The sequence below is a fragment of the Rutidosis leptorrhynchoides genome, chromosome 5 (genome assembly GCF_046630445.1).
Source record: "Rutidosis leptorrhynchoides isolate AG116_Rl617_1_P2 chromosome 5, CSIRO_AGI_Rlap_v1, whole genome shotgun sequence".
NCBI classification, from domain to species: Eukaryota; Viridiplantae; Streptophyta; class Magnoliopsida; order Asterales; family Asteraceae; genus Rutidosis; species Rutidosis leptorrhynchoides.
This window is the reverse complement of record NC_092337.1, coordinates 437,069,653-437,141,741: the sequence shown is the minus strand read 5'-3', so window position 1 is coordinate 437,141,741 and position 72,089 is coordinate 437,069,653. Positions and strand designations below refer to the sequence as shown.

The following is a 72,089-nucleotide window of genomic DNA, read 5'->3' as shown; positions in this document are numbered from 1 at the left end:
TCGTTCCAGATTAACTAGACATGATTCAAATGTATCACCGAAGACTGAAAAGTCATCCATGAAAGCTTCCATGCATTCTTCTATCATGTCGTGAAAAATCGCCATCATACACCTTTGAAAGGTTGCAGGGGCGTTACAAAGTCCAAATGGCACGCGTTTGTAAGCAAAAGTACCATAAGGGCACGTGAATGTGGTTTTCTCTTGATCTTCGGGTGCTATTGGAATTTGAAAATATCCGGAAAAACCATCTAGAAAACAATAGTAACTGTTTTCGGCTAGCCTTTCCAACATTTGATCAATGAAAGGTAAGGGAAAGTGATCTTTTCTGGTGGCGTCATTTAATTTTCTATAATCAATACATACACGCCATCCTGTTACAGTCCTAGTAGGAATAAGCTCATTTTTCTCATTTGTGATAACAGTCATGCCACCCTTCTTAGACACGCATTGAACTGGGCTTACCCATGGACTATCAGAAATTGGATAAATTAGACCTGCATCTAGCAGTTTAATAATTTCTTTTTTAACAACATCTTGCATATTAGGATTTAGTCTTCATTGGCGTTGCACATACGTATTATGACCTTCTTCCATAAGGATTTTATGTGTGCAATACGAAGGACTTATTCCTTTAATATCATGAATCTTCCATGCAATGGCTGGTTTATGAGCTTTCAACACAGAAATGAGTTGAGATTTTTCATTTTCAGTAAGAGAAGACGATATTATTACAGGTAATTCAGATTCACCATGTAAATAAGCGTATTCCAAATGGTTTGGAAGTGGCTTTAACTCTAATTTCGGTAGTTCTTCTATCGATGATTTATATCGATATCTGTCTTCTTCTTTTAGCATTTGAATTTCTTCTGTTATTGGTTCATATCCATTAGCTATAAGTGTAGCTAACATTTCAAATTCATCAATTGGTTCAGTTCCTTCTCCTAAAGAACATTCTCCTGTTCCTTGTAATTCTGGAAATTCTTCTAACAATTCTGCATGTGAATCTATAGTTTGAATATAATAACATGTATCATCTGCAGATTGCGGTTGTTGCATTGCTCTATTAACTGAAAAGGTAACACTCTCGTCCTCTATACTTAGGGTCAGTTTCTTACCAAACACGTCTATCATTGTTTTAGCCGTGTTTAAAAATGGTCTTCCTAATATGAGAGGAACTTGAGAATCTTCTTCCATGTCCAGAACAACAAAATCTACTGGAAATACTAAAGTACCAACTTTAACTAGCATGTTCTCCATTATCCCTCTAGGATATTTTATTGATCTATCGGCTAGTTGTATACTTATTCTTGTTGGTTTCAATTATCCAAGGTCTAATTTAGTGTATAGTGAATATGGCATTAAATTTATACTAGCACCTAAGTCTGCCAATGCTTCTATTGAACTAAGACTACCCAGAAAACATGGAATTGTGAAACTTCCTGGATCAGATAATTTTTCTGGTATCTTATTCAACAGCACTGCTGAACAATTAGCATTCATAGTAACAGTCGAGAGTTCTTCCATTTTCTTTCTATTTGAGATTAGATCTTTCAGAAATTTAGCATATCTAGGCATTCCTGAAATCACATCAATGAAAGGAAGATTTACATTTACCTGTTTAAACATATCCAAGAATTTGGATTGCTAGCTTCAAGTTTCTCTTTTTTCTTTTTACTCGGGTAAGGAAGTGGTGGTTGGTATGGTTTAACATAAGGTTTAGCCTTAACTGTGTTATCTTCATTAACCTTTTCAACTACCGGTTCTTTTTCCTTATCTTGTTCAGGTTGTGGTTCTTGTGGAGTAGGAATAGTTTCATCAGAAGTTACAGGTATTTCAGGTGGTTTAAGTGTTGTACCACTTCTTGAAGTAATGGCTTTAGCTGTTTCATTCCGGGGGTTAGCATTTATATCACTAGGTAGACTTTCCGGTTTTCTTTCACCTATTAACCTTGCTAGGTTACTTACTTCTTGTTCCAAGTTTTGAATAGAAGCTTGTTGATTTCTAAATGCTTGAGCATTTTGTTCATTCGTCTATTTTTGAGATGTAAAAAACTGCGTTTGAGTTTCAACTAGCTTTGTCATCATATCTTCTAAATTCGGCTTTTTATCAACGGTTTGTGGTGGTTTGTTTTGAAAATTAGGTCTTTGCTGATTGTAAGTATTATTGGATACTTGTTGATTTCTAGGACCTTGTTGGTTGTTGTATGGAATATTTCGGTTATAATTCTGGTTTTGATTGTAAATCGGTCTTAGCGGTTGATAATTATTCTGATAATTATTTCCAGGCCTTTGGTTTATGTATGAAATATTCTCTCTTTGTTCCATTGTTAATTCAATACTGAGACAATCTTTTGTCAAATGTGGTCCTCCACACTGCTCACAACTAATTCGTATTGAGTGAATATCCTTAGTCATCTTTTCCATTCGTCTCTCGACAGCATCTATCTTTGCGGAAATGGAATCTAAGTCATGGCTAGAATCGGCTCTAGCTGCTTTAGATGATCTAACGATATCTTTTTCTTGGTGCCACTCATGTGAGTGGGAATCAGTGTTATCAATAATTTTATAAGCATCAGTTTCGATTTTCTTCATAATAGAACCACCAGCTGCTATATCGATGTCTTTCCTTGTAGTGATGTCGCATTCTTGGTAGAATATTTGTACTATTTGACAGGTGTCTAAACCATGTTGCGGACATCCTCTCAACAACTTTCCAAATCTAGTCCACGCCTCATATAGAGTTTCATTCGGCTTCTGTGTGAACGTAACAATTTCTCCTTGAAGTCTTACGGCTTTAGATGCCGGAAAGAATTGTTTAAGAAATTTTTCAACTAAAACGTCCCATGTATCAATCGCCCCTTCAGGTAACGATTCCAACCAATCTTTGGCTTCTCCCTTTAAAGTCCAGGGAAATAACATGAGATATATCTGTTCATCCTCAACTTCTCTTATTTTAAATAGTGTGCAGATCCTATTAAAGGTACGACGATGTTTGTTTGGATCTTCCTTCGGCGCACCACTAAATTGGCATTGATTAGTCACCATATGTAGAATTTGTCCTTTGATTTCATAATCTGGCGCATTAATGTCTGGATGAGTAATTGCGTGACCTTGGCCAGTGCGTTTAGCTCTCATTCGGTCTTCCATACTTAAAGGTTCCAGATTTTTCATGATTGAATTTGTTGAATCCGAATCACTAGAGGATTCTGATTTAATGGTTCGTTCCTCAACAATCTCTGTTTGAATGATTGGTGGTTCCGGAGAAAAATTTAATGGTTCAGGATCTATGAATTGTCCCTGAATATTATCCGGATTCTCAATTGTGAGGTCGGGTTCAAAAAATGGATTATCAGAAATTTGAATTGGAGTACTTGGTCGACTGGATGACGATTCTAAAAGAAAATCAACGGCGGTAATATTTGCTAGATGTCTTGATCTAGTTACAGGTGGTGAACGTACAAAAGGTGGTGAACGTCTTGCTCGGTGCATTCACTGAATATCCTATTAGTTTTTTTTAAAAAGAAAAGAAAAATTATATAAGTTATCCAATCAATAGACTTTTCTGATTTTGCCCACGTTTCGAATAGCCAAAAGATGCAGCAGAGGGGCAGGATTCGTTTGGTCTCAATATAATTGAGGACTGTTTGGCTCCAATAACCCGGTCCACGTACAAATCCAACTATTACTACGAACCAGAAAATTTTGATGTCTATCAATTTAACCACTTAAAATAAATTTTCGTAATTTTAAGAAATTTAGATAAGAAGTAGAATAAAAATCTATGTCCTAAAAACTAGAATAGCGAGAAATAAGAAAGAAAAAGAGCGCGTCGAAAAAGGTCGAAAAATAAAAGGCGTCGAAAAATAAGAAAGAAAAAGAGTGACTTATAAAACTTAAAAATACGTGACTAACCCAACCTTATTACTATCACTAACTTAAAATTATAATCGCAAATTGAGATTACTAATAGGAATGATAATTGATACATAGGTAAAAGGCGTCTAAAAATATTAAAGCTTACAAGTAAAACTATATCCCAAATGGAAATAACTTAAAAAGAAACTAAAACTTAAAAAGGCGTCGCAAAATTCTAAAGCACTTAAATCTTAGTCTAAAGAAAAAGCACTTAAGGGATTTTACGGCAAAGCTTAAAAATCTAGAAGTAAAAATACTATGGCAAAAACTTATGTTTAAAACTAAATATGAGCGAAAAATATAAATATTACGCTAAAACAATTAAAAAGGGACAAAATATAAAAATACACTAAAAGTTGTAAAAAGTACAATTTTTATAAAAATATTATTTTTATATTATTTATTTATTAAAACTATTAATTTTACAATTTAATTAAACTAAATATACAAATTAAATAAATAAACTAAACTTAATAATAAATTAACAAAACTAATTAGGGTTTAATTAAAAATTAATAATAATAATTACTCCGTAATAAATGCTGATTAGGGTTCTGTCAGGCGCGTCAGGGAGAACTCCGCGAGTTGCGGCTCCACCTGCAACCAACTCCGCGAGTCGCGGAGATCGAAATTTCAGATGACAGGCTGTTTCGTTTCAGTTTTCGACGTAATTTTTTTTTAATTTAATTAATATATTTATATAATTTAAATAAAACTTATCTTAAAAAACTAAAATAGAAATAAAATACTTTATAATTTTATAAATAAAAATCTTAAAACTAGATTTATATATACATTTTTTTTTTCGGTTTTTTTTTTATGTTTTAATAAAAACAAAATATTTAAATAAAACTTATATTTTTTTATAAAATAAAGAAACTTTATAAAACTTAAATATTTAACAAACTCTTAAAAATATTTATATTTTTGTTTTCTTTTTATGTTTTCGAATATTTAAAACGTATTTTTACAAAAGCAAACTAAAAATAAAAATCTTTTTTTTTATATTAGCATTGCGCTTCCGGCTTTTAAGCTAGAAATTGAGTTCCCCGGCAGCGGCGCCAAAAATACTTGATGTTCTGCGATGTGTATATAAAATAGCTTATATTTTACAAGGAAATACTATTAAATACGATACAATTTTACACAAGATATTTATTTATTTATAGAATGGATATACTTAAACCTTGCTACAACACTTATAGACAGTGTACCTAATCGTACAGTAGTGTAGTTTTTAGTAAGTCCGGTTCGGTCCACAGGGAAAATCTTTTAAACAAAGCTTAACGCTATATTAGTTTTATTTTATAAAAATACAAATATATATATAAGTAATATTATTATTATAAAGGGGACACAAAGCAACACTAAGTTCACTAACACACGTGTACATCTTCTCCACTACTTATATATCTAAACTAAACGTAGCCCATAACTGCACACCACATGATCTCCTAACTAAATGGAAAATAATACCATTTTCTACCAACCCATATACACCATATTACCACATTCATACACGTGGTCATCCTATATGTGTCGACTCTAAATTACCACTTTCATACTAGCTAAACAATTAATTAGACAAACACTTAATTAAACTATAGCTAATGGTTAACAATAATTAATAAATCAAACATAGCATAAACTAATTAAATCTAACATTCCCCACACGATCTCCCTTGAAGCTTTTAAGAGATGCATTAGTCATCTCATAGTAAAGAGAGATACAAGTTAACTTAATGGTCATACCACGTTCTGCTACATCAGCATGGGTATCAGTCATACGAACATCTTCAACAACTTTAATAGGTTGACTTTCCTAAATGTATCAGAAGAGAGAAAGAGTTAGAAAAAGAGGCACAAAATTCATAAGGAGAGGAATTCTGTCAGATAAAAAATAAATACACGAAAATTTCAAAAAAAAAACAATTTTATTCTTCATTAACTTTTAATCAACACAAAAAACCAAACAACCACTATAAAAAAAAGAGGAATGAGGCTGCTTCTGTACCATGACCAACATGACCAATCACAGACATATTACGAATGTTATGCTTCATGTCCATAATTCGGCGAAGCTCTTCAACTGTAAATTTCACCTGTTGGAATCACAAAAAAAGAGTATAGAGTTATTTTATATAGTTACACGTTGAAAAAGTAAGCAACATAAATAAACATCAATATAAGAAAAAATAATTAACTTACCATTTGACTTGTTTTTAAATGCACGACAAAATTAACAAAAGAAAGCTTATAAGAAAAATCCTGAAATAATAGTACAAAACACATGGTCAGTCAACAACCAGAGTAATATATTCAGATATAAACCATAAGCAGATTCTTTATAGAATTAAACCAGTGTAAAATGGGTCGAACGGGTTGGGTTGAGACTTGGGTCGGGTTGGGTCGTGTAACAGACTGAAACCCGGGCTAGTTGTAAGTTGCCTATTTTGCCCTTAGGATTTGTGCTTAGTCTTAAGTGCTTTTTATTTTAATTATTTTATTAGTGTTTTAATATAATTGTGTTGTGACTAGTTTGTGACAAGGGTCCCAGAACAGGTTTGTTTATTTTAATTGGACCTCGTTTGGGTTACCTAATCTTGTGCGAAAGATATCAGATAACTGGTAAATACCCGTGTGTTGTGGGGTATGAGGTTTTAACCCCAAATTAAGTGTGAGACCAGCTAATTTCCTCTCAATTGCTCCTGAACCTTCCTCTCACTCACTCTCACCTAACTTCACCTCCTTCAAACAACCCTAAATCATTTAATCTCGAATTAAAGCTTGATTTTGGTGTCAAATCGTTCCTTATGTTGTTGTGATTCTAACAAGGTAAAGTTTATCTGATTTCGTGATCAAATCAGTGTCAAAATGGGTGTTTTAGTCAAGTTTTATGAAAGTGGGTTTTGATGTCCAAATTGGTTCAATTTGTTGTTGTTTGTGCATAAAAGTTGTGGGTTTATGTTTCTAAATGTTTAGTGTAAAAGATGTAACCAGTTTTGAGGTCAAAAACGTGTCCAAAGTTGAGATTTGGTGATTTTGGGTTGAAACCCGTCACTTTGCTACTGTTGCAGCTGATGAACTACCTTCGGCTGATGGTCGTTGACCATCGACCGATGGTGAGGGTCGATCGGCCGGTGGACAAGACCATCGACCGATGGTGTGAGATTCTGACCAGCTGATGTAATTTTGACGATCGACCGATTGTGGGAGACCATCGACCGATGGTGTGTTGACGATCGGCCGATGGATGGGACCATCGACCGATGGTCTTAGACAGTGAAATTTTTACTAAGTGTTGATTTATAGCCGTTATGCTGTCCGCGTGTTTTTATGATTTTCAGGATGTAAATTATGAAAGTGCACAAGTGTTAAGCATGAAAATTTTAGCGGACACATTTTTTTTTTACTAATTTGCTATAATTCGCTGTCAGTGTGTCTAATCTTGATGGGAACACTATTCTAACTTGGTTTTTGCTGTTCTCAGGAGATAAGGACAAGGAGGAAGCTCAAAAATAATAACTGAGCAGTTGCTGGTAATTGGTGAGTTGGTCTATCTACGGATAGAGTTTAAGTAGCATATCATGCTACTGTGGTTGACTCTTTTACCATGCATAGTGTAGAAATTGCCATGTTAGAATAATAATATCGTTGCCTGATGTTGTATGTGAATTTTGTGTACACTGTGTGAATGGCACCAGTCGGGCCTAGGGAGACTGGGGACTCGAGACCGTGCCTAGGAGAGGTTAGAGTCCATATGAGGTCAACCGTGCCTAGGGGAGGTTGGGTCCATAGGCTACTAATTGTGGAGTATAGTGTGAACGATGCACCCCCTGCATCTGGATAACTATATTGTGAATTGAGTAGCAGGGACTATCGGTAGACTCAGACCCGATCAGCTGGGAGTCGTGTGCTCGTACAAGCCGCCGATCCTCGTATTGTCTTATTGTATGCTAGTTGGTGGTTAGCATGTATTGTTGTTCGTATATAGCTTGTGTGTGGCTTAAGCTATATCTGTTAGATAGATTCCATTCACTTAGCGGTGCGCTAATCCCCCACATATTCTCCCCTTGTAGGTTTAGGTACTGCTAGTCGGGATGGGTGCTGTTGCAGAAGACATATTTGACAACCCAACTCTGATGTGGACTTTTGTATAAATAATGTTTTGTAATAACGTAACACCGTTGTGTAAACTTAAACGTAATTACACGGATTAATGTAATGACGTGACATATATAGTGTTTGTAAATAAAGTCTTCCGCTGTGTGTTTTTAAAAAAAAAAAAAATGGCCGGTGTTACAAGTTGGTATCAGAGCGAGGTTTGGCAACAAATACGTGCACGTACTTTGTTCCCAAACCCCGAGGCAAGTCAAACATGTCTGTGGGAGTGGGAGCTAAGTGAAAATAGGATATACGTGTGTTAGTTGTGATTGAACTAACTGTTATCCACTAAACTTTTGTGTGAGCTGTTTTGTAGCACAGGTATGGCTGATAGAAATGCAACTGGCCCATCCAACCCCGGAACGTTCAGAGCACCAGAAGAGGGTGTTGAGTCTGATGATGATCAGAGTAGTTACATCCTCCAGTTAGAAAGCAAGCTAAAAGAGGCTGAAGATAAAATTAATGAGCTTGAATTAGCGAGGCATTCTGGAAATGACGATACACCACCTGGATTCCCAACCGCGCAATCCCAAACGATACCCAACGTGAACCAGTTTCAGAATCAAATACCTAACCAATACTATATGCCACCGCAAAACACTTTTACTTACCAAAATCCCATGATGATGAACCCGTACCAAATGCAAATGTTTCAACAACCATACATGCAACCACCCAAAAAGTGTACTTATAAGAACTTCCGTGATTGCAAACCCTCTGAGTTCTCTGGAAGTACTGATCCGACTGTAACTCTCAATTGGTTGCGAGAAATTGAAAGGGTATTTGAAGCGTGCCAGTGTGAACCCGAGCTGAAAGTGACATATGCTAGCCGAATGTTGAAAGGTAGGGCTATGATTTGGTGGGATTCTTTGATTTCCCGTATACCAAAAGAGCAAGTGAGTATGATCACATGGGAGCAGTTTCATGGGAAGGTGTGTGAACAGTATTGTAATCCATTTGATATGAACCGAATCAAGACTGAGTTTCTTGAAATAAAGATGACACCTCAAATGATGATCGATGAGGTAGTAGAGAAGTATATGGATAAACTGAGGTTTGTACAACAATGAGTGCCAGACGAAGCGTCTCGTATCCAGCATTTTGTTAATATCATTTTGCCAGAGTACCGAACTACCGAACTTTTAGTAGAACAGCTACATCGTTTTCTCAAGCTGTTGTGATGGCTAAGATGGTGGAAAGTGATGTTCAGGCCGCTAGAAATAGAATGTTTAGCAATGTGCTACAACAAGGTGGGCAAGTATCTGGTCAATCAGGATCTAAATCCAAGAAGTCTAGTGGGTTTAAATAGAATGGTAAAAGTGGTCAGAGTAGTTCTGGATCTGGATCAGGTAAAGGGAATTGGTGTCACACATGTCGATCTTCTCACAGTGGTCAGTGTTCTGAGGCTACAAGAAGATGCTTAAAGTGTGGTGTGGTTGGGCATGAGTCTTCAGCATGTCTGTATCCGAATAGTGTGTGTTGGAGTTGTCATAAATCAGGGCATCGTGCAGTTAGTTGTCCATCGAAGAGTGGTAGTTCCGGGGCTGGGTCAGGGGCGCGTTTAGCATCAGCCGTAGGGTCAACTGCCTCGAGTGGGCAAAAGAGGAAGAACCCTCCAACAGCAGAGGCTAGAGCTTTTCAGATGTCGGTTGAGAATGCTGTGGCAACCGACGAAGTGATCACCGGTATGTTTCTAATCAACTCAATACCTGCTCGCGTATTGTTTGATTATGGTGCCAATAGGTGTTTTATATCCCTAGATTTCTGTGCTAAGTTGAATTTACCAGCTACTGTGTTACCCAAGCCGGTTAGTGTAGAAGTAGCCGATGGTAAGACCACACCCGTCACAACATATGTGTCTGGGGTTTGTATAGAGATTGAAGGGAAGTCTTTCTCGATGACTTGTTTAGTGTTATCTATTCCTAGCTTTGATGTAGTATTAGGAATGGATTGGCTGAGCTCGCTTAGAGCTAATATTAAGTGCGATAGGAAAATGATTACCTTTCGTTCGACCGATGGAACCCGTGTTGTGGCCCGAGGGGAGCGGGGCGGGTATAATTTTCCGTTGATAACCATGATGAAAGCGAAAAAGTCGATGGCAATGGGTTGTGATTCGTTTCTTGCATATGTGATTGATGCGAAGAAAGAAAAGAGAACAGTGGCCGATATTCCAGTAGTATCAGAATTTCCCGAAGTGTTCCCAGATGAGTTACCAGGTCTGCCGCCGGTAAGGGAAGTCGAATATAAGATTGAGTTGGTTCCTGGAACAACTCCAGTTGCAAAAGCTCCATATCGATTAGCGCCGTCTGAAATCCGTGAAATGATGTCACAGATTTAAGAGTTATTAAATCGTGGGTTTATCCGACCGAGTTCTTCACCGTGGGGTGCTCCGGTATTGTTTATTAAAAAGAAAGATGGGTCAATGCGTATGTGTATTGATTATTGTGAATTGAACAAAAGAACTATGAAGAATAAGTATCCGTTACCTCGAATAGACGATTTGTTCGATCAGTTACAGGGTGCTTCATTCTTTTCTAAGATAGACTTACGATCCGGATATCATCAGGTTCGTGTTGCTGAATCAGATATACCGAAAATAGCGTTCAGAACAAGGTATGGTCATTATGAATTTCTTGTCATGCCGTTTGGGTTGACGAATGCGCCAGCAATCTTCATGGATCTAATGATAGAGTGTTTCGTCCGTTCTTAGATAAGTTTGTGATTGTGTTTATAGATGATATACTAGTGTATTCAAAGACCGAAAGTGAACATGCTGAACATCTGAGACAGGTTTTGAACTTGTTGAAACGTGAACAACTATTTGCAAAATTTTCAAAGTGTGAATTTTGGTTACGTGAAGTGCAGTTTTTGGGTCATGTGATTTGTGCCGAGGGTATAAAGGTTGATCCGATAAAGATAGAAGCGGTAATGAATTGGAATTCTCCAAAGACTCCGACTGAGATTAAGAGTTTTCTAGGATTGGCTAGTTATTATCGCAGGTTTATCAAAGATTTTTCTAAAATAGCGAGTCCGCTGACTAAGTTGACTCGTAAAGATGTAGCCTTTCGATGGACTGATGAACAGGAAAAGGCTTTTCAGATTTTGAAACAGCTACTGTGTCAGGCACCAGTGTTAGCTTTACCAGAAGGTTCAGACAACTTCGTGGTATACTGTGATGCGTCATATGCTGGGTTGGGTTGTGTATTAATGCAAAGAGATAAAGTAATCGCCTACGCCTCGCGACAGTTAAAAGTTCATGAGAAGAATTATCCAGTGCATGATCTTGAAATGGCTGCAGTAGTGTTTACTTTTAACTGTGGAGACACTATTTGTATGGAACCCATTGTGTTATTTGTACAGATCACGAGAGTTTGCAGTATATCTTCTCACAGAAAGAATTGAATATGCGTCAGAGACGATGACAAGAGTTGATCAAAGATTATGATTGTGAAATTAAATACCATCCGGGTAAGGCTAATGTGGTTGCAGATGCGCTAAGTCGTAAAAAGTCAAGTGAAAATGTGAAATTCCTTCGGTTGAATATAACTTCAGATTTGATTAACAGCTTAAGATCCATTCAGGCCTGTGCTTTGGAGGACGAACATATTAAATCTGAACAAATGATCAAATAAAAAGCGGACTTAATTGATGACTCACGTGGACTAAAAACCTTAAACAATCGTGTTTGGGTGCCTAAGCTTAGAGATTTGAGGGATTTAACCCTGACAGAAGCTCACAAATCCAGATTAACAGTACATCCGGGTAGTAATAAAATGTATCATGACATGAAAACAGTGTATTGGTGGCCAACAATGAAATCAGATATCGCCCGTTATGTCGAAAAGTGTCATTTTTGTGCTCAAGTGAAGGCAGAACATCAGAAATCTTATGGTTCGTTACGTCAGTTACAGATTCCAGAGTGGAAATGGGAACATATAACGATGGATTTTGTGACCAAATTACCTCGAACTCAGAAAAGACATGATATGATTTGGGTAATAGTGGATCGTCTAACTAAAAGTGCTCATTTTCTTGCTACTCGTGAGACAACTTTGTTAAGTGAGTTAGCCGATTTGTACGTGAAAGAGATAGTTAGTCGACATGGTGTGCCGTTATCGATTATTTCATACAGGGATTCTAGATTTGTGTCGAATTTCTGAAATAGTCTTCAACAAAATCTAGGTACACGTGTGAATTTAAGTACAGCTTATCATCCTCAGACAGATGGTCAGAGTGAAAGAACGATACAGACTTTAGAGGATATGTCAAGGGCTTGTGTGTTAGAATACAGAGGTTCTTGGGATACGCATTTGCCATTGGTCGAATTCGCGTATAATAATTCATATCATTCGAGTATAGGGATGCCGCCCTATGAAATGTTGTACGGTCGTCATTGCAGAACTCCGACTTGTTGGTTAGAAGCCGGGGAGAAACAATTTGAAGGTCCAGAAATTGTTCAATTGACAGCCGAAAAAGTTGAAATTGCGCGAGAAAAGTTGAAAGCCGCTAGAGATAGACAGAAAATGTATGCTGATCCGCGTAGACGTCCGGTAACCTTTAGTGTGGGTGAACGGGTGTATCTGAAAGTTTCGCCGTGGAAAGGGGTTATCAGATTCGGTAAACATGGTAAGTTAGCACCAAGATTTATTGGTCCGTTTTCGATTAGTGAAGTGTTGAATGATCAGACTGTGGTGTTAGATCTTCCGCCAAAGTTAGCCGGTATTCATAATACATTCAACGTGTGTTATCTTCGTAAGTGTAAAGTCGATGATGAAACGCAACTTCTTCCTTTAGAAGATTTAAGGGTCGACTTGAATAAAAAATTGGTGGAAGAGCCGGTCCGTGTAGTTGACCGAAAGGTGACTAAGCTGAGAAAGAAAGAAATCCCGATGGTGTTGATTGAGTGGAAACATAGTTTAGGGTCGAATCTTACTTGGGAGACAGAAGAGTTGATGAAGACTCGTTACCCTCGTTTGTTTGACCAAGACCAGATTCCGAGGACGAAATCTCTTTAAGGGAGGTGGATTTGTAACAGACTGAAACCCGGGCTAGTTGTAGGTTGCCTATTTTGCCCTTAGGGTTTGTGCTTAGTCTTAAGTGCTTTTTATTTTAATTATTTTATTAGTGTTTTAATATAATTGTGTTGTGACCAGTTTGTGACCAGGGTCCCAGAACATGTTTGTTTATTTTAATTGGACCTCGTTTGGGTTACCTAATCTTGTGCGAAAGATATCAGATAACTGGTAAATACCCGTGTGTTGTGGGATATGAGGTTTTAACCCCAAATTAAGTGTGAGACCAGCTAATTTCCTCTCAATTGCTCCTGAACCTTCCTCTCACTCACCCTCACCTAACTTCACCTCCTTCAAACAACCCTAAATCATTTGATCTCGAATTAAAGCTTGATTTTGGTGTCAAATCGTTCCTTATGTTGTTGTGATTCTAACAAGGTAAAGTTTATCTGATTTCGTGATCAAATCAATGTCAAAATGGGTGTTTTAGTCAAGTTTTATGAAAGTGGGTTTTGATGTCCAAATTGGTTCAATTTGTTTTTGTTTGTGCATAAAAGTTGTGGGTTTATGTTTCTAAATGTTTAGTGTAAAAGATGTAACCAGTTTTGAGGTCAAAAACGTGTCCAAAGTTGAGATTTGGTGATTTTGGGTTGAAACCCGTCACTTTGCTGCTGTTGCAGCTGATGAACTACCTTCGGCCGATGGTCGTTGACCATCGACCGATGGTGAGGGTCGATCGGCCGGTGGACAAGACCATCGACCGATGGTGTGAGATTCTGACCAGCTGATGTAATTTTGACGATCGACCGATTGTGGGAGACCATCGACCGATGGTGTGTTGACGATCGGCCGATGGATGGGACCATCGACCGATGGTCTTAGACAGTGAAATTTTTACTAAGTGTTGATTTATAGCCGTTATGCTGTCCGCGTGTTTTTATGATTTTCAGGATGTAAATTATGAAAGTGCACAAGTGTTAAGCATGAAAATTTTAGCGGACACATTTTTTTTTACTAATTTGCTATAATTCGCTGTCAGTGTGTCTAATCTTGATGGGAACACTATTCTAACTTGGTTTTTGCTGTTCTCAGGAGATAAGGACAAGGAGGAAGCTCAGAAATAATAACTGAGCAGTTGCTGGTAATTGGTGAGTGGGTCTATCTACGGATAGAGTTTAAGTAGCATATCATGCTACTGTGGTTGACTCTTTTACCATGCATAGTGTAGAAATTGCCATGTTAGAATAATAATATCGTTGCCTGATGTTGTATGTGAATTTTGTGTACACTGTGTGAATGGCACCAGTCGGGCCTAGGGAGACTGGGGACTCGAGACCGTGCCTAGGAGAGGTTAGAGTCCATATGAGGTCAACCGTGCCTAGGGGAGGTTGGGTCCATAGGCTACTAATTGTGGAGTATAGTGTGAACGATGCACCCCCTGCATCTGGATAACTATATTGTGAATTGAGTAGCAGGGACTATCGGTAGACTCAGGCCCGATCAGCTGGGAGTCGTGTGCTCGTACAAGCCGCCGATCCTCGTATTGTCTTATTGTATGCTAGTTGGTGGTTAGCATGTATTGTTGTTCGTATATAGCTTGTGTGTGGCTTAAGCTATATCTGTTAGATAGATTCCATTCACTTAGCGGTGCGCTAATCCCCCACATATTCTCCCCTTGTAGGTTTAGGTACTGCTAGTCGGGATGGGTGCTGTTGCAGAAGACATATTTGACAACCCAACTCTGATGTGGACTTTTGTATAAATAATGTTTTGTAATAACGTAACACCGTTGTGTAAACTTAAACGTAATTACACGGATTAATGTAATGACGTGACATATATAGTGTTTGTAAATAAAGTCTTCCGCTGTGTGTTTTTAAAAAAAAAAAATGGCCGGTGTTACAAGTTGGTATCAGAGCGAGGTTTGGCAACAAATACGTGCACGTACTTTGTTCCCAAACCCCGAGGCAAGTCAAACATGTCTGTGGGAGTGGGAGCTAAGTGAAAATAGGATATACGTGTGTTAGTTGTGATTGAACTAACTGTTATCCACTAAACTTTTGTGTGAGCTGTTTTGTAGCACAGGTATGGCTGATAGAAATGCAACTGGCCCATCCAACCCCGGAACGTTCAGAGCACCAGAAGAGGGTGTTGAGTCTGATGATGATCAGAGTAGTTACATCCTCCAGTTAGAAAGCAAGCTAAAAGAGGCTGAAGATAAAATTAATGAGCTTGAATTAGCGAGGCATTCTGGAAATGACGATACACCACCTGGATTCCCAACCGCGCAATCCCAAACGATACCCAACGTGAACCAGTTTCAGAATCAAATACCTAACCAATACTATATGCCACCGCAAAACACTTTTACTTACCAAAATCCCATGATGATGAACCCGTACCAAATGCAAATGTTTCAACAACCATACATCCAACCACCCAAAAAGTGTACTTATAAGAACTTCCGTGATTGCAAACCCTCTGAGTTCTCTGGAAGTACTGATCCGACTGTAACTCTCAATTGGTTGCGAGAAATTGAAAGGGTATTTGAAGCGTGCCAGTGTGAACCCGAGCTGAAAGTGACATATGCTAGCCGAATGTTGAAAGGTAGGGCTATGATTTGGTGGGATTCTTTGATTTCCCGTATACCAAAAGAGCAAGTGAGTATGATCACATGGGAGCAGTTTCATGGGAAGGTGTGTGAACAGTATTGTAATCCATTTGATATGAACCGAATCAAGACTGAGTTTCTTGAAATAAAGATGACACCTCAAATGATGATCGATGAGGTAGTAGAGAAGTATATGGATAAACTGAGGTTTGTACAACAATGAGTGCCAGACGAAGCGTCTCGTATCCAGCATTTTGTTAATATCATTTTGCCAGAGTACCGAACTACCGAACTTTTAGTAGAACAGCTACATCGTTTTCTCAAGCTGTTGTGATGGCTAAGATGGTGGAAAGTGATGTTCAGGCCGCCAGAAATAGAATGTTTAGCAATGTGCTACAACAAGGTGGGCAAGTATCTGGTCAATCAGGATCTAAATCCAAGAAGTCTAGTGGGTTTAAATAGAATGGTAAAAGTGGTCAGAGTAGTTCTGGATCTGGATCAGGTAAAGGGAATTGGTGTCACACATGTCGATCTTCTCACAGTGGTCAGTGTTCTGAGGCTACAAGAAGATGCTTAAAGTGTGGTGTGGTTGGGCATGAGTCTTCAGCATGTCTGTATCCGAATAGTGTGTGTTGGAGTTGTCATAAATCAGGGCATCGTGCAGTTAGTTGTCCATCGAAGAGTGGTAGTTCCGGGGCAGGGTCAGGGGCGCGTTTAGCATCAGCCGTAGGGTCAACTGCCTCGAGTGGGCAGAAGAGGAAGAACCCTCCAACAGCAGAGGCTAGAGCTTTTCAGATGTCGGTTGAGAATGCTGTGGCAACCGACGAAGTGATCACCGGTATGTTTCTAATCAACTCAATACCTGCTCGCGTATTGTTTGATTATGGTGCCAATAGGTGTTTTATATCCCTAGATTTCTGTGCTAAGTTGAATTTACCAGCTAATGTGTTACCCAAGCCGGTTAGTGTAGAAGTAGCCGATGGTAAGACCACACCCGTCACAACATATGTGTCTGGGGTTTGTATAGAGATTGAAGGGAAGTCTTTCTCGATGACTTGTTTAGTGTTATCTATTCCTAGCTTTGATGTAGTATTAGGAATGGATTGGCTGAGCTCGCTTAGAGCTAATATTAAGTGCGATAGGAAAATGATTACCTTTCGTTCGACCGATGGAACCCGTGTTGTGGCCCGAGGGGAGTGGGGCGGGTATAATTTTCCGTTGATAACCATGATGAAAGCGAAAAAGTCAATGGCAATGGGTTGTGATTCGTTTCTTGCATATGTGATTGATGCGAAGAAAGAAAAGAGAACAGTGGCCGATATTCCAGTAGTATCAGAATTTCCCGAAGTGTTCCCAGATGAGTTACCAGGTCTGACGCCGGTAAGGGAAGTCGAATATAAGATTGAGTTGGTTCCTGGAACAACTCCAGTTGCAAAAGCTCCATATCGATTAGCGCCGTCTGAAATCCGTGAAATGATGTCACAGATTTAAGAGTTATTAAATCGTGGGTTTATCCGACCGAGTTCTTCACCGTGGGGTGCTCCGGTATTGTTTGTTAAAAAGAAAGATGGGTCAATGCGTATGTGTATTGATTATTGTGAATTGAACAAAAGAACTATGAAGAATAAGTATCCGTTACCTCGAATAGACGATTTGTTCGATCAGTTACAGGGTGCTTCATTCTTTTCTAAGATAGACTTACGATCCGGATATCATCAGGTTCGTGTTGCTGAATCAGATATACCGAAAACAGCGTTCAGAACAAGGTATGGTCATTATGAATTTCTTGTCATGCCGTTTGGGTTGACGAATGCGCCAGCAATCTTCATGGATCTAATGATAGAGTGTGTCGTCCGTTCTTAGATAAGTTTGTGATTGTGTTTATAGATGATATACTAGTGTATTCAAAGACCGAAAGTGAACATGCTGAACATCTGAGACAGGTTTTGAACTTGTTGAAACGTGAACAACTATTTGCAAAATTTTCAAAGTGTGAATTTTGGTTACGTGAAGTGCAGTTTTTGGGTCATGTGATTTGTGCCGAGGGTATAAAGGTTGATCCGATAAAGATAGAAGCGGTAATGAATTGGAATTCTCCAAAGACTCCGACTGAGATTAAGAGTTTTCTAGGATTGGCTAGTTATTATCGCAGGTTTATCAAAGATTTTTCTAAAATAGCGAGTCCGTTGACTAAGTTGACTCGTAAAGATGTAGCCTTTCGATGGACTGATGAACAGGAAAAGGCTTTTCAGATTTTGAAACAGCTACTGTGTCAGGCACCAGTGTTAGCTTTACCAGAAGGTTCAGACAACTTCGTGGTATACTGTGATGCGTCATATGCTGGGTTGGGTTGTGTATTAATGCAAAGAGATAAAGTAATCGCCTACGCCTCGCGACAGTTAAAAGTTCATGAGAAGAATTATCCAGTGCATGATCTTGAAATGGCTGCAGTAGTGTTTACTTTTAACTGTGGAGACACTATTTGTATGGAACCCATTGTGTTATTTGTACAGATCACGAGAGTTTGCAGTATATCTTCTCACAGAAAGAATTGAATATGCGTCAGAGACGATGACAAGAGTTGATCAAAGATTATGATTGTGAAATTAAATACCATCCGGGTAAGGCTAATGTGGTTGCAGATGCGCTAAGTCGTAAAAAGTCAAGTGAAAATGTGAAATTCCTTCGGTTGAATATAACTTCAGATTTGATTAACAGCTTAAGATCCATTCAGGCCTGTGCTTTGGAGGACGAACATATTAAATCTGAACAAATGATCAAATGAAAAGCGGACTTAATTGATGACTCACGTGGACTAAAAACCTTAAACAATCGTGTTTGGGTGCCTAAGCTTGGAGATTTGAGGGATTTAACCCTGACAGAAGCTCACAAATCCAGATTAACAGTACATCCGGGTAGTAATAAAATGTATCATGACATGAAAACAGTGTATTGGTGGCCAACAATGAAATCAGATATCGCCCGTTATGTCGAAAAGTGTCATTTTTGTGCTCAAGTGAAGGCAGAACATCAGAAATCTTATGGTTCGTTACGTCAGTTACAGATTCCAGAGTGGAAATGGGAACATATAACGATGGATTTTGTGACCAAATTACCTCGAACTCAGAAAAGACATGATATGATTTGGGTAATAGTGGATCGTCTAACTAAAAGTGCTCATTTTCTTGCTACTCGTGAGACAACTTTGTTAAGTGAGTTAGCCGATTTGTACGTGAAAGAGATAGTTAGTCGACATGGTGTGCCGTTATCGATTATTTCATACAGGGATTCTAGATTTGTGTCGAATTTCTGAAATAGTCTTCAACAAAATCTAGGTACACGTGTGAATTTAAGTACAGCTTATCATCCTCAGACAGATGGTCAGAGTGAAAGAACGATACAGACTTTAGAGGATATGTCAAGGGCTTGTGTGTTAGAATACAGAGGTTCTTGGGATACGCATTTGCCATTGGTCGAATTCGCGTATAATAATTCATATCATTCGAGTATAGGGATGCCGCCCTATGAAATGTTGTACGGTCGTCGTTGCAGAACTCCGACTTGTTGGTTAGAAGCCGGGGAGAAACAATTTGAAGGTCCAGAAATTGTTCAATTGACAGCCGAAAAAGTTGAAATTGCGCGAGAAAAGTTGAAAGCCGCTAGAGATAGACAGAAAATGTATGCTGATCCGCGTAGACGCCCGGTAACCTTTAGTGTGGGTGAACGGGTGTATCTGAAAGTTTCGCCGTGGAAAGGGGTTATCAGATTCGGTAAACATGGTAAGTTAGCACCAAGATTTATTGGTCCGTTTTCGATTAGTGAAGTGTTGAATGATCAGACTGTGGTGTTAGATCTTCCGCCAAAGTTAGCCGGTATTCATAATACATTCAACGTGTGTTATCTTCGTAAGTGTAAAGTCGATGATGAAACGCAACTTCTTCCTTTAGAAGATTTAAGGGTCGACTTGAATAAAAAATTGGTGGAAGAGCCGGTCCGTGTAGTTGACCGAAAGGTGACTAAGCTGAGAAAGAAAGAAATCCCGATGGTGTTGATTGAGTGGAAACATAGTTTAGGGTCGAATCTTACTTGGGAGACAGAAGAGTTGATGAAGACTCGTTACCCTCGTTTGTTTGACCAAGACCAGATTCCGAGGACGAAATCTCTTTAAGGGAGGTGGATTTGTAACAGACTGAAACCCGGGCTAGTTGTAAGTTGCCTATTTTGCCCTTAGGGTTTGTGCTTAGTCTTAAGTGCTTTTTATTTTAATTATTTTATTAGTGTTTTAATATAATTGTGTTGTGACCAGTTTGTGACAAGGGTCCCAGAACATGTTTGTTTATTTTAATTGGACCTCGTTTGGGTTACCTAATCTTGTGCGAAAGATATCAGATAACTGGTAAATACCCGTGTGTTGTGGGATATGAGGTTTTAACCCCAAATTAAGTGTGAGACCAGCTAATTTCCTCTCAATTGCTCCTGAACCTTCCTCTCACTCACCCTCACCTAACTTCACCTCCTTCAAACAACCCTAAATCATTTGATCTCGAATTAAAGCTTGATTTTGGTGTCAAATCGTTCCTTATGTTGTTGTGATTCTAACAAGGTAAAGTTTATCTGATTTCGTGATCAAATCAATGTCAAAATGGGTGTTTTAGTCAAGTTTTATGAAAGTGGGTTTTGATGTCCAAATTGGTTCAATTTGTTTTTGTTTGTGCATAAAAGTTGTGGGTTTATGTTTCTAAATGTTTAGTGTAAAAGATGTAACCAGTTTTGAGGTCAAAAACGTGTCCAAAGTTGAGATTTGGTGATTTTGGGTTGAAACTCGTCACTTTGCTGCTGTTGTAGCTGATGAACTACCTTCGGCCGATGGTCGTTGACCATCGACCGATGGTGAGGGTCGATCGGCCGGTGGACAAGACCATCGACCGATGGTGTGAGATTCTGACCAGCTGATGTAATTTTGACGATCGACCGATTGTGGGAGACCATCGACCGATGGTGTGTTGACGATCGGCCGATGGATGAGACCATCGACCGATGGTCTTAGACAGTGAAATTTTTACTAAGTGTTGATTTATAGCCGTTATGCTGTCCGCGTGTTTTTATGATTTTCAGGATGTAAATTATGAAAGTGCACAAGTGTTAAGCATGAAAATTTTAGCGGGCACATTTTTTTTACTAATTTGCTATAATTCGCTGTCAGTGTGTCTAATCTTGATGGGAACACTATTCTAACTTGGTTTTTGCTGTTCTCAGGAGATAAGGACAAGGAGGAAGCTCAGAAATAATAACTGAGCAGTTGCTAGTAATTGGTGAGTGGGTCTATCTACGGATAGAGTTTAAGTAGCATATCATGCTACTGTGGTTGACTCTTTTACCATGCATAGTGTAGAAATTGCCATGTTAGAATAATAATATCGTTGCCTGATGTTGTATGTGAATTTTGTGTACACTATGTGAATGGCACCAGTCGGGCCTAGGGAGACTGGGGACTCGAGACCGTGCCTAGGAGAGGTTAGAGTCCATATGAGGTCAACCGTGCCTAGGGGAGGTTGGGTCCATAGGCTACTAATTGTGGAGTATAGTGTGAACGATGCACCCCCTGCATCTGGATAACTATATTGTGAATTGAGTAGCAGGGACTATCGGTAGACTCAGGCCCGATCAGCTGGGAGTCGTGTGCTCGTACAAGCCGCCGATCCTCGTATTGTCTTATTGTATTCTAGTTGGTGGTTAGCATGTATTGTTGTTCGTATATAGCTTGTGTGTGGCTTAAGCTATATCTGTTAGATAGATTCCATTCACTTAGCGGTGCGCTAATCCCCCACATATTCTCCCCTTGCAGGTTTAGGTACTGCTAGTCGGGATGGGTGCTGTTGCAGAAGACATGTTTGACAACCCAACTCTGATGTGGACTTTTGTATAAATAATGTTTTGTAATAACGTAACACCATTGTGTAAACTTAAACGTAATTACACGGATTAATGTAATGACGTGACATATATAGTGTTTGTAAATAAAGTCTTCCGCTGTGTGTTTTTAAAAAAAAAAAAATGGCCGGTGTTACAGGTCGAGACCCGGGTTGGATTAGGTCAAGACCCAGTCCGAGTTGGTCGGGCTAGTAAAATTATTCTTGCTTGTATTTTTATAATGTATCTCTTCCAAACGTGTGCTTATATTTTGACTGAATTCAATTTATTCAAGATCACCAACGATTCGGTCGCATGCATCTTTTATTGGTTAATCACATACATATGCAATGTTCTAATCTCCTTACAAAATACATATGCATTTGTGATGCTACATATACTGGAAAACCAGAAAATCAGAACGAAGTAATACATTTATACTGCAAATGCAATTGACCCACTATTACATATACATTCCATTGACAGATGACGTTACAATCAAAACAAATTCCAATAACACAAGCAACCGGAAAGTTCTATATAAGGTGGTATATAGTGTTCATCTATTCGAGTTCACACTATCATTGAGAAATTTTAAAATCCCTTGTATTAGCATCATTTTTCACGTCTAATATGCCACAAATTCCTTTATCTAAACCACATTTTAGCATGATAAATACAAAGTTTTCTCTAATTAATCAAGAAAAATCACTTCTCAAAATATAGAAGACCAACAAAATAACTAGTTACACACACTTAAATAAAGAGGATGTTAAACAACCTTATTAATACCGGTCTAGTGCTTCCCACATTAGTTTATCCAAAAAAAATTAAAAACATCATTTCATCGAACATTTTTACAAATAAATTCTAACAAAAAACCGTGTAAAATAAATAAGTAAATAAATAAAATAGATAGATTTAAACATCTATTAACAATAATCGAGCGTACGATTGATGTCAACAACAACAGTATGATCTAAATATTTCTAAAAAATATATCAATATTGACCTTACTTACTTCCGTAACGAAACTTTACTCTACGTCATACGATCAACAAAAAATGTCTCTTTAGAGCTCGGAATAACCTAATAAATAAAATAAGAGATGTATTACTCCGCAATATTCAACGAACAGAGAGAAAAATTAAAAGATTAAAACAATTTTTTTTTATAAAAATGAAGTGCGAATTGGGACACAGCGTCCCTGCTGTGCATGTTGATCCGGAGCATGGCTCTGATACCAACTATAACACCCCTTAAAAAAAATTCATGACGCGGCGTGTTACCAAGAGGTAAAAATCTAGTTGACACACTCTATATGCGACGTTTTCAAAAATAGCATTCACTTATTTATGCTAGGAAGCATTGTCTTACAAAATATTTTACATAAACAAGTCAAATGCAAATATCCAAAATAAAGAAAAAATACTTAACAAGAAAGTAACCAATGAATGCTAAGTGAATGTTTAAACTTCAAGTCATTCTTTATCTCTAAACCAATCTGTTGTTTCGCGGAAGCGCTAGCTAAAGTAAATTACCTGAGAATAAGCATGCTAAAAAGTCAACACAATGGTTGAGTGAATTCATGGGTTTAAGTACACAAGTAAAGGTATAGACCACGTGATTTCAGTTGCTTATCAACAGATGCAAAATAGTGTATATAACATGAGCACTCGAACTACGACCCTTAACACTGCGCATGGTATCCCACGCGTCTTCCGTTTACCCTTAGGTTAGTTTTGTGACCACAGTTTTACGAAGTAACAAACACCTCCAGTTGGCGGGGTGGGGTTGTCAAACCTCGATAGATCCACCTTTGTGATTCGCGCATAATTAACGTATTCGAGCTATATGTTTTTTAGTTTTCTACTCATGCATATTAAGTTTTAGTTACTCGTGTCTACGTTATAAAACATTTATATAAAGCATGCATTCTCATCCTATAGTTAAAAATAGTTAAACAATATAAAAAGTTGGAACTATGAACTCAAGGTTGACTTTCCAAGATGTATCAGAAGAGAGAAAAAAGTTAGGAAAAGAGGCACAAATTTCATAAAGAGACGAATTCAGTCAAATAAAAAATAAATACATGAATATTCCTGCTAACAATTTTATTCTGCATTAACTTTTAATCAACAAAAAAAAAACACACACACACACACAGCCACTATAATAAAAGAGGAATGATGCTACTTCTGTACCATGACCAACATGACCAATTACAGACATATTACGAATGCTATGCTTCATGTTCATAATTCGAAGAAGCTCTTCAACAGTAAACTTCATCTATCGGGATCACGAAAAGGATTATAAAGTTATATTATTTGGTTACACGTTGAAAAAGTAAGCAACATAAATAAACATCAATATAAGAGAAACTAAATAACTTACAATTTTGACTTGTTTTTAAATGCACAATGAAATTTTTAAAAGAAACTTTATAAGAAAAATTCTGAAATAATAGTACAAAACAAATGGTCAGTCAATAATCAGAATAATATATTCAGATACAAACCATAAGCATATTCTTTACAGAATTAAGCCAGAGTAAAATGGGTCAAACGAGTTGGGTCGAGACCCGGGTCGGGTTTGGTCAAGACCCGGGGTGAGTGGGTCGGTCGGGCTACTAAAATTATTCTTGCTTGCATTTTTTAATGTATCTCTTCCAAACGTGTGCTTATATTTTGACTGAATTCAATTTATTCAAGATCACCAACAATTTTGTCACATGCATCTTCTATTATTTAATCACATACATATGCAAAGTTCTAATCTCCTTACAAAACACATATGCAATTGTGATGCTACATTTACTGGAAAACCAGAAAACCAGCTACAGAGGAATACATTTACACTGCAAATGCAATTGAACCACTATTACATATACCTTCCATTGACAGATGGCGTTATAATAATAATAAATTCAATAACACAAGCAATCAGAAAGTTCTATATAAGGTGATATCTAGTGTTCAACTATTCGAGTTCACACTATCATTGAGAATTTATAAAATCTTGTGTATTAGCATCATATTTCATATCTAATATGCAACAAATTCCTTTACCTAACCATATTTTATCATGATATACACAAAGGTTCTTCAAATTAATTAAGCAAAATCACTTCTCAAAAGTTAGAATGCTAACAAAATAACTAGTTACACACACTCAAATAAAAAACATGTTAAACAACCTTATTAATACCGGTCTAGTATTTCACAAATTATTATTATGTATTTCATAATACATTAGTTAAAAACTCCAAAATACAAAATAAATATATGCGTCCTGTAATGTTTCATTTTCTCAAATGTTTTCAAAAAAAGAAAATTATCCAAAAAAAGTTCAAAAACATCATTTTCATCGAACATTTATAAAAATAAACCCTAACAAAAAACTGTGCAAACTAAATAAATAAATAAATAAAATATATAAATAGATTTAAACATTCGTTAACAATAATTGATCGTACGAATGATATCAACAACAATAATATGATCTAGATATTTCAGAAAAATATCAATTATGACCATACTTGCTTCAGTAACAAAACTATATTCTACGCCGTACGATCAACAAAAAATGCCTCTTCGGAGCTCGGAATAACCTAATAAACAAAATAGAAGATGTACTTTTCCGTAATATTCAACGTACAAAGAAAAAAATTAAAAAAATAAGACCATTTTTTTTTATAAAAATGAAGTGCGAGTTGGGGCACAGCGTCCCCGCTGTGCACATTGATCCGGGACCTGGCTCTGATACCAACCGTAACACCCCGCGGCGTGTTACCAAAAGATCAAAGTCTATTCGATGCACTCTATATGCGACATTTTCAAAAATAACATTCATTTATTTAAGCTAAAAAATGTTGTCTTACAAAACGTTTGACATAAACTATTCAAATGCAAATATTCAAAATAAAGGAAAAATATGTAACAATAAACTATGAATGCTAAGTAAATATTTAAACTCCAATGTCATGCTTGACCTCTAAACCAGTCTCTTGTTTTGGGGAAACGCTAGCTAAAACTAATTACCTAAGAGTAAGCATTCTAAAAAGTCAACAAAATGGTTGAGTGCATTCATAGGTTTAAGTACATAAGTAAACGCATAGACAACAGATTTTAGTTGTGTATCAACAGATGAAAAATAAATACACGAAACTTTCAGAAAACAATTTTATTCAGCATTAACTTTTAATCAACACAAAAAAACCACACAGCCACTATAATAAAAGAGGAATGAGGCTGCTTCTATACCATAACCAACATGACCAATCACAGACATATTACGAATGTTATGCTTCATGTCCATAATTCGGCGATGCTCTTCAACTGTAAACTTCACCTGTTGGGATCACAAAAAAGAGTGTAAATTTTTTTATTTAGTTACACGTTGAAAAAGTAAACAATATAAATAAACATCAATATAACATAAATTAAATAACTTACTATTTTGACTTGTTTTTTAAATGCACGACAAAAATATTTAGTAGAAAGCTTATAAGAAAAATTATGAAGAATAGTACAAAACACTTGGTCAGTCAAAAACCATAGTAATATATTCATATACAAACCATAAGCAGATTGTTTACATAATTAAGCCAGAGTAAAATGGGTCGAACGGGTTGGTTCGAGACCCGGGTCGGGTTGGTTCGAGACCCGGGTCGGGTTGGGTCAAGACCCGGGTCGAGTGGGTCGGGCTAGTAAAATTATTCTTGCATGTATTTTTTTTTAATGTATCTCTTCCAAAAGTGTGCTTATATTTTGATTGAATTCAATTTATTCAAGATCCTTAACGATTCAGTCACATGCATCTTTTATTGTTTAATCACATACATATGCAAAGTTCTAATCTCCTTACAAAACACATATGTAATTGTTATGCTACATATACCGGAAAACCAGAAAACCAGCTACAAAGTAATACATTTATACTCCAAATGCAATTGAACCACTATTACACATACTTTCCATTAACAGATGACGTTACAATCAAAACAAATTCCAACAATACAAGCAACTAGAAAGTTTTATATAAGGTGGTATCTAGTATTCAACTATTCGCGTTCACACTGTCATTGAGAAATTTTAAAATTCCTTGTATTAGCATCATTTTTCATGCCTAATATGCCATAAATTTTTTATGTCTAATATGCCACAAATTCCTTTTCCTAAATCACATTTTGTAACGACCCGGATTTTTCCGATCGTTTTATACTTATGAGATTAATATTTTCATAAAATAAACCTTACCAACATGATAAGCAATCCAAACTGTTGAGATTTATGTTTTTAAAAAGAGTTTCACACAACGTTTGACCGTCCAATTTGACCGATGATATCACGAACTATATAACACACGATAATTATACGATTATGTATATGTACATATCTATACATATTTAACATGATTTAAGGATGGTTTAATATTTCATTGTGAACTAACAACAATGAGTTATAAGTATACTTTGAGACCACTAACTTAAGTTTTCAAAACGATAACTATATGTAACGTTCTTTGACATATATACTTACGATTATGTGGAGTGCACACTTGTTTGAACTTATCTTGATTATGACGGGGTTCGGGGGCAGCGGCCCCGATAAGCAGGGTCCAAGGGGTGGCAACCCCTGGCGGGGTCCAAGGGGCAGAGCCCCTGGCTGGGGTCGAGCTGCCAGGTCAGCTTGGAATTTTTTTTTGAGCTAACATTGCTTTATTAAAAATGTCTTAAAATTTTATTTTGGCCCGGTTTGACCCAAAAATAAAAGCCCAGTTTTTGAGCCTCTTTTACAGTTATAAACCCGTCCATATTTGAATTCTTGTTCCGATTCCTCAAAATTTCTACAAGTATATCTAGGGTATATGTAACCGTATCATACCCAACTTCTATACGTATTTACTATTGGTATATACCAACAATAAACTTCAATGATCAGCCACTAGACATGATGTTACATGTGGGAACCAGCCATTTAACCTCATGTGTGACTTTTGTGCAAGAAAACAAACTAAATCTCCTATATATCCATCCCATAATCATGCTATTTTGCACACACACACATACAATTTCATTTCCAATTTTCTTTCAAGTTAATTCACTCCCTAATCTCTCTTCATTTACCTACTCAAGAACGTATCAATATAGTCATCCGATTTCAAAGAGATTACTTCCAATCTTTCAATCCCACTCCACCACTCTTTTGATTCCAAGATTTTTCTTACCTTTTCCAGTAGCTTTGTCCAAGTAACTTGAGGTAGTAACCTTATTCATAACCTTATTCGATTCATATTTATATAGCTATCTTATTTTGTGTTGTAAAATTTTAACAACAAGAACATAGTTTGAGTGATTTCAAACTTGTTCGCAAACTAAATAGATCCTTCTAATTTGATTTTTAAAAACACTTCAAGACCTGTAATATATCATATTATGACAAAATCGGATTAATCATATCTTGGCTAATTAACATAATATTTAATATATATTTACTTATGATTTGATTTTATATATTTCAGGACCACCCGTAAACAACACGAGAAGATTAATCATAAGACCTCATGATTGTACGCAACGTGTCATTTGACAACACGGTACTTTATGTACGCAACACGTCATTTGACAACATGGTACCATGGGTCAAGATTAATTCTGATCAATACGAATACGATGGGGTCTTTATTTATTTTATTTAAGCAACTAATTGTGGACCACTAACATCGGACTGCTAACTACGGACTAAGAAAATATTAAAAGTATTAAAAGTATATATATATATATATATATATATATATATATATATATATATATATATATATATATATATATATATATATATATATATATATATATATATATGTAATGATTACTTGAAAAGAAAATATGTTGATATATTATATATATGGTTAGGTTTGTGATATCAATCGGAGACCAAGTCGTGTTTATTACCTTCAAGGCAAAAGTGAGTATATAGTCTCACTTTTAAACTCTAAATATTTCGGGATGAGAATACATGCGTTTTATGATTTACGTTATGGACACAAGTGATTAAAAATATATATTCTACGTTGAGTTGTACCACTGGCATACTTCCCTGTAACTTGGTAACTATTATTTACATGAGGTATTGTAAACGCGAATCCTGTTGATAGATCTATCGGGCCTGACAACCCCAACCGGACTGGACGACCAGTATTCAACGGTTGCACAGTACTTCGTTTCGGTGACTACACTTGGTACGGTGTAGTAAGATTTCATAATGAAGGGAATATGCGACGTTGATTAAATGTTAAGTATGGTTATCAAGTGCTCAACAACTTAGAATATTTTTATTAAAACGTTTATATATGAAATCTTGTGGTCTATATTTATAACGCTGCCGGCATTAAACCTATATCTCACCAACTTTATGTTGACGTTTTAAGCATGTTTATTCTCAGGTGATAACTAAAAGCTTTCGCTGCAACATGTTGAATTTAAGCAAGATCTTGAGTATGCATATTTGTGTCAAAAATAAAACTGCATATCGGAGGATTTGTAATGTAAAATATGTTGGAGGTCGTATTGTTATTATCACATATAAAGTTTGTAAGTCTAAGATTATCGCTAAACGATAATCATTATTAAGTTGTTTAAACCTTGTATTTGTAATAAAAGCTATGGTTTGTATTGTAAAAACGAATGCAGTTTTTGAAAAATGTCGCATATAGAGGTCAATACCTCGCGATGAAATCATATGTTATTGTATTCGTCCTTATGGTTAAGGTCGGGTTATGACAAATTTTAGCATGAGAAATACAAAGTTTTTTCTAATTAATCAAGGAAAATTACTTCCCAAAACTCACTCAAATAAAGCGGATGTTAAACAACCTTATTAATGCCGGTCTAGTACTTCACAAATTATTGATTATGTATTAACACATTTGTTAAAAACTCTAAAATACCAAATAAATATCCGCGTCTTGTAATGTTACATTTTCTCAAAAAATTCAAAAAAAAAGTTATCCAAAAAAAGTTCAAAAACATCATTTCATCGAACATTTTCTCAAATAAACCCTAATAAAAAACTGTGCAAAATAAATAAGTAAATAAATAAAATAGATAGATAGATTTAAACATCCATTAACAATAATCGAGCGTACAACTGATATCAACAACAACAATATGATCTTGATAGTTCAGAAAAATATCAATTATGACCTTACTTGCTTCGGTAACGAAACTTTAATCTACGTCGTACAATCAACAAAAAATGCCTCTTTGGAGCTCGAAAAAATCTAATAAACAATCCGGGGCCTGGCTCTGATACCAACTGAAACACCCCGTCAAAATGTGTCATGAGGCGGCGTGTTGCCAAGAGGTCAAAGTCTAGTCGACGGACTCTATATGAGACGTTTTCAATAATAGCGTTCATTTTTTAAACTAAGAAATATTGTCTTACAAAACGTTTAACATAAACAAGTAAAATGCAAATATCCAAAATAAAGAAAAAAATACGTATCAATAAAGTAAACGATGAAAACTAAGTAAATGTTTAAACTCCAATGTCATGCTTGACCTCTAAACCAGTCTCTTGTTTCGCGAAGGCGCTAGCTAAAGTTAATTACCTGAGAATAAGCATGCTAAAAAGTCAACACAATGGTTGAGTGAATTTATAAGTTTAAGTACATAAGTAAAGGCATAGACCACGAGATTTAAGTTGTTTATCAAAAGATGCAAATTAGTGTATATAACATGAGCACTCGAACTACGACTCTTAAAACTGTGCATGGTATCCCACACCTCTTCCATTCACCCTTAGTGTAGTTTTGTGACCACAGTTTTACGAAGTAACAAACACCTCCAGTTGCGAGGTGGGGTTGTCAAACCTCGATAGATTTAACTTTGTGATTCACGCATAATTAACGTATTCGAGCTATATGGTTTTTAGTTTTCTACTCATGCGTATTAAGTTACTTGTGTCTACATTGTAAAACAGTTATAAAAAGCATGCATTCTCATCCCATAGTTGAAAACAGTTAAACAATATAAAAAGTTGGGACTATGAACTCAAGGTTGACTTTCCTAGATGTATCTAAAGAGAGAAAGAAGTTAGGAAAAGAGGCACAAAATCCATAAAGAGACGAATTCGATCAGATAAAAAATAAATACACAAAAATTCTAGAAAACAATTTTATTCTGCATTAACTTTTAATCAACACAAAAAACCACACAACCACTATAATAAAAGAGGAATGAGACTGCTTCTGTACCATGACCAACATGACCAATCCATAGACATATTACGAATGTTATGCTTCATGTCCATAATTCTGCGAAGCTCTTTAACTTTAAACTTCACCGGTTGAGATAACAAAAAAGAGTATAAAGTTATTTTATTTGTTTACACGTTGAAAAAGTAAGCAACTTAAATAAACATCAATATAAGAGAAACTAAATAACTTACCATATTGACTTGTTTTTAAATGCACGACAAAATTTTTAAAAGAAAGCTTATAAGAAAAATCCTGAAATAATAGTACAAAACACATGGTGAGCCAACAACCAGAGTAATATATTCATTTACAAACCATAAGCAAATTCTTTACAGAATTAAGCCAGAGTAAAATGGGTCGATCGGGCTGGGTCGAGACCCGGGTCGGATTGGTTCAAGACCCGGGTCGAGTGGGTCGGAGTAGTAAAATTATTCTTGCTTGTATTTTTTTTAATGTATCTATTCCAAACGTGTGCTTATATTTTGATTGAATTCAATTTATTCAAGATCACCAACGATTCAGTCACATGCATCTTCTATAGTTTAATTACATACATATGCAAAGTTCTAATTTCCTTACAAAACACATATGCAATTGTGATGCTACATATACTCAAAAACCAAAAAACCAGCTACGGAGTAATACATTTATACTGCAAATGTAATTGAACCACTATTACATATACCTTCCATTGATAGATGACGTTACAATAATAATAAATTCCAATAGCACAAGCAACCAGAAACTTATATATAAGGTGGTATATAGTGTTCAACTATTCGAGTTCACACTATCATTGATAAATTTTAAAATTCCTTATTAGCATCATTTTTCATGTCTAATGTGCCACAAATTCCTTTACCTAAATCACATTTTAGCATGATAAACACAAAGTTTCTTTTTATTAATCAACGAAAATCTCTTTCCAAAACTTAGAAGGCCAACAAAATAACTAGTTACACACACTCAAATAAAGAGGATGTTAAACAACTTTATCAATACCGGTCTAGTACTTCACAAATTATTTTTATGTATTTCATAACACATTTGTTAAAAACTCCAAAATACCAAATAAATATTTGCGTCCTGTAATGTTTCAATTTTCTCCAATATTTTCATAAAAAGAAAATTAACAATAATCGAGCGTACGACTGATGTCAACAACAACAATATGATCTAGATATTTCAAAAAAAATATCAATTATGACCTTACTTGCTTCCGTAACGAAACTTTACTCTACGTCGTACGATCAATAAAAAATGCATTTTTAGAGCTCGGAATAACCAAATAAACAGAATAGGAGGTGTATTACTCCACAATATTCAATGAACAGAGAGAAAAATTAAAAGATTAAAACCGTTTTTTATATAAAAATGAAGTGCGAATTGGGACACAGCGTCCCCACTGTGCACGTTGATCCGGGGCCTGGCTCTGATACCAACTGTAACACCCCGTCAAAATGTGTCATGAAACGGCCTATTACCAAGAGGTCAAAGCCTAGTTGACGCACTCTATATGCGACATTTTCAAAAATAGCATTCATTTATTGACGCACTCTATATGCGACATTTTCAAAAATAGCATTCATTTATTTAAGCTAAGAAACATGTCTTACAAAAATGTATAAAGTAGATTAAGAAAATTCTCTCTTGTTTGTTGTTTAAATAATTACAAAAAAGTTAAGTAAATAAAGAAACTCTGTAAATATTTATTGGCCAAAATTATAATGAATGTAATTTAGTAACACTGTTTGTCTAGTTAAAGTAAACAATTTGACAGAGGAAGGAAATATAAATTTTCGTGTATGAAAACTCAATGTTGATAATATTAGATGCCCGATTTAATTATTAACTTTAAATTAAGGGTAGTGATATATCTACTATCAAAATAGATATATCCACCAGTATTATGCATTAACGTGTTGTAAATTATAATTTGCTATTTAAATTTTTTTTTGATAAATTTATCAATTTGAATGTTGGAAATGTCATTAGCCTCAAAGTAGTGATAAGTTATTACCTTCTGACATGATACAACAGATTTATCTTTCACAATTTTTAAAACATCCGGATGAAACTCTCTCAACCTCGACTCCCATGTCTAAGCCTTTAGAAGTTCACGGTAGATTTAAACTCTATCATGGTTGCATATTTTTAATTTAATTTTGTTGCAATTTCAGGGTACACCACTTTATGTTACACTTGCTGGAGCAATACTTCAAGCCCAAATGAAATGAACAAAAAGAAATTTGTAATGTATAGTGTCGTTTGATGACATTAGCTTCTTCAATAACCCTTTGGAAGGTTTGATAAGCTTCTTTACCATCAACTTGAAGCTCCAGGAAACATTTGTCCATCTTGTTGACAGTAACACATGCTGATTTATCTCTTCGTGAGCTTGTCGAAGGATAGTTTCTGTTTGAACACGAACACCTTCAAAACAATCTACCACGACAAGTGCACCATCAGTAATGCGGTAATGCGTAAGGCAGCAGTAACTTGAGAAGAAAACAAACTATATAACTATGAATTCAATGAAAACAAAGGTAGAATAAGAATACATGTCCATTATTCATGTTTTAATACATGTCAGGCGGTGTACGTATCATGATTAGATTTTCTTAGTTAACGTAATTATGTGTAGTCAGTGTTCAAACAATCGAGAACTTTTAAATTAACATTGTAGTATGTTAATGCTAAAACTAATATAATTTGAAATGACATTAAACTTGCCTTTTAAAAAACTTTTTATTTTATGTTCACATGTGCACATCGATCTATCGATTTGTGGACATTTCGTATTTAACATACATTTTGTGACTTTTAACTTTTGATCGCCAACATATGAACACCAAGTATTATTTTTATGTAATTTGTTACATCTACGTGTATAAAAATCATGTAAGTTGGAAGTTCTCGTAGTTCTATATACCTTTTGTAACTTTTATTTGAACATAGTGTATTATCTTTGCAGTCAGGCAAAATTGAATTATTGATCAAGATTTATAGATGTCGACTGAAAACAGACCGACATTAATTGAATTTGAATAAAAATTTCGAGGAATGAAAAATATCTATTACCCTGTAGATATCTAATACTAGTGTTCAGATGCACTTTACTATTTTTCTGAATTTTGGTTTACTAAATGTTGATGGAAGAATGGTAAAATCACTAATTTGGAAAGTACGTGGTTTGTGATTAAATCCTATCTTGTTGCGTAAGTGCAAAAAATGTGTTGTATAACTACTTTCCTACTAGGACTTTGCAGAATCGAGCAGTCATGGTAGGTCACTGTAAACGAAACTAATGTATGGTAAAATTATGTCGGTTCCAAATACAATAATGTATGTTTAACTAACGAGTACGCGATTAGTCATTATAACAGTTGGTCAAATCGAGACTTCCAAGTAGAGAAACCACTAATATTTGATTGAATCTAAACCTCATACAATCAAAATACTTTCTTAGGCATACATTTACATCCCACTAATACCAACAAAATTATCTTGCAAATGTACCAAAACTTAGCTGCAAATCCTTCAAACCACCCAGTAAAACGTATGTCCAAATATATCATAAATCAGGGACCAAAATTATTGTACAAGCTGTACATAATGAAACAGTAATATTGTTACAAAACTGTGACAGTCATCAATGACCCGATGTTGATGATGAAGCTTCTGAAAACTGAGACGAGTCCTCCATAACTCTCATAGGTTTCCACTCTGCATCTTCCCTAGGCTGTCGTAAGGCTACAAATTGAAGAGCTTGACTTCGTACTTGATAAATGCAACATGTCCAAGGGTACGAATCAGGAGCAGACCAAATCTGCTGATCTTCAAATGTTGTTTCCTCAGCAATTGTTTCAGAGATGCAGTAGGCAGTATCAGGTTCTGGCTCATTGAAACTGGCCACAGCAACACAACCAGCAGAAACATAACCTTCTGGAGGACGTGGTCGCCATATAGATACTGGTGTTGTATAATCTTCTGCACAATTTCTCCAAACCTACATGAATAATATATTTTCCTTAAACTAATGTTTGTAGTTCCATTTTAATACTGATAAGAGCATTTAACATGACTCAATTACAAATAATAATCAAATATTACCAAATCATAGCCCAATGGAACTGCAAAATGTCTGTATGTGTTCTGATATACTACAGCAACATTTGGGGAGTGGGTTCCAGTACGAGCTATATCACCAATTGAGATATACCTGGAAAATGCATTTGTAGGTACTTAGTATATTACATACATATATACTAGCATCTTTTATAGTGAAAAATTCAAAATATACTGAAACCGAACAGCTAAAATTGATCAATGGAAATCCCAACATGTGGAAAAACATGTTGGCCAAAACAAAATTATCACAAAAACCAGCTACTATTAGAATCCAGGTTTTTATTAGATATTTGAATAACAAAAACATCACTTGAATCAATCAATTGGAATGTAGAAATACCCGTCTGGACAGATTGGTCGCCAGATACTGCATATCATGCTATCTTCTACAACCTGAGAAAAAAATAGCAATGCATGCAAATGTGATCTGTGCAACAGATTGGCAAAATTAACTGAAAGAGTAGCAAAAAAAATTAAGGTTTAGATGGTTACATTCTTTTTGGACAAAGTGTGGTGCCCTTTCGATTCTTGTTCACTGGTCCAGACTTTTGTAAAGTTAACGATGTGTTTAACAGAGCTTTCTTTCTCAGATGTTGACCTGGGAGACAAGAAATCTCTGGACTTTAAGATGGATTTGTTTAGGCTACGAGAGTTTTTCCAATCAGACTCATTCCACGCGAAAGACACATTTTTTTGGCTAGAAGGTACCTGCAGATGAAGGATAACATGATCTGAGTTTTGGCAGAGTTTGACAAAGTTGACTGAGTTTGACCGATTACTTACCTTCAATACAAGGCTTTTCAAGCTAGACTGATGAGCTTTCCACATCTTACGAACTGCCAAACATATCCTAACAGCTTGGGGATCTCGTCCATCAGACTCTTCTTCGGTACTACACTTAATGACTCGAACAAAGCTCTCTGCTTTTTTGAATTTAATGAGATGAAGAATTAAATGAGACGGTTTTGGATTACCAGCTTTTGCCAACTCTAGTGCCATTAGATCATCCCATGGCACATCCCACATGATTTTACATGGTCTTTTATCCATTTTTTCAGGAGCCAGACACTGACAATGTAGAATAAATACAAACCATGTTAGTTTTACTGTGTTTTAAATATAGGTTAGATGAGAAACTGGAATAAAATAGGATACCAGTACCTGAAGCAACATGACTCTTTTGCTAGTTACTAACACGATCCTGTGATATGGGACGATGAAATGATCTTCGTATAGATCAGACCATGCATACTTTGAAGGTTCCTTGAATATGTCGGTACAACCAAATCGACGACTGGCTTCCGCTAGGTAAAGTATCATCTGAAAATAAGAAACTATATATGATTTTCATGGAAATATGCTTGCATAGTGGTAATGAAGGTGCCATACTCTTCAGGCAAACTTCAATTGAAAATAAGCAGATGCATTTTGATTTTGATTATTGGCCATCAGTAGTTTGAGATGTAATTTAAACAGAGATTAATTTACAATTGATATCCATATCCATATAAATGTGAAAAGGTAGTGGTCAAAATGAAATGTATGTAGCCTTCAAATCAGGTGCCCTACTCGTTAGGAAAACTTCAATTGTAAATGAGCAGATGCATTTTGATTTTTGATTATTGTGCATCAGCAGTTTGAGATGCAATTTAAACAGAGAATAATTTACTGTTAATATCCATATAAATGTAAAAAGGTAGTGATCAAAATGATATGTATGAAAGAAGCCTTCAAATCACATAGATGTCACATGAATCAGCAATCAATTGTTTAGTAGTCAGCATAGAAAATGGACTTCCCGAGTAATAAGTCTTAACAGACAAGTGCAACTTTACCCAAGAAACTCTTATAATCAATTTAACAAAAAATTAATTTGCATAGTTTCAACAATTGTTACTAATCATTAAAATATATACCTGGCCAACAGCTTCGGTCTCAGAATATTCTCTAAGGACATTGTCTGCACGAATAGCTCGTGGATTTCTAACCCTTTGAATGATGGTCTTGTTGTTAATAACCTCTAAGCACCTTGAAAAACTTGCACCAATTCCATCGACAGTCAACGAGAAGAAATCCAGTGCACCACTTACAGGTTGTACAACAAATCCTAAACAGGCCCTTCCAAGCCCATGAGCAAGCCCAATAAGCCCATTCTGTCTGGCACTTTCAACAGGTTTCCTCAAAACACCAGACACCCCGAAAGCAACACCTTGTGCAAGAGCTTCTGTACCTTGTAAAAACCCATCTCCAACCCCAGTTATCCTTCTTGACCATACCTGACCCCATTATTCATTCAGTAACTGTAATATAATTTACCTTATCATGACAAGCATAACATAACATAACATAAACAATAGACGTTCAAACCTGCTTTGAACGCAGTTGAAGAAACTGTCCATCTGTCGACAGCTCAGCAAATCCTTTACTTAAAGAAGCCAACGTGGAGCTTGTCATACCCAACACATCAACCGAGAAAAGTAAATGTAAAGGATTGTGAATGAGATCTCTCCATACGCGGTTACTGATGGCAGGAACAACCGAACTTTTTCTCATATATCTGTCTTTGCGCATTACTTTCCGTAGGTGGATCTGGAGAATAGACACCTTTTATCAATGTCACCAGTATTTATGTATAATGTTTAGCACAATTTTGTCAGACTAAGGCCTGAATAAACGGGACAGGTTTCATACCAGTGTACACCCCTAAACAACAGTTGGTTGATATATTATGCAGTTTGGATTATCGAATAATGCCACTAGTATACAGAGTGAATCAATCTGTTAAAGTTAAATTTAGGAACCTGAAGTTTAAATGCATTTCCTACTGCTGATAGTATAGGGCTCCATACACCTAGAGCTCCATGAGGTCTTTGAGCAGGTGCAGTCTCCAATGATAACTTTAGCCTAACTTCTGAAACATCTATCAGACTACAAAAAGTAACAAAATTTGTGTCACTGTTTGATTTGCCGAACTAATCTGCCACTGTTAAATTGCATAGAAGTTTTTTCCATTATAACATCCAAGAGCAATACATCTTAATAATACTAACTATTGAACTATATGCATAGAATCAAGAATAACATAGAAGGGAATTTGTTGTTACTTGACACGTATTTCTGGATCAACTTGTGCCACACTTGAACTTTGGGGGATGGTATTAAGTTGAAGATTCTTGAAGAACTCTACCGAAGCCCAGATTATTGGTTCATGAATACTCAATCTCCAAATTTTATCAGTTACCTACAATATGATCAACAATTCTTAACTACCATTTGAACTAGCTTCAAGCATTTCAAAGAAAAAAAAAAAAAAATCATTACCCGTATGTAAACGTATGGGTAGACCTGGATACCATCAGAGTTCTCATTACTTATTGTGATAGTCATTTTGAAAACTGGGTGATTCATATCAGAGGCTTCTTCAGGTGCCAAAAGTACAGGCATCAATGTCAAAGGAAGCTGGTTGTCAAGCTGCAAATGACCTAGTATCAGCTTGAACCTGCCATTTTTTAACAAAACATAAGTTTAAGTGCAAGTATAATATGAATATGAATAATGAATTATTCCATGACTAAAGATGGCAAGATAAGGTGATCGGACGAGACACATAACAGATCAAAATCAACTTGGGTTAAAACAAGTCAATGCATTAACTAACGCAGCAAACCATAGTCACATGGGCCAGGGTTCATTCCGTATAATTACTCATCACCCAAGAGTTTAAGACTAGAAGTTATTATATAATTACAACCAGAAGTTAACTTTTTTTCATAAAAATGATTTAAGGAGTTGTATGTATTTAATATAGATTTCAAAGATTTTCAATCCGTATAACAGATTTTCTCATTCCTCTATTAACTATTTGGCTCATTTGACCCCATTTGAGAGAGAACACAATTCCAATAGACCGATTCATAAGTGAACGGGTCAAGATTTCCTTCTACGGTCTAGATTAGATTGCAAGAGGAAACACTAACCTGTTTGTGGTCCCACTATCGTAGCCCGTTGAGTAAGATACAAACACCCGTTCCAGGTACAAATAACAAAGCTCTTTTGGTCTATGATCCACAAGTGAAACTCCAACAACTCCCAATTCAACTATAATCTCCATAGGAGATACATTAACCTGTTCTGTACTTGGCATATTCGCACTCCTCCAATTCTCAAACGAAGCTAAAGATCTACCAAGTGTATCAGAAAGCGATCCTGTTGTCTTGTCATCCACAAACCTAGCAATTCTGATATTACCCATTTCTACAACATGGAAGAATAACCCTAAACCTTCACCACATTCTACACAAACTCCTGACCTATCCATTTCTAGTTTACACACAGAAACCTGATTATTGCTGTGTACTTCGGTATCTATACATTTTTCACCATATGGGTTGACCCATGAAAATTTGATACTCGAACGAGGATCCAATTGAATCCAAGCATCATCACTGAAACCAGACTGGCGAATTCTTAATACTGTGCTTGCTGTTCTGTTTTCAATCCTGTCAAAAGAATTTCACATGTAAGCAGAGTTGGGATAAATCAATGGTGGCATGACTATTGTAGCTGCTGATGAACAAAAATATCTTTGCAGGCCTGAATTGCTGAAGTTAATTGATATGAAGATTCATGTTAGTTTTACCTAATAGGCCCATCTTTTGGCCCACGACGGAATACAACAATGAAACGTGACCCCTCTTCATAACCTCGGATTTCGGTCCTCAAAATATCTTGAGTACCATCTTCCTTTTTTAGAACCAGAAATATAGTGTCCTCCCTCTCAATTTGAACAGGATATGACCATTCTGTATCTTCGGCACGGATCTACAATATATATGTCCAGTAAAGAATGAATTAACATGAAAAATTTAATGAGATTGCAAATTGAGGAATCAATATGGATTCATTCCATGAACTTGTGTGAAAGAAATTGTAAAATGATCATCGTTTGATATGATTGGATCATATGACAAGGACACGAGATAAATTGGTGTATCAATTATAGTTCATTGTATATCAACATCTGCATTATGAAATACGCACAGATAGGGTCTCTACTCACCTGTAGTTTACTAGGTTCATCAGTCTCACGATAAACGAAGGAGACTCGTACATCAGTTGCACGCAACAACTTTGGCGGATCTTCACTGCTCAACTTCACATATATGTCTCGACCAAGTCTATTGGTAAATGTCATAAATGGATGTACAGCAATTACCTAAGGTGGATAAAAAGAAAGTTAGTTCAGAACAAAATATAGAGGTGGCAAGACCCACAATTTGTGAAACAGGAAAAACAGGTTGGGATGACCTGCAAACAATTTTCGTTTTTTCTTTATTTATAATTTCTAATAAACTTTGTTATAAATAAATGATGAGTGTGTAAACTAAGATTGCAAAAAGATAGATTTACAAAAGAAATTTTAATCTTTATACCAGTGACTTGGGACTTTGTAAGTTGAAAATAATATTTACATGACTTCAAACATGTTTCAAACATTTTCCTATTTTAGCTACAAATTTGATTTGATCCATTTGAGATAAAACACAACCCAAATCAACCCCTTCACAGATAAAAGGATCCACATATGCCATGTTTAATACAAACCACCGAACAATTTAATAACCTTTGTTGGAACCGATTGATAGGAGGTTGGTTTAGAAGATACAAACAGAAGCATGCAATTCTTGTCGGCATCATATGCAGAAACACCCAGCGAACCATCCTAACAATATCACAGAAGAATATTTTTCATAGAATTTATAAAAGAAAAGAAAAAAAACTGTTAAGTGGAGAACAATTGTTATTACCATATCACCAAGTGCAGAAAGATCTCTTACATCCCCAAAATGATCATGTCCATCATCACTAATAGAAGCCGACATGCCTAATAACTTAAAATTCAGAGCTGAAGCTATTGTATATCCTTCATGAAATTCCTCCTCAGTGATCTCCTCTATGATCACTTCATTAGCCTTTTTTGACTTGAAAGGGAGAGAAACTTTCGGTTTGACTTTTTTTGCTGACATATCTACAAGCCTAATGGTAAGTGGAGGACATCGAGCAATTGTCAACCAATATGGAGAATAGACCCTCAGATGTTTTGGTGCCAAAGGCCTGTCATTTTCAAAGTTCTGCTCAAGAACTACTTGAACAACCCTACACATACCAACAGCATAGGCAAATGAGATAATGAAAAAAAACACAAGGTACAAAAAAAAATGAAGAAATATATATATTTCACCTCCCAGAAACTGAACTTCTTAAACCTAATGTTTTTGCGGTATCAAGAGAAGGGTGAGATATAAGCACAGCCTCCTACAAACGACAACATAGTACACGAATTTATAGACATATAAACATAATAAGCAAATTAGAGAAAAAAGTAATGTAAGATCTTACATGTATTGGCAGCCACCCGTGTTGCGGTAGCAGAGAGAAGTATAGGGGGTTTCTAATATCAGCATTCAGGACCTTTATAGTTTCCCCGGGAGTAAATACACCTCTAGAGCATGCAACAAAATGACCACTTGTTTGCATTTCAAGAACAGAAAATTCAGCTGACAAAGGAAGATAATTGGTAACAGATAGAGGGGATTTCACCACAATATTCCAATCCTGAATGGGATTGGAACAAATGTCCTTGGAGATCTCAGATGCTTGAATATCCAAACAGAACCACATTCCATGTGACCTACTTGATGATGATGTTCCACTTATCTCGGAGCAGCATAAAAGTGCCTCAGACTCTTCTAGACTTGAAACATGTATACCTGAAGTTTGTTGGGACCTATCAACATTTTCTGATAAAACATGCTTATCCTTAACTGAACTCCATGAATATTCTGTATCATCATCATTCAGAGCAGAAGGTCTCAACTGCAAAGTATATTTCTGGAGAAGTCCAAAAAGAGGGAGTGGAAGACTTTCTCCAGGTTTCAATTCTCCAATATAGACTCGTTTTTGTACATCATTTGTCTTTATTTCACTACTTTGGGTAGCATTTTCAGATGTATCTAGGCTTTCGTCAGAAGAATCTAATTTGAGGGACAATTCAAGAACTAAGTCAGTGTTGTTGGAAACTGAAACCAAGGACCTGATATTAACATATCTGTTGCCATCCTCCACAATGACTTCGCTTGCAACAACAACACTGCCTAATGGCCAGCAGGCAGCATGTGCAACGTAATTTAGTCTCACTGTTGTCCAGGGTCCTCCTTTTGTAGGACTTATTTGTATGTAACCAGAATTTCGTTCCCCAATGAAGCCTTTTTCCTTGTTTGGTAATACTGATCGTGGTGAAAGAATCACAGCACACTCTATTCTTCCAGCTGTGGTTTTGGACATGTGTTCTTGAGTTGTCTTCTGCAATATGAAGATTAAACAAACAGACTTAAATGGAGTCATTCAGTTGGAATATAGATATTCAAGAGAAATTGATAAGAAGAGTCGCACGGTAGAGTCTGCCGGTGACAACTCAAGCCACTTATATAAACTCCCTTCTGAATCATCATGTGTTCCTTGTAGCTCTTTTAAAGAAGCAGAAAAGTACCCAACAGGAACACCTATAAGAAAATTAACGGTAATTGTTGAAACATTAATATGAACAGGTGTACTCTTCATGTAACTTGCAAGTGAATGATGAACATCCTATATCAAAAACTAACGAGGAAAAATCTGATGCATAGGAGTGCAAATCAATACTGATGGTATTTCAACAAAGAGATATCTGGTTCTTTTTTATGATCAACAGAAATTGTATGAACGACTTTCCAAAAGAGTAATGGTTAAACATATGTGTACCTTTCCCCATGTCACTTGCTACGAACTCCAGCAGATAATCATCCTGAATACAGTAGATATATTATTGTAAGTAGAGAACCTTAAACATCTATATGAGTGAAATAAATAATGACAACGACCCCCCAAAGATGAAGAATATTTATGGGGTTGGTACACCTCAGCGAAAATTAGAACTCAGAATTCCTCCTAAAGCAAAGTTCAATAAACCATTAACATATACACATCATACAAACTATGACTAACATACGGACCTGGATTTCGTACCAAATTTAAAAACCTGCTTAAGCAGACAATCTAAAGTGTTCAGTGAAAAGATAAGCTGGTCAACAATCTCTAATTATTTAAACTGAACTTGGGTGACTTTCTAAAAAGCCTAGCTGTTCATATGTGTTCTCTTAATGCAATGTACATGCTATATTCCATCTTGGCTTTGTTGTAAACTTTTTTCTGTTAAGATAGAACATAATGTGGTAAAAGTCTCTTGGGTCAATGACTAACCATTGGATCTGCTTTAAAGAAGAAAATTTCATTCCACGTGACTAGTTCCAGATTAGAGGATTCATCACTTTTGGAGCTAGCACCACACGTACGTGCACTTTGTCGACCAAGAAGCATGCCACTGGAACTTTGACCAGGAGTTAGACAGACAGCAATGCCATACTGGTGAGAACCCAGTCCTTCTACTTTAGGAAACTGCAAAGACAGATCACAAAAAATCATTATGGAAAATAATAATAAACGTGGACCCTGAAATATGCACGAAGAAATCATCTAACAATATTCAAGAAGTTCACTTGAACAGCTGCCAAAAACGCACACAAACCATGAACAATTCACAATACGTGTACACTTTATAGGTATAAATACTTTGATTTAGTATGTACCTTGCATGGAACTTGAATTAAAAAGAGAATTTGATAAAGATTATATTCAAAAGAACAAAACAGATTACTAAGCAACTCATCATAACCAGTCAATACATTTTTTTAAACGAACATGAAAAAACAGTCCTCACTCATATCTCAATGGCATAGTTTGAGCTTTATCTCTGTAGATTACATGTTCAAAAGCAGAATACTTTACATCTTATTGAATATGAATAACACTAGAAAAGATGCACAACTTTAGAAATGTACAACTCTTACACTTATAGATGAAAACATAAAAGTTGAGAAATGCCCTTTTGTAATATTAATATATGTGATATGTGATGTGATTAAAAGTAGAACAGAAAATTTGAAACATTTTTCGAAAGTGGACCACATTTGTGGGACAATCTGATTCAGAAAGGAAGACAACTTATTTGAGACGGAGGGATTATACATTAGGGCACGTTACAGTTCATGTCAGGTACCTAATGAAAGAATCCAGTACCGTAAGTTAAAGCTATTGATAAACCCGACTATGGACACACCTGTGCTTGTGAAATAATGACTGTCACCATTGCTCGGTGTTTCTTAAAGAGATTTCCTTTCAAGTGAGATTCTAACATGTTCTTTGAAACACGCACTTTCAAAGGCTTCTTTTCTCCAGATGGCATTTTGATTACATGCGGAAGACCCCTGATTTCAGTAGCTCTAACATAAATATCCTGCCCAAGTTTATTTTGAGGGATTACAAAATAATTTTTCCTATGATGAACATCAATGATAGGTGCTCCGCCAGATGGAGAGATCGCCTCCTGTAAAAAAGACCAAATAAATGTAAGGATCACACACAAATCCAGATAAACTAGAAATAAGTAGCAAGGGAATTAGATGTACGCTGACACTTGAGGGTTCATGAACTTGGCTAAGATTATTCCAGCTTGCATAAGCTTGAATAAGCATATTAGCATTGGACACTGTTATATTAAGGTTAAGATCCCTAGTAGATGTCAATCGTAACTGAGATGCAGCACTTGGAGAATTCACATCGTATTGATACCTGTACATCACATCCACACATTAATACAATAAGAAAACACATATAGGGGAAGAGAAAAAAAAAACAAAAAACAAAAAAAAAACAACCTTAAGACAGCATCGACTGGTTCAACTAGAGGCTCCCAATCTTCAAGTTTATCATTATATGATCTGGCAGCCAACGAGAAGCTAATAGTGGAGTTCAAATAATCAGGCCTTTTATGCATACTAAAACCTACACTGCTCAAAGATACATTGAACAATGGCGTCATCTGCAATACAAAGTTTACAAACATGAGTTATTAGTACAATGAACGAATGGGCGATACTCTCTCTTAGGGCTCAACAATGAAAAAAAAGGTTCATACCAGGCCACCATAGTCATCAAAAAGTGCAGCAGAAAATGTTCTAATTTCTGCATCAATAACTGTATCATCTGATCCACTTGGCGTGTCTGAATCAACAAGCTTTACAGCAAACCTTTTGGGAGGTTTCTTAAATCCACTGCGGACCATAAACGTTCCAAGCTCACTACCAACTCCCCATAAACTAAACGATTCTTTGGTGAACCGTACATCAGAGGTATCCCATATGCTCTCCTCCAAAAAATCATCACCAGTCACCATATCACTTCGCATGCATCTCAACGAGTCAAAGTCAGATTGCTTTGGGGTACCCTTAAAAGCTACACATCCCAAAGATACATAGCCAGGGGGAGCCTGTGGTAAATAAAAACCTATACTTTCAGTTCCTCTATGTTTCTTTATTTGGCCAACATCTTGAAAGCCAATAGGAGCTTTAAATGGCTCATCTTCATCAGGAAGAACTATGCATGTGTTTGGAGGCTCGTAGCTGTAATAATCAAAATGCAGTACAAGTCAAGAACAACATGAATGAGAGAGCATACGTTGATATACAGTAAAAAGGAGGCAGTGAAAACAGTATGACATACCCTCTAACAGCAATATCACCAAAATACACCATCCCTTGTGGAAGTATAGGACGCCATATGGACAGTTTCTTTCTTGATTTTGAGCCTTGATTCCACCATACCAAATGAAAACTAGCAACAGCTTGAAAACGCCTACCAGAATTTGCATTTGATGACCGATCTGGTTGAATACTATCATGATCCGATGGATGTGCTTGAATGTCTGAACTCTTCAGTGTCTTTGAAGATGGTCCACGGAAACCAAAAAGTATATGGCGTAATTCATAGGCTCTACCAATAACATTTAATGTCCCAGGTTCTGCTGGAAGAAAAGTACCAAGAGAATTATCCACGCGCCAAAATGCCAATCCAGAAGTGCTTCTGTAAATTAAAAAGAGAAGGTTATAAAACAATACAATCGGGAGGATATGTTAGGCAAGAGTATTAAGTTAAGCACTTGACATACTTAGTATCAGAGCTTATTGTGATACAGTCCCTAAGTGCACATGAAGATAGCAAAGAGGTATGTAAGCAGAATGCAGAAGAAAGTGAAGGCTTTGTTCTTCCAGGGGAAACCACACAACCCAAGGCAACATATCCTTTTGGTGCCTCGGGAAACCAAATGGAACAGATTTCTGACCCGTCTTCAGGAACAATGCTTGGTACAAACTCAAGGAGACTGTCACTTTGAGAATCCGATGGGGACCAAATCAGCTTGAAACCCTTGGGTTTCTTGATCTTTACATACCGCGTATTCACAGCAAGAACTCCCTTTGTTGGTGGCTTGTCACTGTGATGATGGAGCAAAAGATGACAAAACAGGACAGTAATTTTTTTTATAAAAATACAAAAGTAATAAAATAAAAGATGTTGAAAGAATCACAAACATTGCTGTCAAGTAGTCGCCAAGAATAGCAAAGCCAGGTGGTGCATGAGGTCTCCAGAATGCATATGTTTGGTTAGTCCGAGTATCTAGAGTAAATAAAAGTCAGATTTCTTACAAAAATATAACGAACTTCAACATGACAGCAGGCATAACTTACGGACACAGGAGAGCAAGACTCAGCATGTTAATGAATCACAAGTGCATGGAAAACTGAATTGATGCGCAAGTAGAGTAGTGTGTGTGTGTGTGTGTGCGCGCTAGCGTGCATGGTGGTGGGAAAGATAACAGGTCAAAATAGGTTTCTTGGAACAGGGCGTCATTAAAATGGGTCGAAACAGATGTGTCAGACTCAGTTAACAACTCTAACTAATATCAATTGATAAGAATGTGTGATGCTCTCAGAATCAATAAAAAAGTATAACATACTTTTGAATGTGCCAAGCTTGTCAAACTCAGAGCAGTCAACCGTCATTTTTCTGGATGACATTCTTAGGAACTTTAAAACATCCTCCTCGACTGCTATGAATAGTCGTAATGCACTGAACGAAAAATTCATAAAGATATCTGAAACTGCAACGTGAATGTTTGTCTTGCCAGAAGCATTTGAGAACTTGACAGAGGTATCAAAAGGCTCTAGAAGTCTGATCCCATTGCTCTCCATTGTTAAACCAAGAGCATTCGCACTCATTTCTACTGTATCACCCTTCAGCACTAGCCTACAGACAGCAGATAGATATGAAAGGTTTCATAACAGTAATCTTAATCTATAATATAATATGTAAATCTTAAAGCAAGTCAAAACCTTCAAGCTCAAGCTCATAAACATGAAATACACCTAATTAAACGATTTATACATAATCTCAAAATATCCAAATATGCCTCGCATAACCAAGATAAATAAATCGGGGACTCCTTTAAAAAAAATTATAAATTTAACTTGTATCGTTTGCTATTGAATGCTATTTTGAAGTGAGCCAGGTTTTGAACTCATCCTTCATCCCTCTACCACACACAGTAGCACATGAAAATCAAATGAAAAAATAGCATTTTTGTATTTAAATAGGAAGTAGATATTAAAAATCATTAGAACCTCCATGGAAAGTGACGCTCACTCTTCATGTCAGTTAGATAACACACAATCGTTTGAGGATAGATAAACAGAATAAGAAAAATTTAAGAACCATCAGGTTTAGTACATACATGATTGATAAAGAACAAAATGTAGAAGCATTTTGAAACTACCAACTGATAAGCAATAAGTGCCCTAGCTATATGCAATACTGGCATTGAAGCAAACCATACAAATACAAAATTAAGGCAGCTTGTGGAATTTAACCAATTATATGTACAAAGGATGGGAAGAGAGACCTGCAAAAGGCATCCAATCTTGCATGTAAAAACTTGTTAGAGAAGAGAGGAGACTCTCCAACATATCTTGATGAATTAAAGAAAGTGAGCTCGGGACTTATAATCTGCACAAAATAATGGTATAATATGTAAGAACTTGTCATTACAAAGTAAAAAGAAAAGAAACAATAAGAAAACACTTTGAGTCGTCACAGACGTATCACTACTCTTAATATCATCATGAAGATCATCACAAATTTTAATAAAAACATAACTGTGGTGTTTAGTTACTCCTACTACTATATAAATAATGACTTAGCCATTATATAAATCAACTATGCTAACACCAGAAAAGGTAATATAGGTTAAGTTCTGTAATCACATCTTCTAGTTTCCCGAAAAGTTTAAGGCCACAATTTAGTAACAACAAATAATAAAAATACCAAAAGTTACTTCTATTATAAAGAATGTAAGCTCAGAAACGTATTTTCACCTGCAACTCGATGGATGTTTCTGTGGGTCTGCTAACTGTATTGCTTTGAGTAGGTGAACTCGTGCCGGTTCCATTTTGAGCGATTTGCAAAGCACCTTCCTCTTCTTCTTCCAAGAAAACTTGATCATCTTCCAAAGCAGAGTAACTGCTATTAGACCCTAATGAAACACATAGATCCAGATATTGACCATTCTGCATCAACAATATAGCTTCATTAGTTCAAAAGAACATATCAAAGAAGATGAATCAAGCCAGCATCCAACACAAACATACCTTGATAGTGACATTTTTAAATTTCAATCTTTTTCCACAGCCAATACAAATGACAGTTTCTACAGTTGTTGAAGTTATCATTTGCCCTTCTCTGTCATGTAACAACAAAGTTTTACCTCTGCCATCATAAGTATAATGATCAAAATCTTCATGATCCACCACCAAAGGTCGCTGTGGAGAGAGCGTGAACACCTCATCACTTTGACTAAAAGTTTGTTTGTCAAGCACAAGCGCATCAACTACATGTGATGATTTCTCATCCTCGTCATTTGACAATATATCACGTACTGTAGGCACAAAAAACTCAGCAACTGCCATTAAAAAGTCAAGTGCAACAAGCAACTGTGGCCTCTGGATACATAAAGACAAGGATGTTGAATAGGGACTGATTTTAACATCGAGAATTAGCATTGTTGGAAGTCCTAATATCTCATTATATTTTACAACATCTGGTTTGACCATCTCATTATCCTCATTGACCACCTCATAATCTGGACTGTGTCTGATACTCTTGGGCTGTCTTACAGCTAGCCTAAGCTCTTCTTCTGTCCCCTCACGGTCATCATTTACAGTGAAACCCTTCAGGGTCGCAGATAAAAGACCTTCTCCCAGTGTACTAGCTTTGTAAAGCATCCATAGACCACTGACCTGAAACAATAAAAACGTCATATATTTCAATGTCCTTAACTGTGCAACATAAAGACATTTAAGAGATGGACATTTTCTAGGTTTACCTGAAGGGTTGCAAGAGATGCATCCCTAGCCATTCCATAATGAAGAGACATTTCAATTAGACCAACAACAACAGACACCTTCATAGAAATCCAAGTTTGTTCATTTTGAGCTTCATATTCATGAACCTCTGAACCTTGATGAACCAGAGGAACTATGACATCAGCAGAAGCTGACACAGCACTGTTGTTTAAAAGAGGAATGGGATTTGGAGTCTCCGAAAAGTTGGACAATGCACATTCTGATATGATATGATATTCTTTATTGGAGAGAGATGCTTTCAATTCCTCTATCTGAATCAGTCGGAAAAAAACAAATTATATAAAACTGGTTCCATCATTAATATCAAAAAGTCATAATAGATGCATTGTTAATACCTTTATTGCAACTTCTGTATTTGGAACTTGATGTAACAAATCACGAAGTGACCTTCTGATAGCAATGCAAACACCCTTCACATCGTGAATGATACTTTCACCTAATTCTGTTCCTGTGCCTACGTTTAAGTTTATGTCCTCAACCTACACAAATAGAAAATTTATGATCGGTAGAGAAAACATAATACATCACTCGGCTTCCATCCCAAAAACAGATGGAGAACAAGTCACTACAATTGAGACAACTTTAAGTTGCGAATGGAGACAAATATATAAATACACAAAGAAAAAAGTGTCACCTTTATGGTCATAATATCCAAATGAACAGCGGTTATATCTTTCTTAGTACCCCCAAACCACTGGAATGTGTTTTGGACAGTTATATGAACAATATCTAGCTTAAGATAGCTGCAAAAGCAAAACAAGGACATAATATATATTTGACATTAATCAGTAAGTTTATTGAATATATAAGGATCAACAATAAGTATTATAGATCTTACTCGAGGCTATCTGTTCTACGGGGCATTAGAATTATGGGCTTCCTCAATGAAAGGTCCAACTTTACAGCAGGTGAGCCTTCAATTTCACTGGTTTTAACCCATTTCTCTGAATTTGTTACTTGATCTTTCACTTTTACAACATCCGCTGGGTTATTAGGAACAAGGCCCATGAAATAACTAATTATCTGCAAATGCAAACATGATACTAACATATGTCATGGGGAAAAGAAGGGCAGATATTAAAGAAGATAAGAAAAAAGAATCAAGAATATTTACCTCCTGAATAAATCGATTCAAGTACACCAATCGTACTTCAGAAAGCTGTCCAATAAGGCTATAATCATACCCAGCATAGTCCTCATCATCGGCACTGTACGAGCTGAACACCAACTGAAGATTTTCACATATAAGAAGGTTGTGATTAGACATGAAACAATGTGCATGTGTCAAGTTGTTAAACAAAATGCAAAACAAAAACAAAACAAAAAAACAAACAAATAAAAAAAGTCAAAAATATAAAGATACATCATTAAGCTAATCTAAGAGCACAAAAGATACCAAGACAGATGAACACTACACTGTTATCAAAACTGATGTAAAATCTGATCAACACATCACTTTGCAGGCAGATAGCACAATATTCTCTCCGAAACCAAAAAAAAAAAAAAAAAAAAAAATATTTGTTAATGTATCTAACAGTTCAGTAACTATTCTTTTAAGACTATATAGAAGAAAAGTTCTCATGTTGCCGCCCATTACTACCCTAACAGACCTCACTTGATTTCATATATACAATATACCAAACCAGTTATCGACAAAAGTGACTGCTATATTAAAAACAACAAAACACTAGTAAAAGCTTGGTCTCAAGTCACAGGTGACATGCCTAACATGTGCGCATACAAATACTAAAGAAGTTATACCAAGTTATGAGGGCATGCATGCAAGGTTGCTTAATAATGTCTTGAAACCCTAGGGAATCTCTTCTTATTACTTTTGACGCTTATCTACCTGATGTATTAGTAAATGCAACCCTTGTTCTATTGAAGGTGAAATAAGAGTAAGAAATGAATAAGAAAACAAAGATGGATTACCTCCACAAACGAGCTACCGCCAGGATTTCTCATATCACAGGCCCAGAAATACATATGACTATTGTGAAGACTATCATCGCTTATTTTCAGGTTTCCAAGAGATGCCTTTATGCTAAAAGAAGATGGGAATACCTGAAAAAGACGCATCATATTGCACATATTATACTACTTTGTAAACATGCCATTTTGGATACATTATGTGAGAACTCGTATGAACCTTAATATCGGTTAGGAAATTATCTTGAGACATTGTTGCAAGCTTAGTCCCATCTTCTTTCATCAAAACAATTTGAGCACGAGCCATATTCAGTGTCAAGAAGAATACAACTCTGGATCTCCCCTTGCCCAACAAACCTCTAACTTTGGACTCATCAACCACAGATGACATATTAACTACTTCGATATCCCTCGAATTATCATTCACATTGGCCGTTGATGAACGGTCACTGAAAGATTCACAGTTGTCATCCTCAACATTGATAGCACCAACAAAATCCAATATTGCTACGATAATAGGCCTTCTACAATAAAACGACAAGGTTGCTAGAGTAACAGTCACCTGAATGTAGAAAAAACAACAAAGACAGCTTCAGTTCCAAGCATAATTTAAAAATAAAGAGACATAATTACTGATAGTCCCTGTGGTTTCACCCAAATTGGTGAAAAAATCCCTTGGGTTCTTTTGACCAAGATAGTCCCTGTGGTTTTCAAAATTTTGTTGAGATAGTCCTTTTGTTACTGAGATAATTTCAACAATTTGGTGAAACCACAAGGACTATCTCAGTACAAAAGGACTATCCAAACAATATTTTGAAAACCACAAGGACCAAGTAGATCAAATTAAAACCCTAGGGACTGTTTCAGCAATTTGGATGAAATCACAGGGACTATCTCAGTAATTATGTCCAAAAAAACCAACAAACTAGGAAAAACAACTCACACGTTTATCAACGTTGTCATACAAAACAGAGTTTGAGTCAATGAAAACTATTTGAGCTTTCACAAAACTATCTAATGTTTCAGTAACTTCCAACTTATTATCCCCAGCATGATTTGTTGCATCATCAGGTAGCAAACCAGCAACCCGGTTAAAACTGGGGGTCCTCAAAACTGATTTTTCTGATGGTAGAGAACTTGAGTACCCAAATTCATGTCCTGGACTTTCAACTGGATCATTTAGGCTATCTGGTGCCTCATAAAACTGATCGTCTGCTTCACTTGAATATTCGTTGCCACCATTAGTCTGATTTTCAATTGTACGGAACACGGAAGGAGCATCTGCATGATGAATAAATGAACGAGCCAAGTAACAAGGTTGAGGACTCCCTTTGCACGATACCAGGTCTTCAACTTCCAAAGCTTTCAGAACAGTTCCAATGAACATGTTGTTTTCTCTAATCGAAAGCTCAACCTGTTCAGAAACATCATCCAAATTATTCCACGCAATTGAGACCCATACTCTCAAATTTGTGTCAATTGGGTCAAGCTTTCGGGTCAACTGGGTCTTGAGAAAAATTAGGCAACCAAAACTTAAAAAAGGCCCAACGGATTTCCCTCCAACCTATTGGGTCCTATACAAAATATACACAAGTCAAGTGGGTACAATTCCTAAAGTTCAATAAGTATGGATAGGTCTAATGGGTATTGTGAATGGGTCAAATGTCGAGCATAAAGATTATAACAAGTTTCACCTGTCAAACGTAATCATAAATGTAAAAGTCAAATGTAAAAGTTTACACGTAAAACGTAATCATAAATGGAAAATTCGAACTTAAAAGTATATGACCCGTTTGGACCCATTTGACGTATGACCCGTTTCGATCCACTACCCAACCTGATCCATTTGGACCCACTTAAAATAAATATCCGGTTTGAACCATGACCCATTGACCCGTTACCCAAACCGACCCAACCAGGTATAATCCAAATGAGAAATTAAATCGATATAACATGAAAAACGGATTGAAAATTAATCTCACTCGACCACCAATTGCGCGCAATTCAAACAATCGAATCTCATCAGCCAGAAGCACCTTTATGTAATTACGATCCGTCTAAAGGAAATAAATTTATATTAAAAGAGACGTCACATTTACTGGGTGCTCAAGCAAATCCAAAATGATGTCACTTTTACCTGAGTACTATAGTTAAAACACAGTTTTAATTCGTCCAAGACACCAGTTACAAACAGTTTCTCTGCCTTTGAGACATCCTTCATATCAAACTTTTGAGCCTCTTCTATTTCTGAATCTTCTGACTCTGATGAAGTTTCCGAGAGACCAGTGATAGGAGCGGAACCCTGCATGGAAACATTTAAAGATCCTTTAGTATCTTAAGCTCAGATCTGTACAGACATCAGCAAGTGCAAAATCTAATCATGCATGTGCAAGGTGATGCTACAGTCGAACCCGGACTCTATAACCTGTAATGTTTAGGCCAATAGTATCAGTTATGTATTACTTACACAGAATGATAGTAGTTTTTTGCCAGTTATGTATACTTAATGTTTTAGGACATGGTTCAATGCTAAGAATGTAATGTTTCTAAAGCAATTGGCAAAGCTAGACACATAAATCCCAAAATGGTATACAAGCAGAACAAATATGTCAGCTTAGTATTGATTAATAAGGTGTCCCCTTACACATGTAACAACACATCCCTGATGCTTCATCCCCTATTCATAAAGTATTATCACCTCATTCAACATAAGAGAGAGAAAAGACCAAAAAGGTCAACTTTTAACTTACACAAGTTCAATCACACAAATAGATATCAAGCAATAGAGACGAAAAAAACTTACCGATGCCCGGTATATAGCCGCTTGCAACAACCGTTTCCAGTTTGTCTTTGATTCATCTGATTCACAATGTAATATCAGGGCATTTGCATCTTCCACAATCTACATAAAAAAATATAAAAATACAAACCATAATTTAAATATGTTCTACATAAACGGTATTTGTTTTGGTTTAAGCTAAATGTTTTTATACTAAAACTAAGAAACCTTGCTGGTAGATCGTTCTGTACGACAAACGGCCAACACATTTTCAACATCACCAACAGTTTCAGGTGGGATGGCATATACTTGTTTTCCAAGCAAGCTATACATATAACAGAAAGAACTTATATCAGCACACCAGTGTTTGAAAATCAGCTTATCATAACCCCAACATTAAAAGAATTAATAAATATACAATTGATTACAAAAGATCGCCACAATATAAGTATATAATCCCAACATTAGACATGGGGAAAGCATGAAATGCCCCAAAGTTAAGATATCTGTACCTGAACGATTGCTTGTATGACCTAGAGCCAGGAGCTTCAAGCACATAGAGGAATGGCCCCACCAAACAAAAATATCTACGCTGCCAAACAGCTTCCCTACTTCCCACACCCTGAGACAATATTAATGAATACATATATGATATACTGAACAAGTTTAAGAAATCAAGATGTTGTTTAAGTGAAAGTAAGGAAAATTCTCAAACCAAACAACCTTCCAACTAAGAACAGATAACCACCCCTCAAAATCAGCTAGATCCCAAGGGCGAACAAGATCTTCAGTATCAATATCCTCTCCCTGAAAGATCTTTGCAACTTGCATCAACCGATGATAACGCGCTGGGGAGAAATGAAACCCTAGAAAAGGAAGCCGAACTGCCAATCTTGTTGTGGGGAAAGTGGGGTCCTCTGATCGGATCTAAATGAAAAAAATCAAGCAATGTAAGTTAAATACAGTGAACATTTTTTGAACTTCGAACAAATCATCACATAAATACCTGTTGAAGCTTTAAAGTCACACCACACTGATCAATAACAGGCAAATAACTAATGATACTAGACTGCAAAGAGTTTTGAGCCCCTTTCAGAGAATGTTGACTCCAGTGATAATCTCCATCAACGAAAAAAGCAGATACATCGCTTAAAACCACGTCAAACTGAAAATAAATATCTTTTGAAACAGCCTCATTTTCATCCTGAAAGAATGCAAAAAGTTATCATTACAAGAACAATCGAGCTGATCATTGAAATATTAACATTGACATACCTGAGTACGAATTATCAAGTTTCCCAGATCAAGCAAGAGTTTGGTGGAATGACGATTGTCTGGGGAAAAATCAGTTGGAATGGTGATCTTGGGGGCAGCTATATCCAAGTCCAGGAAGAACCTAGCAGCAAGTTAATTAAAAAATATAACAATTTTACCACGCTAAATGAAAATTCATAATTTCCTAATACTATATAAACTAAAGGGAATGTTTTAGAACACTCAAAAATATACGTGGAACACTAGCTTACAAAATCATTGATAGCGTTTCATATCACAGCATAACAGTGCAAATGTGTGACATTTACTATTTACTATAACTATCACAAGAGAGATATGAGATGTGGATGACTATAGTGATACAGATGAGTGTATCAAAAGAAAATTTGGATTTGGATAACAATTATATAAAAAGGAGAAATAGACCTCAAAACACAAGTACAAACTTGGAAAGAAGATTTACAACATGTAAACAATTATAATCATATGCAATAACATTGCCCAAGAGTCTCGTAGGCAAGAGTTAGATAAATTTATTATTACAACATGAAGAAAGTCACACACCTTGCATGATCCTTCAGGGCTTTGTTTACTTGCTGCTGTGCAGAACGCTTAACCTCATCAATTGTAAGCTAAAAATAGAATGTAAATGTCAGGAATGTATAATGGAACTTATCAGCTTAAAACTCAGACAGAAAAACCTAGAACATATATATAATGGTATTATTACAAGCACTGATATCCTATGAAACATATTAGAAAACCCAACTATAAGTCTATAAGTAAACGATATCGGGGGAAAACTGCTTCTGCATATGGCTAGACCATTTATTGACACACAGAAGAGTAACATAAACAACACTAGAGACTTCACCTTACACAACTGAACTTAAATAGAAAACCAGTTTCAGCATAATCTAAAATTTATGGGTTATGCGTGTACGTGTGCACAAAGATGCATATCGTATGATTCTATATTATTCTACATTATTTTAGAAACCAAACCTGCACGGCTGCAGCTGTTTCCAAGGCTATCTTCTGGCTCACAGCAGCATTACTTTCAAAGAAGTTAACTATTTGATCAACAGGGTTCTTCAGATACTGAACAAAGCAGAAACATATTATCATCAACATCAATATATCATTTCAATCAAAAGAAATATACTCCAATTTAATTGAAAACTTACAGTCACGTAACATGGAGAGGCCTTAGCAACCATACTCCAGTCAACTTTAGTATTCAAGGGTTTATAGTGAAACACCCCAACTAAAGAATCATACGATGTCGCGCTCTGCATGAAAAGATAAACATATTCAGGAGTATAAATAAATAAATGCATTCATGTCTGATTATACATAGAAAGACAAAAGAGAATGAAAAGAACCAAACCTCTGCAAGAAGACCATCAGGAGATGACAACCGATAAGAACCTAATTTCATGTCAAAAATTTTTGCATCTTTGTAAAACTTCATCAAGCAATCAAGATTCTCACATGATAATTCAGCAACAAACTCATGATCTTCAGCAAGTCTGGAAGCATTATGCTTCATGCGAACCTCCAACAATGTATGAAGGACATCACCTCGGTCATCTTTATTCAACGACTGTTCACTGTTATCACCTTCTTTATACCCAATGATCTCATTCAATTGTTTCCAATCTTCATCAGTAAAGTTCCCAGGTTGATTTTTATCTTCAACAGATCCACTATTCCTGAAATCCCACAGTGGATTAATTAAAAATTAAAAATGAAATAAAATAAAAATAGGTTCGCCAGCTAAGCTTTAAGACGTAAATAGAGTGAAGGTCGTACCATCCCAATGACCACCATGATTTCTTTGTATTCTGCTTCTTCAAGTAATTATCGGTCGACTTCTCCACAAATTTGTGTGCTAGCATCCTGTTCAAGCAAATTTCGCTCATAATTCAAAGTACAACTTTAAGTATTTTATCAAATTGACATATCAGTTGGATAATGTCAATCGACATAAAAAATTTAAATGAAGTTCTCCAAACGAATTGAAATCTTTTACTTTTTCATTTTTTTTTTTTTACTTTGTCTTCTTAACTACTGTTTACTCTAAGCTTCATTTTTTTCCTTAAATTCCACACATTTAACAATTCCCTGTTCTAAGAGAAGTGGAAAATTAATAACTAGTCATTGATGTGGGAGTGTTTTGCAAAATTTATAAAAAAGAAATAAAAATAAAGCTTTAGTACAATTTAGTGATTTTTTATTACGTCCTGAACACAACTCTGTATGTATATGGTATCCATATATATGCTATCCCCAAATAATATTATTACAGACAAATACGTACAGCATGATGTGAATGAGACGTAATCATCTACTTTCAACACCCTGGTCAATATGATTAGTAACTGTCAAGGACATATTAAGCATAACATTTACTACCAAAGGTCCATTGGCCTAGCGGTATCGAGTGAACCCCTCCAACCAAAAGGTTGTGGGTTCAAGTCCAGTGGTGTACATATTTGTAAATATTCGTGTAAATTCCGTGTTGGGTGTGTGAGTTAGCCATTTAAAAAAAAAAAAAAAAAAACTAAAAAAAACATATATTTTTTTTAAATAAAAATATACCTCCATTGAACAATGAGTTCAATATCAAGTTCACGGTCTAGTTCCTCTATGTCTTTATCATCGTCAATAACTTCTCGACCAGGGTCGGCTTTTAGCAGTGAAGCGTACAAAGATATGTATCGTTTACGCAAGGTCGCATACTTCAAAACCTGCTCCCAAGACATTTTCCCACTGCAACCAGGCATATTATTACACAATGGTTAATTTCACATCAAACTTGCACTACAATGGTTAGTAAACGCATTCACCTGATTCAATATAAATATTTTGAAAGGCAAAGATACTATAGGAAGAAGTGAATACCTTGCCTTCTTCATCTGGTCTGAAACAACTTTGTAGGCATACTTCCACCACGATCTCGGATCAGATGTGACCGGGACGAGGGGCCGAAAATGCGCGTACTTTAATCGTTGATTGAAAGCAGAAAAATTATCAGCCAATTTCAGCACATCCCTGTAACCACTCTGCAATTTTGTAAAACAAATGCTAAATATAGAAGCACAAATCATCAGACATACTCGAAATGCCATGAAGTAACCAGTATACAACAAATTAGATAACCTTTGACAAAGAAATTGTCACATCATCCAAGCTCACTGTTGCTTTCTGTAAAGGTTGATCCCGATTAGGTAAATTCGCCCGCTGCTTTGAATAATTCGCACTTCCAGTAACAGGTTGCAGAATATATGTGTGATTTTGAGTAAGAGCACTGGCTGGTTTTCCATCCTTTGTGCCAAAACTGAAGATCTGAAGTGAATTTTAGTATAGTGAGATGAAGTAAAAGGTGAAATATCAAATCAGACAGGTTAATGTATACAAATAATACCTTATCCCATTCGTAAGGTTGCAAATCTTCCCAAGGTTTTGTAATGTGCCATGGACTAATATCAGAGTCCAAGTAGACAGCCAGCTTTTCAAGTTCTACAGACTGGAAACAGTTACGAGAAACAGTTACGACAACAGAACAAGTTAAACCACGATGGCAGGATAGGAATAGGGACTTATCATATGACTACAAGTTGTTTTTACTAATACAAATATAAGACCCTCACCACTTGGATAACAGAAACACAGTTAAAGACCAAAAATTCCAACTATAGCAAATAAAGAAAACTAAAAAAAAAAAAGACGTGACCCCCGATTACGAGTACTTCATACAAAGTAACATTACGTGGAATTAAAACTATATGACATTAGGCCTATTTACTTTCCACTTAATGATCTGTTTCTGTAGAGCTCTTAATTCGGTAAGTAAAATTGTTGTTTGAAAAATGGTCTGTTTGTTTGTAGGAGACATAGAATCAAACACTCCTTCCCATTAAGAGGCAAATGGAAACACGACCTGATACAGAAAAAAGTGAACAACCCCTAGATTGCTCCAAAAAAAAAATATTAAATATGCTTAGGGCTACAAATGTTAGTAGTCATGCATTGCAAAGCTTGTATTTAAAGAAAGAAACCTTTTGCAGGAGCTCTAACGCACCACCGGTGACAAAAGCTTCCTTTCCACTATCATCAACTGTCGAAGCTGATAATTTTTCCAAAGTAACACCAGCTGCAAATGGGTGGCCAGGATTACTGAAATACAAAAGATATTAGCTTGATGGGCTCTAGTTATTGAGTCAACAGCAAGCGTCGATTTATTGGCGACTTGACTGACTCTTAGAGCCTAAATTAAATTTCAGGCAGGATTTAAAACCCATGGAAATTTGATTTTACCATTTTCATGGCGTTTCAATTTTATTTTTTATTTTATTTTATTTTTTAAAAAACTTTTTCCTACTTATTGGCCGGAGGTCCACTCGGAAGCAATCTCTCTATCCGTCGAATAGAGAGAGGGATGATTTTCTCTACTTTTGAGAGTGTTTTCACTCTAGGTGGAGAAATGACTTGACTTTATTCTCGGATAGGGGAAGGATTGTCTACATCTCACCTCCCCATACACCACTTATCTGGTATTGGGTTTTGTTGTTGTTGTTGTAAAAGATATTAGCTTGGAGACACAAGTAACAAAGCAATAAAGAAGTTTATACCTTTCAAGGTCTTCGTATCTGATATGAATACTTGAGATTGATAGCTTTAGATTTCCAATTATTGTGTTGATGAAGGACCCCAGCCATGATTTATTCTGTAAGCGATAGAATTGAATGATATAAACTTGTGGTCAAAGCCGGCATATATTCTTTTTAACAGGTTAAAACTTCTCATGGAAAGGTTAATCATATATATTTTTTATAATTTTCATAAATCCTTATAAAAGGAGAAAGTAGAAGGTACTTTCAAGTCCAAGGCCTACAAAATGCTTGTAAGTTGTAACATAGGCATGAACAACAACAAAAAACAACTAAGCCACCACATTACTGATGGGAATGCTGCAACAAAGTAAAAAATGCGAAGTTTTGTATCATACTAAAAAAACAGTTTCATAAAATTGCTTGCGCACACAGTAAAAAACATTATTACTCCTCACAGTCAATTTAATCCCCAAGTATAAAAAGAAGTTATGTTTAATTATGATCACATACCATCTCTGTAGTCAGTATCTGCCTGCTCTCCAGTATCTTCATTTCCATGTCCTGTTCATATAAAAGAGGTTATATTGAGGATCTGTCAATCAGATTTCCTGGAACAGTATGCCAACAACTTACATGTATTCGGGACTTTTTAGTTTTTTGAACAGCATCTTCACTATACCCTTCAACTTGTGTCTCAGGTTCAGCTAACAAATATATACGATCTAGATATACTAAAACAGGTTCTTGACCAATCCTGCTCCAAGGAACCTGATGTATACATATACAATATCATAAAGTTGCTGATGTAAGAGTAAAAAAATGAATGAGCAGATATCACAAACCACAATTGAGACAAAACTTATCAGCCTACCTTTAGCTTCACTGAACCAAGAAACCCTGCCTTAACCTTTACAGGCAACTTCAGGGCATTAAGCGCCTCCGGCTTTAGTTGCATATTTGTCAGTTCTACATTACCTGTTACAAAATCAAACAACCGGAATTTCAAAAGAAACGTAACACAAAGGACATAAACACATACTTTGGATACTTCACCAAAAAAATACATAACATGAGTTTCATAATGGATCAACAGGGACTTCACATACATAGATCTTCACCAAATATATATAATGAAACTGGTATAGATATCAGTAATATACCCTAGAACCACTAAATAAACTTAGTGCATAGCTCAAAAGCACCGAGACATTCATTTGAAGGCTACTATCCTACACCGAAGTTAACAAGGCCTTATTAGCTTTATAAAACTGCAGTGGCAAATTCAGTATAGCATCAATCAATAAAATCACATTTCATGCTCCCATTCCATGCCCTAGGTCAGTATCTACACAACTAGTACCAGCAATAACAACTCAATCATCAATTCAACTCCAAAAACTAATACTCTTCCACAAAATATCAAACGATCATTCAACTGTAAACTCTTCACAAAACACAAACCCTAGACCGAGTGCACAAACGGTATATAAAACCCTAAGTAACCAATACACATAAATAATATCAACATAAACGTAACGGTAAACATAACGGAACTGTACGATTGCAATGATCATATTCATATTTAGTTATATTATTACAGAAATTTATTAAAAATAAAATAGAATGATGATTATACCTTGCCAGACGCTAATACTGAGAGCTTCTTTACTGAGTCCGCGGACATAGTTACCGAGATACCTCTGTAACAAATACGCGACCTGATCCTCTAACATATTAGATACAGAGTTTGAATATACTAATGATGATTTTGATTGTGATTACAGAAATTTAGGGGAGAAAGAAGGAATCCTGAAGGATTCGTTCGGTGCAAGTGAAGTATCGAAGCCTTGAAATGATAATAAAACAACGATAATAAAAGATTAATTGAAGAAGGACACGTCTGAATTGACGTCTCCAACGGAACTAGAACGTGCCATAAGGCTAGGAAGTAGGACAGGAGGATTTGAGAAAATTAATTTTGATTTGTTTGATATTTTTGGGAGATCACGTGGATGTCACGAGATTAGTCGACTGTCGACATATTTTTTGCTTTACAGCGTTTAAATATCTGAAGTCGGTTAGGTAGAGGCGTAACAGGGTTTGGCACTATGAGAACCCCGGTGTATTTTTTAATTTTTTTTTATTTGTATTTTGACAAAATAACATACGGATACGAAATCTACAAAAGGAAATTCAAACTTAACCATAACAAACGTCACACAAAAACTAACATAAATCAAAATCAAGTTCCAACCGATAGGGAGAAACACAAATAACAAAGAAAGTAATAATGTTAAACAAGAAAGCTAAAGTACGGTGAAACTCTCGTTAACGATAATGTGATCATTATGATCGAATGAAATCATTGGACTCTCGAGAATACTATTTGTTTTGAATATATTTTACTTGGCGTCGAGTTATATAGGTATAATTTACGTTGTACCATATTTCAATATAAAACTACTGCATTATACTTTCAAATAATCTATAAACCACTGCATCATCTTTCACTAACTACTTAATTATGTCATAAACCGCTACATAAGTCTTTAAGTTAATCATACTCACTCATCGGTGAATAAAAAAAATATCGACTATTCGACTCATCGGTGAATAAAAAAAATATATCGACTATTCGACTCATCAGTGAATAAAAAAACATTGTATCATTAATCAAATTAAAAAAATGCATGTATCTTTTTTACAATAAAAAGAAAAAAAATGCGTTAAATTTCATAACTAAATGTAAGATATCATAAACTCGTGAATTTGGATTATCAATTTATAAGGGTGAATTAATCAACACAAGTTACGCCAATGAGGCCTTGCTTCATTGGTATCCATGTTTCATGGATTCGAGAGTGACCCAGGTTCGAGTCTAACAACTAACCTTGCCTTTCAAAAAAAAAAAAAAAAAAAAAAAATCAACACAAGTTACGTATTCAATAGTTAATACGATCATAATAAAAAGACAATATTACGTCATTGATCCTTAATATTTGTACAATATTTCATGGATGCATCTAAAATATTTTTCTTGACGTAGATGACCCTAATGTTCCAAAAGGTTGGGTCGTTGGTCTCTAAAGGTAACAGACGTTAGTTACTCACCGTTAGTCTACGTGTGGACACGATGGTTGTTTTATTTTTAATTTTTACGAAAATATCAAGAAACTCGCACAACACATATCATAACAATGGAACCCTCTCTTTCCTTATTCTCCCAAATCAACTCAAACTCGTAAATTTGGGCCAAGATGAGATGTTTAGGAGGTGACTCGATAAAAAGTAAATCTTTAGGACTTTAATTATTTTATCTTTTATAAATTGTAACCATCATATTTTTAATGGATTATAAGTTTATTATCTGGAATTGTATTTTTTTTAAAATAATAATGAAGTTTATGCTAATTTAATTTAATTTATTTGATTTTTTAAATTATTTAATCTTTAGAGCATTCCCAACGGGCTCCGTGCTCGAGACTTCTTGACACAAGCCCTCGAGGGCGCCGATTGTGACGACCCGAAATTTCCAACCAAATTTAAACTTGATCTTTATACAATTTTGACACGATAAGTCAGGTCTGTAATGTTGAGTCTCAAAAATGTTGAACTGTTACATATATGCAATTACCCTTCGACTGTTCTCGACGATTCACGAACAATAGATAATGTATAATTAGATGTGTATATATATTATAACTTGATAACTTGGTATACATAAAGATGATTTAGTTGTAAGAATTACAGAAGTAAAATAATTTATAATATACAATAAAATTCGGTACTAAAATATATATAGTATAGTATTTAAGAATATATTAGAATTTAAAAAATATGAATACAGTAGTTAGAATTACTTGTTTTATATTTCGTAACGAATGTAATAACGAATATTTATATATTACAATTATAAGTGAATATATGAAATATGTATATATACATATATACGAATATATATATATATATATATATATATATATATATATATATATATATATATATATATTTTTTATATATTACAATTATAAGTGAATATATGAAATATGTATATATACATATATACGAATATATATATATATATATATATATATATATATATATATATATATATATATATATATATATATAAGTAGTTAAATGAATTTTTGTAAAATAAATTATCTATAAATATTATATGTTGGAATTTATAATATTCCATTTTTATGAAAATAATTATGTATTAACATTAATTTATTTTATATTATTATTATTAATATCATTATTAACATTATTATTAAAAATTACTATTATCATTGTTATAAATATTATTAATATTATTAATTCTATTATAATTGTTAGTATTTTTATTATTATAACAATATCAATATTATTATTATTACTATATAATTATTATTAATTTTAATTAAAAATGAAAATGATAAGGAACGATGAATTATAGAAATATTGATGTACATCGATATCTCTGATTGTTACCTGTCAATCTCAATTCAAAACAAACAAAATTAATTGCACAACATCTACTTTCTATATTGTTATTTTTACTCTTTGTTTTCTTCTTCTGAACTTGATTCCCGACGACCAAATTATACAGCAGATTCCAAATTCAGTTGAAAGTTACTATCATTTTTGTTTACTTGTCTACAAAATCTAAAAGATCAAATTCTATCCTCATTACAAGCCAAACATCAGTTCCACATCATTCGTACGAATCTGTTAGCCATCGCTTTCCTTTCTTTTATCGATTCTTCCTGTCAATCTCATATCACCACTACAGACAACCTTCTTACAGCATCCATTGTATACCTATACTAGCTCTATATATTCCTTCTGAAATTCGATGAGAAAAATCAAACAAACAGATACAAAATTTGTTAGCCATCAATATCAGTAAAGCGTACGAATTTCTGTCCTTCTAAATCTAATTTCTGTCCTTCCTTCTATTAATCGAAATCCTTTGTCGACCACCATTACTAAGTAACAAAGAAGTATACTGTTTTAACTGTGTAATTGAGACTCACATTTATTGCTAATTTATATTTTGATTCCCATCTAACGAATTATATAGATACATATATATCCTAACGTTTGCAAAGAAGACACACATGCATAAATGAAATACTTACAAACCATCGAATACCACAAACAAACACCAACGTTCTTGTTGCTATTCATCACCTTCATTCATTCTTTCATTATATTTTTCGAACACTCACCACTTTCTTCATTTGATCACCCTCATGACACCTCACAACCACCATTACAACAATCAAGTATACCGTTTTCCTACTACTGCTACAATTCAAATTCAAATTATGTCTATAATCGACTACTAACCTGATGCTATTTCATTTTCTTTTTCACGATCGAACAACAATCACCAATAACACCATCATGTAATCTCAACATCTTTATCTCTTTAAACTACCATATTTCTAATTCTTTTTCCTGTTTCGAATTCCTGCTGCTACTATCCTGTTCAAGCACCACCAAAAACACCACAACCACCTTATAAAACTACACTTACTTTTCTCTATATCATTTCATTGTTCCATAACCCAAACCACCACCTGTGCAGTCGCCTGAAAAGCTACTAACTCATTTTTTTTCTTCTCTTCTCATTGCTACAGCTGCGTTTTTGTTTCTAATTCTATGATATATAGATGAAAATAATTATGGTGAATAATAATGAAAGGTGACGAATGAAGGATGTGTCAAATTTATAAAATTATGAACTGAAATTGTTTAGTGAATGGATATTGATCAGTGATATTTTTTATTTCACTTGAATTGATTAAGTTTACAATGTTAAGGGTTCTTTATACTCTAAGAACTCTAACAGCTATTTCTAAAACAAAGTAAGGCTCCATAACACTTTTGGAACCACTTTTGTATAAATGGAAAGATGCTGTTTTTGTGGCAGACTTTGTAGTCGTTGACCTGGAACCAATGACTTCTTGTGATCTTCTACTTTGGGAAAGGATGAAGATACTTTCTTCTGATCCTAAGTCCATTACCTCTTTTTGGCATTCTTATTTTTCTGTCCAGGTATTCTAACAGGATGATTGAGATGGTGCGAGTATATCAGTAAGATAATGAACTTGAGAATGATAGATCACAAATCCCACTTGCAAAAAGATAAGTTATTATTATTCGCCTGCTACCATTATATAAGTACCACCAACGTTTTTTTTTTTTTTTGTGGCAGACAACCTAACCCTTTTGTTTTAATAAAGAACGAGGAACAGGGATTAGATGATAATATAAAAGTATTGATAAAGATGTAGAGTTGTTGGGTTGAATTGGAAGACGTTTCTGTCTACATTTGAATACCGAATCTATGAACCTGTTTTGCAGTCGCTTTTGAGCCATTAATGGCTAAGTGGACTTGTGTAGTTGTGGGATAAAAGCCATAAGGTCTAGCGAGTTCTTTATTTTAAAATCAAACCACTAGTTTACAAAAATGATGATTAAATCACTACTATCATTATCTTTCTTTTAAACTAGTCCCCACCTGCACCTTTACGAATATGGACTTATAATAATAGATTTGATGATTAGCTTGCTAGTGGAGATTAGTTTATATATACAACTTGGGAAATTCTTGTTTGCATACTGACGGTAACATATATAATAGATACAAGGTTGAGGTAACAAGCTATTTAAACGTAAACTGCATTTACAAGTTGGGTTATCATGTTCGATTGGGCCATGAGCTTAATATAGAACTTGAGTCGAGGCACTAGTCATGGATTATATTTTGTTTGGGCTGAAAAACTGCTGTGACCCATAAGCCTTAGTGAACTTGATTTAGATTAGTTAATAAATCCCGTACGTATGGGATGATGAAACTGACCATGATTATGATTCACGGAAGATGTATGATGATTATGGTTACATAATATCGCAATGATGATGATGATGATGTTAGATGAAGATCATAAGATGATGTTAAAAGAGGCGATGAACGTGAGATAGCAATCAAGATAAGGTGACTGTGATGATCATGATGAAACGTTCAATGATGTTACAATAGCATTAATGTAAGTTGAATATAATAGAAGACGATAGTGATGATTAGGAAATCATGGAAAGTAATAATGGATAACAAAAATGATTATGGGAATGATAGTGATAATGATATACGTATTATGAAAGTGATGATTATGATAATATTAGATTAAGATTATGATCCATAAATAATGATGTTAAAGGATCATGACGATATTAATGATGATGAAAAGATGATATAGATGTGATCGATGTTGATGAAAATGGAGTTTTTAAGTTAAGAAGAAGAAGAAGGCATGAAGCCTATTAGTTAGAAGAAATTACAGTGTTAATTAAAAACAGAAAATAAGAAATGGAGCAACAGTTAAGGATGTTATCGGGTTAGCGGGACGTCGCGGGTTCAAACCCGGACTTGGACATTTTTTAAAGGGCTACTTCTTTGAGGTAGTAATTTTACTCTATTTATTATTTTTATTATAATAATAATAATAATAATAATAATAATAATAATAATAATAATAATAATAATTATTATTATTATTATTATTATTATTATTATTATTATTATTATTATTATTTTTATTATTATTATTAATATTATTACTATTGTTATTATAAGTATTATTATTATTATTATTATTATTATTATTATTAATTAGATTATTATTAGTAGTATCATTAGGATTAAAACCATTATCATTAATATTAAAAATTATTATTATAGTTATCATTATCATTAGTATTATTATTAAAACTATTAATATCACTATCATTACTAAATCTAATTATTTTTTTATTATTATCATAAAAAGATACAAATTTTTATTTATTATTATTAACATTATTTTACCAAATAAATAGCTACATAAGAATATATCTAATACATATCACATAACAACATTAATAATTTCATAATAAATACTAATTATTGATCTAAAGCATATCAAATTAATATAGCTAATTTAGTTATTAATGAAACATACAAGTTACTAAAATAACAATTACTAATAATACATAAACTTGTTCGATTACGATTATATGTGTTAATATATATACTTGATATAGGTTCATGAATCCGAGGCCAACCTTGCATTGTTCAGTTCCGTCGTATGCATATTTTTACTACAAAATATCATATAGTATGTTCATTTGCTCCCTTTTACTTTTTACATTTTGGGACTGAGAATACATGCGCTGTTTTATAACTGCTTTATTAAATACTTTTGAAATATATTTTGAACTGAGAATGCATGAAATACTTTTATAAATGTTTGACGCGATATGACACAAGCAAAACATTCCTCGAATGAATTATTATGCAGACGGAAGTTCTGTTGATTATGATTGAATTAGTTGGACGTGATAATTGCCACTAATTGTTGTGAATATTTCCCCTTGATTATTATTGCTTGGTAACCTAAGAATTAGAATCGGGTATGGCCCTAATTCACGCGAATCCTAAAGGTAGCTACCGGGTTTAACACCCCCACCCAGAATGTTCACTAGACGGAAGAGATAGTGGGCGCGGTGTTTAGTACTTCGAAGTTTATATATTATACAGACGAGATGTTCTGTTTTGGGGATATTATTTATGCGCATTATATGTTAAGGTCGGTTACCAAGCCAAGAAATGAATGAAAAGTGAATGTTATGTATCGAGAGAATGATTTTATACACAGGTTATGTGTATGATATGTTGTACATGAGATATGTGTACGGTTACTAAGATTTATGAAAAATGGTTTTGTACACGAGATAGGTGTACTGTATTTAAATCTTGTGGTCTATCAAAATGATGAATTTTATTGTTTATGATAAACCTATAAAATCACCAACCTTTTGGTTGACACTTTAAAACATGTTTATTCTCAGGTATGAAAGAAACTTTCCGCTGTGCATTTGCTCAATTTAAAGATACTACTTGGAGTCATTCATGCCGTATAGAGGTCAGAACCTCGCAATGGGACCATCTGATGAAGACTTCGTCCAGGTGAATTAGGACGGGTCACTACAGGTGGTATCAGAGCGGTGGTCTTAGCGAACCAGGACTTGCATTAGTGTGTCTAACTGATAGTTGTTTAGATGCATTAATGAGTCTGGACTTCGACCGTGTCTGCATGTCAAAAGTTTTGCTTATCATTTCGTGTCGAAAATTACCTGCTTATTATTCTTAGGGAATCACTTGCTTATCATTCTTAGTCTAGACACATCTTACTGCATTGATTGCATGAAAAGTGTATAGACAAATTTCATATCTTAGCGTATCTGCTAATTCATATCTTAGCGTATCTGTTACTGTAAACTTTTCCTGGCATATTCCGTAAATTCCTCCGTAATCTACGAAATCTTTTGTTCTATATATATAGATATTCTATATAATTAGGATACCACCCGATAGCCGGAAATGATTTCATATTGAAAAAAAAAAACCTTTTACTCAATCGTACGAAATGAAACTTGCCACTAGTTCAAGTTCTTGGGAATCCGACAGCTATTCCGACATGGTTGTTCACCTAAGCTCCGAAGCAGTGTCACCGGAATGAATCAACCAATCAGCCATCATCAATTCTGGATGAATTGGGGCTGAGTTCGTAGTCAACTTAATCAATGGAGACGCGAAGAAGGCGATCCTTTCCACCAATCGAATTCACCTCTTGGCGAAGAACCTGAAGCACTTACCGGTGAACCAGTCCGAAACACTATTTTCACTCTCATTTCCCGAATATCTCGCCATGATTATATACTATCTCAAATTCTAAACCTTATTCACTCGCTCATTCCTACCGACAATCATCCCGGAGTAATAAGTCAACGAGCTTCGCGCTCGAGTAGTGGTTTGGAGAACATGGTGCAAAACGTACCAGCTTCAGCAACAACACCGACATCAACAGTACCACCATCATCAACATCAACAACACCAATACCCTCAATAATCCGAGCCTCAATTTCACAATCTGTCCCACGAACATCAACATCATACGCACCATAGATATCAAGGAGTACCATCAACAATGAATGATAAAGTATTGATCCATAACTTCATTAATATTTTGCGAAGAATATGTGGTTCCTAATAGTTTTAGAGATTACTTATTCTAACTCAAACCGAAAAGCAAATGAGATTAATATCATATTAACTCATTAAATCCATGATTACATCTAAAGAAAATATACATGCAAGTATATTTTCATAAAGATTGTAATTAAAAATTCTTTTGTACAAACTGTTAATGGTGAAAATATTTTAACGGGTAGGTAATACCCGAGGAATATTTAGATTTCACATTAATAAGTTACACTGTACATTCTTCGAATCTGATTCAATGGTCATTTACTATCCTACTTACATCCACAAATATATGAATCCGTTCACCACAGAATAACCATTTTCATTCAATTTCATATTCGAATTTTGACTTCTCAGAATCCAACAAGTGGCATAATGAAGAAAACATTGGACAAAATAAAATTTGTTAGAAACAAACAAATTAACTATGAGAAAAATTTTGTTAAGAATCCACGCTAACTGTTCCTAGCTAACTGTTCCTAGCTAACTAATTACATTTTTATTCATCGCAATTTTATTTATCGTCATTTAAATTCTGTTATTTATTTTACGCATTTTAAATATCGGGACACGTATACAAGGTTTTGACATATCATATCGACGCATCTATATATATTATTTGGAATAACCATAGACACTTCATATGCTGTAATGCTCGAGTTTGCTATACAGGGTTGAGGTTGATTCTACAATAATATATATACTTTGAGTTGTGATCGAGTCTGAGACATGTACACGGGTCACGACATGTATTAATTAATTCGAATATTATATATTAAAATATATATGAATTATTGAACTGCTAACTGTGGACTATCAACTGAGGACTACTAACATTGGACAATTAAAATGAATTAAAATATTGATTATAACATATGAAACTAAATAATTCTTCAAGTTTGCCACTTGATTTCATCTTAAACCTCATTTGTATCTTGACGGTTACAATCTTCAATCAAACCCTTCGAAATTCTTGAAACCACCTCAGATTGATAACCAACGATTCAATTACGATAACTTTGAATGCTGATGAAGCAGCAAAACTGCAGATGGTCTTAATGGCCAAAAGTTTGATGATAAAAAAATGGAGTGTTGGAAACACTCAATAGAAAATTGGTACTGGAAAACGGATTATGCAAAACTATAAAGGAGATTATGGACAAATCACAAGGACTAAACCTGTACTTAATAAATTCAAATGATTCTGTATCTGATGAACTCTTCAGTGAATATCTTGCTTCTTATTAATTCTAAATCCTTGCGAAAGGATTTTCTTCATCAATCTTCGATCTTAGAAATTCCAAAATATCGTCATAAATATCTTCGATATTTTTGAAGATATATTCATAAATATTCTTGTCCGAAATTATTTATCTCTTCGTGCTATCTATGTTACATCATAAAAGAAACTGTTTTAGTTTCTATCCTTCTATAAAATTTGAGTTTAAATTATGAATGATTTCCGGAGAAGTGTAGGGAATTGAAGCATGAGTTAGAATAATATAATGACACTTGGCAAACGTGATTATATTACAGTAAGTCATGCTGAATTTCTAATGGAACGTGATGATGGTTTACAGATCATATCCTCATCATGTGCTATGTTACATTACTCTTTCGTTCTACTTAACCTCCAAACATATCAAGAAAAATATATTCTTGATAGTTCTATCTTCCGTGATTTCCGGTAATCTACAAATCAAATCGTGCTATTACTTTTCCTTTCTACTTAGAATATTATAGTCATCCAAAACTCTATACCTATGAATTCTGGACCATTATTCGTTTGACTTGAAGTAGAATGAGAATGGTGACAATAAGGAAATAAAGAAGGTGAATTTATAGTGAAATATCAGACATAACAATCGAGGCAGATTACCGCTTTTAATTAAAGAGGATCCTAAATTTTCTTAATTACCGAAAAATCCAATCTTATATAGATTTCAAAGATTTTCATTCCTTGAATTCCGGAAACCCACCTGTAAGACCCAAATATTT

The 72,089-nt window shown here is 35.2% G+C and overlaps 1 protein-coding gene across 1 annotated transcript; it reads right to left on the bottom strand.

Moving 5' to 3' along the window:
* Nucleotides 1-34,402: 34,402 nt before the first annotated feature.
* Nucleotides 34,403-61,802, bottom strand: LOC139846640 (uncharacterized). Its single transcript, XM_071836128.1, has 63 exons — nucleotides 61,650-61,802; nucleotides 60,885-60,988; nucleotides 60,647-60,781; nucleotides 60,524-60,574; nucleotides 60,032-60,126; nucleotides 59,459-59,576; nucleotides 58,825-58,926; nucleotides 58,560-58,745; nucleotides 58,302-58,462; nucleotides 57,999-58,169; nucleotides 57,210-57,296; nucleotides 56,785-57,109; nucleotides 56,582-56,686; nucleotides 56,400-56,495; nucleotides 55,959-56,026; nucleotides 55,395-55,515; nucleotides 55,126-55,323; nucleotides 54,843-55,046; nucleotides 54,632-54,741; nucleotides 54,348-54,444; nucleotides 54,144-54,242; nucleotides 53,478-53,642; nucleotides 53,323-53,397; nucleotides 52,284-52,754; nucleotides 51,561-51,902; nucleotides 51,344-51,475; nucleotides 50,526-50,639; nucleotides 50,250-50,434; nucleotides 50,046-50,154; nucleotides 49,747-49,890; nucleotides 49,372-49,662; nucleotides 48,638-49,285; nucleotides 48,365-48,556; nucleotides 47,893-47,996; nucleotides 46,951-47,240; nucleotides 46,526-46,610; nucleotides 46,105-46,428; nucleotides 45,660-46,019; nucleotides 45,076-45,559; nucleotides 44,816-44,979; nucleotides 44,567-44,729; nucleotides 44,218-44,484; nucleotides 43,302-43,496; nucleotides 42,804-42,846; nucleotides 42,456-42,565; nucleotides 41,403-42,365; nucleotides 41,245-41,318; nucleotides 40,811-41,159; nucleotides 40,627-40,725; nucleotides 40,063-40,218; nucleotides 39,643-39,824; nucleotides 38,981-39,502; nucleotides 38,325-38,502; nucleotides 38,108-38,244; nucleotides 37,805-37,931; nucleotides 37,371-37,592; nucleotides 36,920-37,279; nucleotides 36,165-36,323; nucleotides 35,787-36,071; nucleotides 35,496-35,711; nucleotides 35,344-35,396; nucleotides 34,986-35,094; nucleotides 34,403-34,881 (listed from the first exon to the last, which is right to left on the bottom strand). The coding sequence occupies exons 1-63, from the start codon at nucleotides 61,744-61,746 to the stop codon at nucleotides 34,525-34,527; spliced, it is 12,735 nt and encodes a 4,244-aa protein (XP_071692229.1). The 5' UTR covers nucleotides 61,747-61,802; the 3' UTR covers nucleotides 34,403-34,524.
* Nucleotides 61,803-72,089: the final 10,287 nt, after the last annotated feature.

Coding starts and splice junctions, on each gene's coding strand:
- LOC139846640 (XM_071836128.1), bottom strand. CDS start 61,746: ATGTTAGAGGATCAGGTCGCGTATTTGTTACAGAGGTATCTCGGTAAC. Junction 52,755..53,322: donor TGCGCGCAATTGGTGGTCGA/GTGAGATTAATT, acceptor GTTTCTGAACAG/GTTGAGCTTTCGATTAGAGA. Junction 42,847..43,301: donor TCTTTAAAGCAGATCCAATG/GTTAGTCATTGA, acceptor TACTGTATTCAG/GATGATTATCTGCTGGAGTT.